We start from the raw sequence: 72089 nt of genomic DNA, 5'->3' as shown, positions 1-72089 counted from the left end.
AAGATGGTCTAGAATTGCTCCTCTACGAAATCGTCACCTATACAATGATATACATGCAACCCAATCAAGATATATAACTAATTACTCCAAATCCCCCAAATGAACCCAAATTAGGATTTGTATAAACTCTAACAGTAATAAAACTAATTACCGATGATAACAACTTACTAGTGCGATTGACACGGTAATAAAGATCCCAAATGCTCAACGATCAATCAAACTTGCTTAGGAGGTAATAAAGATGATTAGATAGGTAATTATAAATGTTTTAGGTTGTAAAAAGTGATTAGCGAACTGCCGTAGAATGTTTTATAACCTCTAATCATTTTAATCAAAACCGTACGAATTACTTGTCCCAGACTGGACACTCGGTCGGGTAACGAGTACACTGAACCGAGTACACTCTACTCGACCGAGTGTCACCAACACTCGTTCTAGTGCCCCCAAGTCAGAAGCCTGACTAAAAACACCGAACAACATACTCGGTCGAGTGCACCCTACTCGACCAAGTACTCCATGCTCAGAAATATGTAGTATTACATGATCCATGATTTGACATAACTTCTCGATTGTTAAAGTAGTACCCATTGTGGTTAATAAACTTGAATCTTCAGTCAATAGAAATCCATGACAGCTTCTATATCATATTTCTATGATAAATCACAATCTGGATATAATCATTTCATAATAACTCTTGGATCTTCTTTCAAATAATACCTCCATAATTATGATAGAGTTTCCTCAATAGATGATATATATAACATTATATAGGGCCCTGTTCTTTCTGTCCTTTTAGAGATGAACTGAACTGAGCTAAACTAAATGGAGCCGAGTGAATGAAATGAAATGATTTGAGTCGAATCAATCGAATCAATGAAGCCGAGTCAATCGAATCGAATGGCGCTAAGCTGAACTGAATAGAGCTGAACTGAACTAAGCTGATTTGAGCTGAATTGAAATGAAATAATAATAATATTAATAATAATAACAATAACAATAACAATAACAATAACAATAACAATAACAATAACAATAACAATAACAATAACAATAACAATAACAATAACCATAACAATAACAATAACCATAACAATAACAATAATAATAATAATAATAATAATAATAATAATAATAACAACAGTAATAACAACAGTAATATCAACAGTAGTAGTAGTAGTAGTAGTAGTAGTAGTAGTAGTAGTAGTAGTAGTAGTAGTAGTAGTAGTAGTAGTAGTAGTAGTAGTAGTGGTAGTGGTAGTAGTAGTAGTAATAATAATACTAATAATAATAATAGTAGTAGTAATAGTAGTAATAGTAGTAATAGTAGTAATAGTAATAATAGTAATAATAGTAATAATAATAATAATAATAATAATAATAATAATAATAATAATAATAATAATAATAATAATAATAATAATAATAATAATAATAATAATAATAATAATAATAATAATAATAATAATAATAATAATAATAATAATAATAATAATAATAATAATAATAATAATAATAATAATAATAATAATAATTTGAGAGAGGAGAGAAAGGAGGGAGAAGGCGATCAGTCAGCGATTAGGGCTTCGTTGCTTCTTGCCGCCTGCCGACGGCTGCCACTGGGGGTCTAACCACCGCATCACGCCGATTATAGACCTCACGTCGCCGTCGTGTGTGAGTGTTGGGTGGTTTGAAAGGAGAGAGAGAGAGGGGGGAGGGAGAAGGCGCTTTGACAGTGTGTGCGACCTTCGCTGCCGTTACCGTCACCACTCTGCTCTGCCATCTCCATTTCACACCGGCCGCTTCATCAACGTCGCCGGCCGTGTTGGTGTTAGGCTGCGTTAGGGTTTGTGAGGGGAGAGCGTGCGAGAGATAGAGGCGTTGGCTATTGCTGTCGTCGGCGTTACAGTCTGCCACCGCTATCTCCAACGTCACCATCGGTCTTTACACCTCACGACGTCGACCATTGGTGTCTGCTGGTGGCCTTGGTGGTCTTTTGGTTTATTCTCGTGATCGTTTCGGCTTCGGTTTCGAGATTTTTTTATTTTTGTTTTTCGGCTGCTGCGTTGGTTGTTGTCGGCTTTCTTGCTCAACGAGTTCTTGTCTGTCGCTGCCGGAAATCATCACTGGCTGTCGTCTCCGGTCAGGTTCGTTGTGTCAAGGCTTTCCCTTTTTACGACATTTCTGTTTTCCTTTTCTTCTTTGTGTCTCCTCGGCTGTCTTCTCCGGTGGTGGTGAAGCCTTCTGCCCGCTGCTTTTACTCGGTCTGTTTGGGCCCTGGTTTAGGGTTCAGTCTGTGGTGGCCCTGCTGGGTTAGGGTTTGCTTGGGTTCGCTGATTTGGTGAGTTGCGTGGTGCAAGTTCTGTTTTTTTTACTTGCACTGTTGACTTGCTGAGCTGATTGCAAGTTGACCTTTGGCCGCTTGACTTTTACGTGTTGTGTAATTTTTGGCTTTGGCTGGAGGTTGCATGGTTCTTGCACGTGAGGAGGAAGGGTGTTTGTTTTATTTGTTCTTTCAACGACATTGGTTCTTCGTTCGGGTGGCTATTTTGTTGGCTATATCGGTTTTTGTGCAGGTAGGGTGTGGGGTTTCTTTTCCTTCATGCCCGAGCTTGTGCGGTACCGTTGTCCTTTTTCGGGTCTTCACGCATGTCGGGATGGTTTTGGTAAGGGCCTTACTAAGGCCACTTGGCAGAAGCATTTTCAGGACCGCCATTGCCATGATGGTGCGTTGGGACTTACGCGTCAGACTCTTACTGATAGTTTGACTGTTTACTCCAATGCCGAGAGTACTTTGAGACGGATGGGGCTCTGGTTGTGTGGGGTGTGCTTTAAAACCCGTACCTTTCGCGCTAGATGTCGGCATAGTCGGGGTGATATTATAGCGCCTCTGGAGTGTGTTGACGGCCTCTATAGTTTTATCATTCAGGGTATACCTCGACCTCCGGCTTCGTCTCCATCGGTTATTTCGTCTAATGCTGGGGTTGAGCTTGTTCAGTGGTCCATATCATTGCTTGATCGTTTGTTATCTTTGGGCCTTCGCACCGTGAAATCTATACCTCCTAAGTGTCGGCTTGGGTTTGCTCGGGCTTTGAGGGGGGCTTTGGATGACGTGGCTAGTTCACCTGGTGACCTCTCCTGTTGGATTCGTTTGATTGTGTTGCCTCTTTGTCTACTTAGGACCTTCTCCCCTTGGAGTAATCTTGAGTGTAGGACTGCTATTCTGCGACAGCGTCAGGAGGAGAGTATTACCAGGGCTATCCTCGCTTGGGGGTGCCTGGGGGTGGTTTGCAGGTGTTACGGGAGTGTTTGGATGAGGGTCCTTCTTCGTTTTATGTGGAGGAGGATATTGATTTGAGTGAGCTTAACCTCCGTCAATGTCGGCGGAAGATTTGTGACGGTCATTATACTGCTGTTGTTCGAATGTTTTCTTCCTCTAGGGTCGCCCCTTACTCCGATGCCACTCTTGTGGCCTTGCGTGAGAAGCATCCTGTCTCCCCGCCTCCTTCTTTGCCTCCTTTGTCTGGGGATCATCATCCTCTGGTTGCCTCTTCGACAGTGGTTTTGGATATGATTCGGAGCTTCCCACGTGGTACTTCTTGTGGAAGGGATGGTTTTCGTGCTCAACACCTTATGGACTGTTTAAGTGGTGCTGCTGTGGCTATCTCTGACGATTTGATCACTTCTATCACTAGGGTGGTTAATCTTTTTCTTGTGGGCCGGTGTCCTCTTGCTCTGGGTGAGTATATTGTCAGCGCCCCCTCATGCCGCTTGTTAAACCGGGTGGTGGTGTTGGTGCTATTGCTATTGGAACTGTCTGGAGACGGCTTGTCTCTAAGGTTGGTGCTTTTATGGTTGGTGCTTTTTTGGTTGGTCCTTCTTTATCTTCTTATTTTGCTTTCCTTCAGTTTGGGGTGGGTGTGTCCGGTGGAGGAGAGGCTATCTTGCATGCCTTGAATCGGCTCATTGAGGCTCGGGGTGCTGAGGTGGGACTTTCTATTTTGCTAGTTGATTTCCAGAATGCTTTCAACCTTGTTGATCATTCGACCACGCTTCAGAAAGTCCATCGTCGTTGCCTGGTTCTTTCCCGTTGGGTGGAGTTTTGTTATCCAGCCCTGCCCGTCTTTTTTATGGGGAGCACTGCTTGTGGTCTTGTCAGGGTGTCCAGCAGGGTGATCCTTTGGGCCCTTTGCTTTTCGCTTTGGTTTTGCATCCCTTGGTGTGAAAATTCCGAGTCTCTTTTGACCTCATTATGCAGGCGTGGTACTTGGATGATGGCACCATCGTGTTGAGGATACATTGGAGGGGGGGAAGGTTTTGGACTTGATTATGGCGGTTGGCCCTCGTTTTAGACTGTATCTTAATGTCTCCAAGACTGAGGTCTTTTGGCCTGTTGAGGATCCTCAGAGTCGGCTTCCCGGGGTTTTCCCCCCTTCTATTGCTCGGCCCTTGCGTGGTGTCTCGGTTTTGGGTGGCCTTGTCAGTACTTGTCTTATGTTTGGCAGTGAGATTATGGCGAAGAGAGTGACTAAGACCATAGAGCTTATGGACTTGGTTGCGAGGATTGAGGACCCGAAATGTGAGTTGCTTCTACTTAGAGCTTGTACTAGTATTTCTAAGCTCTATTTCTCTCTTTGTACTTGCTCCCCCAGTGTTTTTGGGTCGGTCCATCTCCCTTTCGATGCTACTCTTCGTTCCAGCCTTGAGCTTATTATCACCGCATCTGGTCCTGGTTTTGGGGATTGGCAGTGGCGCCTTGCTACTTTCCCTTTTCACCTGGGTGGCCTTGGTGTTTATGCGGCGGGAGATGTTTTACATTATGCTTTTCTTGCTTCCCGTTTGCAGTCTGCTGGTTTGCAAGCTCAGCTCTTACGGCCTTCTGGTATTGTAGATGCTGGCCCTACTTTCGACGATGATGCGCGTGTGTTCTCTGAGACTATAGGTTCTGCTATCTTACGTAACCCTGGTGAAATTGCTGCCCCCAAACTTATGAAGAAATTGGCAGACTTATTTCGCGACGGTTGCTGCTGCTTCTGAGTCTGTTTTCTCTTTGACACCGCGTCAGCTTGCTTTGTGGAAGTCTCAGCAGGATGCCCACTCCTCTGATTGGTTGTGTGCGGTTCCTATCTCTGGGTTGGGTTAGACTATGAATGGGAGGACTTACCGTAGTGTGCTGGGATATCGACTGGGTGTTCCGTTATTCGCGGTTTCTAGGCCTTGTCCTGCTTGCTCTCGAGTTTTTATTGATGATGAATATGGGGACCACGCTGTTTCTTGTGCTGGCACTGTGGGTGTTAAGCATCAGCACAACCTCGTTCGGGACACCTTATTCGACATCTGTTATCGGTCATGTATTTCTTCGGGTAAGGAGGTCGATATCGGTTTGGTTGATGGGCATGGTGGCTCCCTTCGTCCTGCGGATTTGTTGCTTTATTCCTGGGACAGAGGGCGTGATGTGTGCGTCGATTTGACAGGGTCTTCTCCTTTGACTCGGATCGGGATGACGGATTTTGTGCCGTAGGGTTGTCGGTCAATCTTTGCTCAGCGTAAGTGTGCTAAGTATGGGGAGTTATGTGCGGCAGTTGGTTATGGTTTCCTTACCTTTTCTTTCTCTTCACTTGAGGAGCTGGGGTCAGATGTTGTTGCCTTACTAAAGCGGATCCAGAAATTTTCGGTATCTCAGGATGCGGGGGCTCGGGTGGCTGCTTATATTTTCACTAGACTTAGCTTTGCTGTTGCTAAAGTTGTGGGGGCCCAGATTGTTTCTCGGCTCCCCACCAATTTCATGTAAACTTTTATTTTTCTTTTAATGAAAGCTGCGCACATCCTTAATAATAATAATAATAATAATAATAATAATAATAATAATAATAATAATAATAATAATAATAATAATAATAATAATAATAATAATAATAATAATAATAATAATAATAATAATAATAATAATAATAATAATAATAATAATAATAATAATAATAATAATAATAATAATAATAATAATAATAATAATAATAATAATAATAATAATAATAATAATAATAATAATAATAATAATAATAATAATAATAATAATAATAATAATAATAATAATAATAATAATAATAATAATAATAATAATAATAACAACAGTAGTATTAGTAGTAGTAGTAGTAGTAGTAGTAGTAGTAGTAGTAGTAGTAGTAGTAGTAGTAATAATAGTAATAATAATAGTAATACTAATACTAACAACAACAACAACAACAACAACAACAACAACAACAACAACAACAACAACAACAACAACAACAATAATAATAATAATAACCGGTCCTCTCTCTAGCTTCTCTCTCTAAAACTCTCTCAAAAATTGCGACTAAAACCTAGCTTTCTCAACCATGGCCAGGGGCCGGCCGCCAAGGGCAGTGGAGCCTCTGAATCCACCTGCCTCTGAGGATAATTCAACTGTGGTGACTGAGGAGGAAACTGTTGAGCCTTCACCAACGAATGTGGTCTTGAATGATTATCTTAATGTGGCATTAGGGTCTGGAAAGGCGAAATCATCAGGAGAGGCGTCACGATCTGAGACAGAGAAAGATGCTCCTGGGGTGTCTACTTCGAAAAATTACTCCCAAGTTTTGAAGAATTCCTCGAAAGGTATGAATCTCTCTTATGTCCCTATGGTTGATTCTTCCGTTACCATTGAAGAGGAGGATATTGTAAAAGAGGTAGAATACTGGCAGAGGACTGACACTGCTGTCACAACCCTATCAAAAATAAAACCAACTGGTCTCTATAAAATATAGTAGAGGCAGTCGGGTATCGTATCCACAGGGAGATGGGAATTCTATAAGCTAAACTAAGTCTGTCTAAGTAACCGTTTCTTGGGGGTTTTGAGTTGTTTTCTAAACTAACGAACTGAAATAGCAAAGTGAAATAAAGATGTGATCAAATAGAGAGAAAAAGATGCCAGGATGTCGGTTCACCATGATATTACACAATTCTGCTAAAGGTAAGGTCAATCGGTCTGATGTGAGAAGGGTAAAGGAAAGGTCTTTCCGGTCCGCTATCCGCCCTAAAATACTACTAACTTAGCTTCCGCCCTCATTAGAGTAGTCTATTGTTCATAACAGGTCTGTTCATCCCAATATTCCGATCTAAGTCTGAATTTATCCAGTTTAATTACTTCAGTTGCATGCATTCAACCTAATAATTATAGTTATAATTCTATGAATCAATTCTCACATATAAACTTCCTAATCTAATTAAAGCATCATTTTTTTACTATCATAGCTCCCCTAATCCTAGCATTAAAGGAATTAGCTACGCATAACAATGAATAAAGCAACAATGAAAGATAAAGCTATAATAAACATAGTAATAAAAGAGATGAAGGGAGAGTAAAGAAAATACACAATTGTAAATCCAGAAATAAGCAACGTCGAAACTGATTACAAGCTGAGATAAAAGGTGGAAAGGGAAAAAGGAAGAGATCCCCTAAATGACTTAATAATCTCTTATTTATAAAAGATAATTATTACAAGATAAACTAAGATAGAATTAAAAGGTCTCGACTTGAAATATGCTGCGTCAGACTTGATTTGCTCGATTGACCAACTATAAGTTAGTCGATCGAGAGGTATCTTCCCAGAAAGCTTTCGATCGAATAGTAAAGTGCTCAAAAGTGGTCGATCGAATAATTAAGTGCTTGATCGAGTAGATTAGGTGGTCGATCGAGTGTATTAGGTGGTCGATCGAGCAATGTTCAGCGCGTAATTCCTGCTTTGCGCACTGAACTTCAAACGGCCGCCATTTCTTCGTTACTTGGGCAAACAGAGCATTTTTGGTGGCGTTAGAAAGCTAATAGGACAAGCTTTCATCTCCAATTTGAATCAATTCATTATCGTTTGTCTAAATCCAGTTATTTATCTTCAAATTAGGCACTAGTTATATAAAGCTCTTCCTTTGCTCGCCTAACAACCTTACTTCTATGCAGATCATAAATTAGTAGTTTCCAAGCTCTGACTCAACTCATCTCCTAAATGCATGCATAGGGACATGTTCTAAGCTTGATTTCGCTTCTCTTTGGTTCATTCCTGCAAATAGGGCAAGAGAAACCAAAGTAGACAATTCGGGGGACATTTGTAGCTAAACACTACACAAAATGCATAATGATGCGTGCAAATACGGTACAAGAAGTCTATATAAAATGCACGCATCAAACTTCCCCAAACCAAACCTTTACTTGTCCCCAAGCAAACTATATACAACTAAGTAATGGAACGGAATAAAAACTCAGAGTTAGCTACAAATTGTCCACTTAAACCATTTTAATGCAAGCAAACTAATACTTATAGCAAAAACTGTCAAATGCAAACGAATTATAAGATGTTTATAATAAAGCTGAACTGTCGACCTTGAAAGACCTTTAAAAATGGACTCTCACGGGTCACTCTTCTCTCACAAAGCAAAGGGTAAGTAAATATATGTAAGAGAGAAAGAATAAGAAGTCGCTCACCTAGACTACGACCGACATAAACATGCATGCAGCTAATATGATAGACAATTCTAACTACCGTGCACATACATTTCAACCAATCAAGGTCCCGTCACAGCCGAGGGCTTACAAAAGTATGGAAAAGTGAGGCAATGGGTAAGAAATGGCAAAATATTTTTGGATATGTGAGGTAATAAGCCAAGCTAGCAACCTAACAAAACCAAATGACAGCTCCGCTTCAAAACCATTAGAAATAAGCACAAATGCCCTTAATTGGCATACAAACTCACTAAACCAATTACAAACAACTCCTCATACGATATAGAATAAGAATATAGGAGCAAAAACCGTTAACAATCAAACTTTTTCATTTTTCTCTTTCTTTTTGTTTTCTCTTTCACGGTTTTTTTTTTTTTTTCTGATTTTCTTTCTTTTTTTTTCTCGGTTTCCATCTTTTTTCGTTTTCCTCCTTTCTTTTCTACCAACTCCTGTCTTTACAAAACAAACCAAATTGTCACAATAAACAATATACCCGCGAAACAAATGCTAAACTAGCTTGACAAGGCAGGCTAAGTTTTGGGTGTAGTTAAGGGGTCAAAAGGCAAATTTGGCTAAATGTGAAGTTAATGGATAAAAATAGAAGAAAGGTAACGTAAGCACCTCTCTGCATGTGACACCAACCACTAACCTTAATGTATGCAAGCAATAAGCAATTGAATTTCATATTTGTGCAAATTAATGATACATGTTATGCAAGGAGTAACTACTCACAATCCTACATGAACTGGTCATAAATGACACCAGTTTTAAGGCTCTAAACCTTAGAAAAAATGAGTAGGTTGCCAAAATTTCAGGTCAAGTCTATTTCTTCAGCTAACTTTTAACATTAACTCGTAGATATGCAACAAGACAAAGTTAGAAGATATTAATTTTTGCAAGGCTTAAGTAAAAAGGACCAAAAGTAGTGCAATTTCATCATTGAAATCTACCGTTCCGACTCAACCTAAATGCAAAAGTAAACGTGAATTTATTTGAATTTTCGAATTTTTTCTAATTTTTTGATTTTTATGAAATTTTTGAATTTTTGAAATCAAAATAAACAATGCATGAAAAAATTAAACGTGATAACAGAAATGCAATAAAAACAGAATGAAGACACGGATATGGATGCATATGCCCTCCCCAAACCAAACCGTACAATGCCCTCATTGTACCCAAAAATAGGAAAAGGAAATGCAAACTGAAAAGAAGAATGAAGCTCGGAAAACTTACAAGATAACGCGAATTAACGACCTCCCCAAACCAGCCAGCAACAAGGGAGGTCGTAAACAGCCCCATAACATCGCAGCACGCGAGTTAAAGCAAAAGAAATCGATCGAAGGAATAAAGTACTCGATCGAGAAGAATGGGGCATCATAAGTACTCGATCGAGAGCAGCATATACTCGATCGAGGAGTCATCAAATCAGGTTGCTCGATCGAGAGTAGCAGTACTCGATCGAGTGAGGAAAGTACTCGATCGAGAGAAAAGGGTACTCGATCGAGATAAAAGGGTACTCGATCGAGTGAGGAAAGTACTCGATCGAGAGAAAAGGGCACCAAAATACAATACGAGCATAGAAAATTAATGTCAGAGACCCTCTCAGCATATCAAATTTTTGATAGCAATTATAGCAGAATCGCATCAAATTGCTCGTCCAACTAAAAGAGTATGGAGTATCAAAGCACAAAGTAGAAGTCATACGAGATAATTTATCACTCACCACACCAGTAATCCTTATGAAGTTAACGTCAACAATTACCTCTTGGTCAGGAGGTCTACCACTCCTAATGACAGAATCAGTGGCAAAAGAATATATTACCTCTACCGGGCTAGGAGTATTCATTGACTCATATACCTTCTCGTTCCCCTTGTAGATAGGCTCTATCCCATATATTTCAGCCTCTAAAGCATCCAGCTCAGCTTTCCAAATGGAAGACTCACCTGTACATGTCTCCATAGTAGGGGGCCCTTGTGCAGAGTATTCATCAATATCATCTTCAACATCAGAAACATCAAAATATGCATTCTGCGCAGGCGTAATAAAATGAACCTCACTAGACTCAAAATTAGAATCAAATGCAACAACTGAAGGGGAAGTATCAAAAGAAAGAGTCAGCAAATCTCACTCGAGTCCCATTTAACCTCAAGATCTTTGAATCGCGTATCGTCACTCTCCTTATCCCAAGACTCTTCACAAAAGGGGTAATCTAAGGGGTCTGTCAAGTCTTCCTTATGTGACTCATTGTCTGTAAAATCGTCATAAAGGGGTTCTAGATTGTCGTCAAAGAAGGGGTTATCAACTGAGCTTATAGTCTCATCCTCTATGTTTATGTCAATATCATTTTCATTCTTTGAAACGGTTTCTATGGTCTCACCCACGCCCTCATCCATGTCTGACTGAAGTGAGAAAGTGGGTTTAATGCTCTCAATGACAAACCAGTCAAAGAATTCCAAAACCTCATTAACAGGTTTCCCGCTAAAGTCTCCCTTACCTATGGAGTTGAGGTATGCCCGTTTAGGGCCATTATACCCTAGATAATAGACAAACAAATTTGGAGGGCAGACAAATTTCCATGATTTATTGTATTGAGCCACTCCTCGAACCTGTCTATATATGCAACAAAAGACTCGTTCTCATCCTGTGAAAACCTGATGGTAAGTAGCATGAGAACGGTCCCAAGGAACTGAAGTTCCCTGAGACAAAAGACAAACTAAATTAAAGCAAATAAAATATCACCGTCTCCCACGCAATGGCGCCAAAATTTGAAACGACTGTCGCAACCCTATCAAAAATAAAACCAACTTGTCTCTATAAAATGTAGTAGAGGCAGTCGGGTATCGTATCCACAGGGAGATGGGAATTCTATAAGCTAAACTAAGTCTGTCTAAGTAACCGTTTCTTAGGGGTTTTGAGTTGTTTTCTAGACTAACGAACTGAAATAGGAAAGTGAAATAAAGATGTGATCAAATAGAGAGAAAAAGATGCCAGGATGTCGGTTCACCATGATATTACACAATTCTGCTTAAGGTAAGCTCAGACGGTCTGATGTGAGAAGGGTAAAGGAAAGGTCCTTCGGGTCCACTATCCGCCCTAAAATACTACTAACTTAGCTTCCGCCCTCATTAGAGTAGTCTATTGTTCATAATAGGTATGTTCATCCCAATCTTCCGATCTAGGTCTAAATTTAACCAGTTTAATTACTTCAGTTGCATGCATTCAACCTAATAATTACAGTTATATTGCTATGAATCAATTCTCACATATAAACCTCCTAATCTAATTAAAGCATCATTATTTTACTATCATGGCTCCCCTAATCCTAGCATTAAAGGAATTAGCTACGCATAACAATGAATAAAGAAACAATGAAAGATAAACCTGTAATAAACATAGTAATAAAAGAGATGAAGGGAGAGTAAAGAAAATACACAATTGTAGATCCGGAAATAAGCAACGTCGAAACTGATTACAAGCTGAGATAAAAGGTGAAAAGGGAAAAAGGAAGAGATCCCCTAAATGACCTAATAATCTCTTATTTATAAGAGATAATTATTATAAGATAAACTAAGATAGAATTAAAAGGTCTCGACTTGAAATATGCTGCATCAGACTTGATTTGCTCGATCGACCAACTATAACTTAGTCAATCGAGAGGTATCTTCCCAAAAAGCTTTCGATCGAACAGCAAAGTGCTCAAAAGTGGTCGATCGAATACTTAAGTGCTCGATCAAGTAGATTGGGGGTCCATCGAGTGGATTAGGTGGTCGATCGAGCAATGTTCGGCGCGTAATTCCTGCTTTGCGCACTGAACTTCAAACAGCCACCATTTCTTCGTTAGTTGGGCAATTAGAGCGTTTTTGGTGGAGTTGGAAAGCTAACAGAACAAGCTTTCATCTCCAATTTGAATCACTTGATTATCATTTGTAAAACTTGAGTTATGGCTCTTCAAAATAGGCACTAGTTATATGAAGCTCTTCCTTTGCTAGCCTAGCTACCTTACTTCTATGCGCATCACAAATTAGTAGTTTCCAAGCTCCGACTCAACTCATCTCCTAAATGCATGCATAGGAACATGTTCTAAGCTTGATTTCGCTTCTCTTTGGTTCATTCTTGCAAATAGGACAAGAGAAACCAAAGTAGATAATTCGGGAGACATTTGTAGCTAAACACTACACAAAATGCATAGAGATGCCTGCAAATACGGTACAAAAAGTCTATAAAATGCACGCATCAAGGACCTTAGTGGGTACTGTTCTAGGGAAACAGTCGACCCTTGTTCAGATTGAAAGCTTTGTTTCTAAGTACTGGACACATATTACCACCCCTGAGATTATGTACTTTGCTAAAGGCTGGTACTATTTTAGGTTTACTAATGCTGACGATATGAACAAAATTAGGTCAGACACCTAGAATGTTAATGGTTTTCCTTTAGTCTTCAAGCCATGGAGCCCAACTTTCATAGATGAGCTGAATGTAATACATGTTCCTGTGTGGGTGCTCTTCCCTAACCTTAACCCTTGCTTTTGGTCCAAAGCTGGGCTGATTAAGGTTGCTAGTGCTGTGGGGAATCCCATCTGTGCTGATGAACATACCACTAACAAGAGCAAGTTGGCTTTTGCTAGAATTTTGATAAATGTTGACCTCTCTAAGGAACTACCTAAGGCTATTAAGATAAATTCCCCTTATCGTAGGACTCTGTTGCAGTCAGTGGCATATGAATGGGCTCTCCATTTTTGCACAGCTTGCAAAAAAATTGGGCACACTAAGGATAGGTGTAATCCTGCTGGCAAACCTAAGACTAAAGCTGTCTATAGGCCAAAACAGCCTGTAGCACCTCAGAATTCTGGAGATGTTGGGAACAACAAACCAACTAGCCCCCAAAAAGAGGTTCTTCAGCAATCTCGAGTTAAGAATACAGTGACTACAAAGCTTTCTAATAGATTCTCTATGCTTCAAAATGTGGATATTATTGAGCCTGCCTCTACTGACCTAGTGACTGTTGATGTTGAATCTGGGGATGAGCAAGATTTAGATGTAGTGGCTGATAAGGGTTTAGAATTTGATCCAGGGGAAGCAGATGCCTCCCATGATCCTCATATCTTGGAACATTAGGGGTCTCAATGATCCCTTGAAACAACAAGAAACTCATCATTTCTTGCTGGTTAATAAGGTGGACTGTGGCGCTCTGATTGAAACACATGTTAAGTACAATGCCATCAAGGATGTTAGTAAGACTTTTTCTGGTTATGATCTAGTTCATAATAATGATAGTCAATATAATGGACGAATATGGGTCTTTTGGAAACCTGTTCTTATCTCTCTTACAGGATTGCACAAATCAGCTCAGCATATTCATTGTTCCTTGTTTCATATTGCTTCTCACAAATGCATAGAAGTGACCTTTGTTTATGCATATAATGCAAGATTGGATAGAAGGGTGCTCTAGGATAAGCTTCAGAGTATATCTTCTCAGGTGTCTCTACCTTGGCTGTGCTTAGGGGACTTTAATGTGGTGTTAAAAATGGAGGAAAGATTGGGTAGCTCTCATGTGTAAATAGCAGATATTAATGATTTTTGCCATTGTCTAGATGTTTGTAGTTTAGTGGATCACCCAGCTACAGTTTGTCACTTTACTTGGAACAACAAGCAGGGTGATGGCCTTACATGGGCTAAGTTGGATAGGATATTAGCCTCCCCACAGTGGCTATCTGACATTCATTCTACTGCTACTTTTCTGAATACAGGAGTCTTAGACCATTCTCCTTGCCTGGTTAATATTGCTGACATGCCTACCCCTTGTAAATCATATTTTAAGTAATTGAATTGTTGGGCACTTTCCCCCCAATTTCAGGAGAGTGTGAAGGAAGGGTGGAGTAATCAGTATTTTGGTAGTCACATTGGTACTTTGTTTCTGAAACTTAAAAAGCTTAAGAGGGTATTTAAGGAGAATTTACACTTCCTCGTTTACTAACCTCTCTGATAGGGTGGCAGTTTGTAAACAAGCACTCCACCAATGTCAAGACAAACTTAGTAACTCACCCATGGACCCTACTCTTATTGATATGGAAAAAACTTTGTTATAAGATTACCTGATGGTAAAGAGAGCTGAAATGCAAGTTCTTTTTCAAAGGGCCAAAGTTCAGAATCTTCAGCTAAATGATCTTAGTACAAGATATTTTTACTCTAGGTTAGCTAATAGAAGAGTCAGAAACAGCATAGGAAGCATCCAGGATAAGTCTGGGAAGCTATGTACATGAACTAAAGAGGTCTCCCATGGTTTTATTTCTTATTATAAAACCCTCTTGGGCCCTTCTTCCCCAGTTCTACCTCTCCCTGCCCATTTATTTTAGTAGGATACTATCCCCTCTGATACTTGTAATCTCCTAGTGCAGCAGGTTAGGGTTCAAGAGATACTTAATGCTCTAAAGTCCATAGATAGGAACAAGAGTCCTGGTATTGATGGGTATTCCTCAGGGTTCTTGGATGCATGGAATTTGGTTGGACATGACTTTAAAGCAGCTGTTTTTGAATTTTTTCAGACTTGCACAATGCCTAAAGCTGCTAACTCAACTCTGTTGGTGCTTATTCCTAAAATGGAGACCCACCTCACTGTCAAAGACTTTAGACCAATTGCCTGTTGCACCACGTTTTATAAGGTGGTGAGTAAATTACTTGCCAATAGGCTAAAGCAAGTTCTTGACTCCATTATTGGTCCTGAACAAGCTGCTTTTATGGCTAATATGGACATTTTTGACAACACTATGTTGGCTCATGAGCTAGTGTCTAAATATGGCCGTGCATATCTCACTTCCAGATGCTTGTTAAAGGTTGACATAAGGAAAGCATTTGACTCTATCAATTGGGGGTTCCTTAAGGATAGTATGCTTCAACTTAATTTTCCCTCTAAATTTTTTGATTGGATTAGGGCATGCATAACTTCTCCATATTACTCATTGTTAATCAATGGTGAAGTTCAAGGTTTTTTCCCAGGGAAATGTGGGCTGAGACAAGGGGATCCTCTTTCTCCTTATCTCTTTGTCATATGCATGGATGTGTTGTCAAGGTTACTTAGAAAACTTCCTAGGGTTGTTAACTTCTCTTATCACCCTAATTGTGTTCAATTGAACCTAACTTATCTTGTCTTTGATGATGACTTGTTAGTTTCTACTCGTGGGTACTTTCCATCTATACAAGCAGTAGCACATTGCCTAGATCAGTTTAGCAAACTCTCTGGACTATATGTTAATCCTGCTAAGACTGATTTATATATGGGTGGAGTTGCAGATGATGTCAGGAATCTCATTTTGGAAGCTACAGGTTTTAGTATGGGTGCATTTCCATTCAGATACCTTGGACTCCTATGTTTAATGCAAGAATCACTCAAGATATGTATCAACCCCACTTGGACAAAATCAAGAGTAGAATCATGCATTGGCTTAATCACAGTCTCAGTTATGCAGGTAAAGCTCTTCTTATTAACTCTATTAAATTTGGCCTTAATAGTTTCTTGGGGGGGGGGGGGGCAAGTGTGTTACTTCCTAAAGAAATTGCTAAGAGAATCACAAACTTTGCAAGGATTTTCTTTGGGGCATTGCAGATGGGTCTAGAAGACATATTTTCCAGAAATGGCAGTTTCTATGCTCCCCTAAATGAGAGGGAGGGTTAGGTATAAAACAAGTTCTAAGTTGGAATTGTACTGTGAACAAATGCTAAAATGGGTGTGGAAACTGTTTTACAGACCTCGTTGTGTTTGGACTAGATGGATACATACTTATGTACTAAAAGGTGTTAGTATTTAGGTAGCAAACCAATCCATTACTAATTCCTGGTACTGGAATAATGTGGTAAAGATGAAAGAGCTCCTCTTAGGACTTGCAGTGTCCCCTGCTCAGACTATCCAGCAGCTTGAGGCCTGCACATCTCATATGAGGTATGACACCAATGCCGTGTATGACTATATCCGAGCTAGAAGAGCTCCTATCATTTGGTCTTCCCTGGTTCATGGTACAGGCTGCCACCCCAAGCATTCTTTCACAGGAATAATGGTCCTGAATAATGGCTTACCCACAGTGGATAGATTGATGACTTGTGGACTGCACTTGGTTAATAGATGTGCATTATGCAAATGTAGCTGTGAAGACTTGCCTCACTTGTTTTTTGTTTGTGCTTACTCAAGGCAAGTGTTGATAGAGATTGCTCACTGGACTCATCTACCTTTGAGATCTTTTTCGTTGGCTCATGTTATGCAGGACTTTATCTCCACCGGAAGATCTGACAAGCACAGGGCTAGTTTGACGGTCACCATATACTATGTGTGGAAGGAAATAAATAATAGGATTTTTAAGGGGACTAAATCTTCCCTAGAAAATCTTTATATTGTAATTAATAAGGTTGTAAACCTATGATTGTATGGTTCATGAACTTCTTAGGTTTTTTATTAGGCTTTTACTTATTTCATCTTAGGGGACTACTATGGTCTCCTTTGTAAGAAAGAGTGGCAATGATCTTGTACTTTATGTTTTATCATGAAATATAGATCCAAAACTTTTCTGCATTAAAATAACAATAACAATAACAATAACAATAACAATAACAATAACAATAACAATAACAATAACAATAACAATAACAATAACAATAATTACAATAATAATAATAACAATAATAATAATAATAATAATAATAATAATAATAATAATAATAATTATTATTATTATTATTATTATTATTATTATTATTATTATTATTATTATTATTATTATTATTATTATTATTATTATTAAGTTTAAGATGGACAAAATTGAAATGGGCTGAATTTAGTGGAGCTGAACTCAGCTGAGTTGAGCTGAACTGAATGGAGCTGAGCTGAGTTAAACTAAATGGAGATGAGCTGAGCTGAGTTGAACTGAATAGAGCTGAGTTGAACTGAAGTGAGCTGAAAATAAGCCAGAAAGAACAGGGCCATATTCCTGAACAAATTGTCATCTCAACAACCATGATGGCATGACTATAGCGTAATAATGCGCTTATAGTGCTACCTCGTTAAAAACATTGCTAGGAAAAACCCATTGGGATAAAAAAAAATCTAGTCGACGGGAAAAAGAGTGTAGCTATCATTCCTTGATTCATTGTATTCAGGAGAATCAATCCGATAATTATTGAATAATTCATCCAATACCTTTGCGCGCTTTTCTTTATTATGCCATATATGTATGGATTGACATTTTTCATTGTAGATTTTCACTACATTATTCTAATCATTATGGTACTTCTGGACCATAAACTAATTTCACATGTTTAGCAAGAAACTCATTTAAATTATTATTGTCTCAACCTGAAGTTTGAGCATATGAGAATAATGATTTAAATGAGTGTCTTGCTACACATGTGAAATTAGTTTATGCTCCAGAAGTACCATAACGATTAGAGTAATGTAGTGAAAATCTACAAAGAAAAATGTCAATCCATACATGAACATTTAAGTTCTTTATTATACTCCGAGTAGTTGTTAGATTTCTAATATCAAATATACTCAATTTTTGTGTAATGTCTTGCCTTTAATAAATTTACATGAGAGAGTTTCACCAGTTATATTTTCCTTATGATAAACTTCAGGTTTACCAAAACGGGTATAATAAGAACCCTGATGGCCTTAATATGTCACATCTGAATTATTTTATGTCAACTTTCTATGTTGTCCACAATCCATGACAATCTTTAATAAAATCGGTTGTCTCAATAATTTCCCTTATCACACGCCACATTTTTTGTTAACTATATTTCTCATGCTAAACTTGTAGTTAGCCATACTTATTCAATCGGATAAATGATGTGACATATAATACAATAGGTGTCTCATATATGTAGGCAAGACTCATCTATATTCCAATGGAGTATATTCCTCTTTGAGTATTTTCATATGACCAATAATTATAATCGTCAACATATACAATAATGACATACATATATTTATCACAACGTTGCAATGTGCTATATAGCATGATAATACATATAAGCTGATCACAATTCAACTTACAAATCAATTATTCCCTTCAAGGTTGACAAAATATTTAACAACTCTCAAATTAGTTGTACTGTTCAACCAACCATATATTAATATTGGTCACGTGATCACTCTTATTTCAGGACTAAAGTAAATGTCCTATTTCATACGGAATATTAGTGTTTTAAAATAAACATAGCATGTCCTCGTATTTGACCACTATCGGTGGCATAACTTCCTCCAATAAAATCATAATTTTACATGGAGACAAGATATCACTCATAAAGTGTTCAAATCATATTTTTTTTTCCATCATAATTTCACATGAAAAGTATATTACATCATTAATAAATCTCATATGCCATAGTTTATGAGCTTTTGACATACATGAATAAACCCCGAATTTATTCTTGTTTTAATACTCAAAATGTAATCACCATATAAAAAACGTGAATTGCAAACACTATGAATTTCATGCCACAATTTTAATATTTGTAAACATTATGAACATCGGCTCATAATTATGTATATGTAAATACTATAAACTTTGGGTCATAGTTTTATTATTTGCAAACACTTTGAACTTCAGGCCATAGTGTGCATGTCAAGATTTAAACCCATAAATAATTTTCCTTACTCATATCAAACTTCAAGCATATATGAGTCCCACATGACTTTTCATTGGATATTTTCTTTCCATGATGAATGAATCTGGCTTAATAAAGCCACATCATTAAGCTCAATTAAGGCTTCTTTACTTGGCACAATAAGGCAACACTACTAGGCTCAATTTAGGCCGCAATATTAGGCTTATCAAAACGCTAGATTCTCGATCTCTACTACAGGTAGAGTCTTTATGAGATGTCACATTCACTTCCAAAAATGGATCAAAATTCAGATTTCATTATATTGTACAATTTCAGGTGAACAAGAATCATTCTCAAATCTGCCTTCCATAAAGACCGCTTTAAATTCATTTGCGGTTTAAAAACGTAGCTTTGAACTTCTGTTCACTAGCATTTACATGTGGACTTCTAGGTACTTATGCTTACACAAGATAAATATATTGTATTGATGAGACGGTGTTAAATTATTATACACCTTTAAAACTTTTAACTTCAAGTTAAAGCCATTATGTGGACATATTTGCTCATCTTTATAAAATAGGATTAATTGATAGGAACACTCTGAACTATGAGTGTGCTGCCCAAAATATTCCAAACTTTATTTTAACTACCAATGTAACCAACTAATGCCCCCTTGGCTTTGAATAGAATTGGTTGTTTTGTTAACTTATTGTAGCAGGTCATTCTGTTTTGTGCCCATTTTTTCTCTTTTATGAGTCTTCGTTTTCTTCCTTTACCCCTTCTTTACTCCTCTATTCTTCATCTTCTTCCTTTACAAATTATATCTCTCTCTTCCATTTTTTTATTTTTGATAAAGAGTAAGTATTATATACAATGATGAAGCACATGCATGGCCGGATGGGCCATGGCCCGGGCAGCCTTGGGTTAAACTATGTATATTTATTAGTAGTTAACTGATTAAGCATTGGTTTAACTTGGCAAAGATGGTAATTGATGTTTGGCTGTTGTTTAGGTGTAGGAGGTCCTGAGTTCGAATCTTGGTTTTTTTTAACTCTAATATTTTTAAAATTCTTTATTTAAGATAAAATTGTCATACTAAAAAAATTCTTATTCAAGCAAAATAAAATTGACCAATTTTTTTAATTAGACTAAATAATAATCTTCAAATTTGTTTTATTTTGTGCATACTCCTTTTTTTTATCATGATCTTATACCTTATGTGGCTTAATTTTTGTGCACCTAATGAATCTTTGATAAAGGTTCAACAATAGAAAGCTTATTAGTATCTTAAAAGAAAAAAAAAATTAACGTGTGTGAAACTTCGTTATTACATCGGAAAAAGCAATTTATAATTTATATACTTCCAAAAATAATCATAACTATAGTACTCCGTAATAAAGGTGTGATGTTAATTGACAATGCTAAAATATACGAAATATGGTAATTCATCGTTCGTATGTCTATAAACCGGGCCCCCTTACTATTTGGTCCTAGCTTCGTCCCTGATTATATATATCGAAAATCGAACAATATACCATTTAACTGTTGCCATATTGGACCAACAGCACAAGCAAATTAAGAAATAAATTTATCCAAAAGACAACATCAAATCCACCGCCAAACTATTTATTATTCTTTTGATTTATTTCCCTTTTCTTGCTAAATTCATGTGTGATTTTACTAGCTTCGTCTCAATGAAAAAGGGAAATGAAATGGATGAATAGAATGGAAAATGCGTCGGGAATTGTATGAAATACAAGCGCAATCTGTGTATGGAGTCATTCCATTACAATCCAGAATCAAAGAAATAAAGAATAACGAGTCATTGTCTCCGTCGAAAATGGAAAATCTGCTACCAATGATATATGGTTTATGTGATACGGAGTATGTTTTTATTTGGTGGGCGCAGTCATATGACGGAGTTGCGGGAAATTCACTCTCCAAATCCCACATTGCATGTCTTATTCATACCTGGAAATCCAGGTTATTTTTTCTTCTTTATCATCTTCTACTCTTAAGGATTGGTAAAGAAATGACCTTGGTCTGTACTGATTTTAACTGCAGGTATTATTAATTTGTTTGCATACCATTGACGAGTCCATTTCCGGTGAGATGGACGATTGGCGGTTGTGGCAATATGGGTTGGGTTAGGGTGGTAGAAAGTGGTGCAAGGTGGAGTTAGATCAATAATGGGGTTGTATGTGTTGGAGAAGAGAGTGAGCTTATTGATTTGATTAGGTGAATAGATTAACAGAGAAATAAAAAGAAAAGGAGGGGTTATTGGCGATATTATTGCGTGAATCTCGTATTCACGGCAATTCTGTTATTTGTAAATATTTTTTGTTATTTGTTTCCGATTTTATAGGATGTAAAATAGGAAGTAGTTGATATTGAGATCAACCTTGAGGTGTATATATGTACTGATTTTGCAGAGGAATACAACACACAAAATTATCTCAATTACCTTCTTCTTTTTCTATATGGTATCAATTTGGTTTCGATTCTGTTAAATCGACACCCACATAATGTCAGGCGCCATTGTTACTAATCTTCCCGCTACCCACACCATTAAACCCATTTACTTCCTTTCCAATAATGATGGAGTCGGCGCCAGGATAACTCATGTCGTGCTCACCGGTTCTAATTATGCGGAATGGTCCAAGGGTTTTCGTAATGGTTTGGGGGCAAAGCGGAAACTAAGTTTTGTCGATGGCTCACTCAAGAGACCGGTGGATGATTCGGAGGACCTTGACGATTGGATGACAGCTAATTTTACGGTCATCGCTTGTATTTTTAACACAATCGAGTCAAACCTTCGATCTCAGATTTCTTATCGAGATACCGCGGCTGAATTGTGGGACGATATACGCCAGCGTTTTTCACATGGAAACGGGGTCAAAATCTACTAATTAGAATCTGATATTTCTAATTGTAAACAACTCGATGGTGAGACCGTAATGGCTTATTATGGTCGCATCAAGAAGCTATGGGATGACATCAACGATTATGATGCTCTTCCTTCCTGTAATTGCTCCGGCTGCACCTGTGGTCTTCCTTCTACCCTTCGTAAGCGTCGCGAGACTCGTCAAACTCGTCAATTTCTGATGGGTCTCGAACCCTATTTTGCTACTGCTCGCTCCAATATTTTGGGAACCGAACCCTTACCCTCCCTGAACTCCGTTTACTCTCGCATGGTTCAAGAGGAAGAGGTTCGTAATCTCACACAACAGCGTGTGGCAGCGATGGCTTTTGCTGTTCAGGGTGGATCGACGGCTGGAACAGGGGCGAAGCCGTAGGGACGACCACGGCTGAAGTGTTCGCATTGCAACAAGCCCGGGCATACGGAGTCGCGTTGTTGGGAGAAGCATGGATTTCCGGAGGGCCGTGGTCCGCGTACTGGTGCGGGTTCTGATGGTGGCAGCATGTCCTCTACTGCCAAAGTAAATTCCGTTAATGGTGAGCCAAGTGTTGACGCCAATCATATTCGTCTCAATGGTAAGCAACATTTAAACTGGATAGTTGATACGGGTGCATCGACCCATGTCAGCGGTGACTTATCCCTATTCGATTATGTTGTTCCCATCCAACCGTTAGAGGTTGGGCTACCGAATGGTTCTCGATTAAAAGCCACGCATAAAGGCAGTGCTCGGGTTAACAACGATCTTGTGTTACATGATGTTTTATATGTACCGGATTTTCAATGTCATTTATTATCCGTGTCACGGCTTTTATCGGCTCGAAACTTATGTATTGAATTCACTAATAGTAATTGTGTTATACAGGACCTATCTTGAGGACGAGGATTGGTGAAGGTGAACTCGTGAATGGGCTCTATTTATTGCGTGTGGTGGCTCCAACTCGTGTTAATGTGGTCGAAGACAAAGGGGATTTTGAACTTTGGCACAAACGGTTAGGGCATCCTTCTTCTAAAGCAATGGAGCACCTTCCTCAAGTTAGTAGTTGTAAGCGCAATTTAGCTATTAAAACTTGTGATATTTGTTTTCGGGCCAAACAAACACGTTCCGTTTTTCCTTTAAGTACTAATAAGGCCGATTCTTTGTTTGAATTGATACATTGTGATGTTTGGGGTCCTTATGTTCCTAATCGAGCTTGTGGTTCTCGCTATTTTTTGTCCATTGTCGATGATTTTTCGCGTTGTGTATGGGTTTATTTGATGAAAACAAAAGATGAAGTGACACGCCTTTTAAAAGAGTTTTTTGCTCTTATTAAAAGACAATTTAATTGTGACATCAAAAAATTACGTAGCGATAATGGTACGGAATTTAAGCCCTTAGTTCCTTATTTGCGCGAAAATGGGATTATTCATGAGACCTCGATGGTTCGAACGCCACAGCAAAATGCTCTGGTGGAACGTAAGCATCGTCATATCCTTAATGTAGGACGTGCGTTACGATTTCAAGGGGGGTTACCTATTGAATTTTGAGGAGAATGTGTTTTAACAGCCGCTTACTTAATTAATAGAACTCCTACTCGTATTCTTGAAGGAAAGACACCTTTTGAGTTGTTATTTGGTCGAAAAGCAGATCTCACTTTACTCCGTGTTTTTGGATGTTTAGCTTATGCAAAAGTCTTAAATCCGTCTGATAAATTTGCTAGTCGGAGTCGTCGTTGTATTTTTGTTGGCTACCCTTTTGGAAAGAAAGGTTGGAATTTATTTGATCTTGAGACCGGCGAGTATTTTCAATGTCGTGATGTGAGTTTTGTTGAGACGGAATTTCCTTTATCCGGAACTTTTGTATCAGTGCCTTATTTGGAATTCAATGATTTTGACGATCATGGATTACACTCTGACCCGGATTATTGTCCTCCTGATCAAACACCACGGGCTGGTGTAAGCACACCTTCGGTTGAGTTGAGCGAAATTGACAGTAGCATTTCCATTTCAAATTCTCATGAAATTTCAAGGGATAACAGTGATGGGAATGTTGAAACTGCTGAGAATGTTGCTACTAATGACACGGTACTGGGTGAAGAAATACCTACTGAAGCACCGGCTGTCGAACTTGGTCGAGGCAAACGTGACAAAATTCCAAACAAAAATCACAAAGATTATGTTTCGTGGGATCACATTGACACGACCGAGCCATCCAAGTCACCTTCATCTACTCCGTTCTCAGGTAGTCTCTATCCTTTAACTCATTACGTGAATTATAATACTTTTTTGAGTTCCCACCGACATTTCCTTGCAGCCTTGAATCATGAAGTTGAACCCACCTCTTTCAAAGAGGCCATGCGTGATGAACGATGGCACGCTGCCATGGCCGAGAAAATAGCCGCTCTTGAATCAAATGAGACATGGTCTATTTGTGATTTACCGCCAGATAAAAGTGCCATTGGTTGTATGTGGGTCTATAAAATTAAACGTCATGCAGACGGTTCTATCGAGAGGTTCAAGGCTCGACTCGTTGTTCTCGGTAATCACCAGGAAGCAGGTATTGATTACACCGAAACTTTTGCTCCTACTGTTAAAATGGTGACTGTTCGTACTTTTTTAGCAGTTGCAACCATTAAAAAATGAGAGTTACATCAAATGGATGTCCGGAATGCTTTTCTTCATGGTGATTTATCGGAGGAAGTTTATATGAGAATGCCGCCTGGTTTTAGTCGTGGTGTCAAGGGTAAGGTTTGTCGACTTCGTAAATCTCTTTATGGGCTTAAACAAGCCCCACGGTGTTGGTATGCGAAGCTTAATGCAGCCTTATGTGATTATGGTTTTCTTATGAGCGCTTCCGATAATTCTTTATTTACTTATCGTCAAAATGGTATTGAATTACATATTCTCGTTTATGTCGACGATTTGGTTATTGCGGGTAATAATTCTAGCGCCATTTCAGATTTTAAATCCTACCTAAGTACGTGTTTCTTTATGAAAGACTTGAGAAAATTGAAATACTTTCTTGGGTTGGAAGTGGCGCATAGTTCAAAGGGCCTGTTTGTTTGTCAACGAAAGTACACCCTCGACCTGCTTTCTGAAACTAGACTACTTGGTTGTAAGCCGGCTCATGTTCCTATGGATGAAAAACATCAGCTTGCACTTGCTAAAGACTCGCCTCTCGAGGATGGGACTCGGTATCGCTGTTTGCTTGATAAGCTAATTTATTTAACGCTTACACGTCCTGAAATATGTTATTCGGTTCATATACTCTCGCAATTTATGCAAAAACCCACTACATCTCAATGGGAGGTAGCCCTTCGTGTTGTCCGATTTTTAAAGGGGAGTCCGGGGTAGGGACTTCTGTTTCAGGCTGATGCTTCTCTCTCGCTTGAGGCTTATTGTGACACGGCTTATGCGAGTTGTCCGATTACCCGTCGTTCTATTACTGCTTACTTTGTGTGTATTGGCGGTTCTCCTATTTCATGGAAAACAAAGAAGCAGGCTACGGTTTCTTTATCTTCCACCGAGGCTGAATATCGTGCCATGGTTGCAGCTACTTGCGAGATTCTTTGGCTAAAGGGCATGTTTCACGGTCTCGGCATCACTGTTCAATTTCCGGTTCGTTTGCACTGTGACAATCAGTCCGCCATGCACATTGCTAACAACCCGGTGTATCATGAACGCACTAAGCACATCGAGATTGATTGCCATTTCATTCGTGAGCATATTCGTAGTGGTATCATTCTTCCTTGCTACGTGCATACTTCTTCTCAGCTAGCGGATATTTTGACTAAGGCGTTGGGACGTACGCGGTTTGAGGATTTAATTGGCAAGTTGGTCATTTCTCATATCCCCGCTCCAACTTAAGGGGGGGTATTGGCGATATTATTGCGTGAATCTCGTATTCACGGCAATTCTGTTATTTGTAAATATTTTTTGTTATTTGTTTCCGATTTTATAGGATGTAAAATAGGAAGTAGTTGATATTGAGATCAACCTTGAGGTGTATATATGTACTGATTTTGCAGAGGAATACAACACACAAAATTATCTCAATTACCTTCTTCTTTTTCTATAGGGGTTAAAGGAGAGTTAGAAATTTATTCACTTACTTAGCAGGTAGCCGGTCAGATATTATAATAAAATCGAAGCAGGGGATTAGTTGGTTATATTGGTAGTTAAAATAGAGTTTGAAGTATTTTGAACAGAACACCCGTAGTTTGGAGTATTTCTATCAATTAATCCTATAAAATAAATCTTTAAAAATTTAGGTCCAAAATTATACGATATGTCCTTTCCAAAATTTGCATCGTATTCCGTATAAACTATATTCATTATTAATAATAACGATTGGTCTTCCTTGTGAAGGGTTACCATTTGTGGCGGATCTTTTGTGAGTTAAAATGGTAACAAAATGGGTTAGTGGAGAAAGGGGACCACATAAATAGTGTTGCAGAGAGAGAAAAAGTGGGTACTTTATGAGCTAAAATGGTATCCGTCACTCAAGAGTGACGGATATGTGCCGTCACAAACAAGAATTTGTGTAATAATAATCAAACATGTCAATGCATGGACCGTGTATGTCTGCCAAATTCTTCCAGAGATTTGCATAGGTGCAAGTACATCTAATTCATGCACATGATTCTACGCATAATTACCAATGAGATGATGCAACACCAAAACGCAGCACTTGTGAGACTTACAAACTCTATACGAAGTACTGTATGTTGGATTTGATGCCTTGAGAAAAGGCAAATTCAACTTTTGCTTTGTTTTGTATCCCACATCGGTGGTGAACAACAAAGTTGTGGGATTTATATATCCCTTTGTCCTTTGTATGGATAAGAGAATGGACCAAGGTGGGTTTTGTGTGTGTTTGTTGGGCCAGTGGGTTTGGGTCCAACACACACGCGCGCGCGCGCCGGCCCGGCCCGGCTCGAGCTCGGGCTCGGGTTTGGGTTTGGGTAGAGCCCCTGCGGGGCGGGCCCAAGGCCCGGTTTTACCTTTTTGGGCCTTTTGCGCTTTGAGAGTTTTTGGGCCGAGTTTGTTTGTGTGTTTGAATGAGTCAGTCAACACTGTTAGTGGGTGAGAAGTTTACTCCCCACTTTCAGTCATTGACTGCTGCGTTTTAGGGGACGGTTTTATGGCTCTCTTCTGCTATAAATACCGAGGTCTTCCTGTCAGTTTAACACACAACATAAACTCTCTACTCTCTTCTCCTCTCAAACCTCTTCCTCTCTCTATAATTTCTGGGTTCAGCTTTAAGTCCGTTCCAGGTCTTACAAATTCGAGTGGGCGAGTTTGTGAGGCAGCAGTAGTGTAATCCTTGGGGACTACCGGTCGTTGCTGATCGCCACCACGGTCGCACCGGAGAAATAGTTTTTAAGGCAGCGGTTCCGTACCGTGTCACTACCTTTCCTCTGTCGGTATTTCTGATCTTTGGCATTTATTTCGTTACTGCATCTTTATTCCTTTCGTAATTCTTTGCTGTTACAGAATTTACGAACAACAATTTAAAAACTATTTAATTAAGTGCAGTAGCCATGTATGTCGTCATTTGAAAAAATTGTACGATATTTCGAAAATTGAGCAATTGGATGGTCAGAATTATAAGCGTTGGTCCCAGAAACTGTTGATATTTTTTTAGCAGTTGGAAATAGATTATGTTTTATTTAATGACCCGCCAAAACCTGTTGTTCCGTCTGATGCTGAGACTACCCCTCCTGCGGCTAAGGCAGTTAAGTCAAATGAAGATGATATTGCTAAATTTGTTAAGGACAACAAAACTGCTAGGTGTCACATACTTAATAACATGGTTAACCATTGCATTCGATTTATTTGCTGATAATAAATCGGCTAAAGTCATTTGGGAGTCCTTACTGAAAAAATATGGGGCTGACGATGCGGGTAAGAAAAAATATGTTGTGGGTAAGTGGCTGCAATTTAAGATAGTGGATGGGAAGTCTATTATGGAACAGGTTCATGTCTATGAAAACTTGTGTGCTGATATTGTTAGTGAGGGCATGAAATTAGACGACCTTTTTGTTGCTAATGTGCTGTTGGAAAAATTCCCTCTCTCCTGGTCTGAGTATAGAAATCAGCTAAAACACAAAAAGAAAGACATGTCCCTTATGGAACTTATCAGTCATATGAGGACCGAAGAGGCAAATCGCCTCAAAGACAACCCTTTGTTTACGGTCTGTGAATGCATCATTCTTGCTTTGTCAAAGCTAATTTGGTTGAGTCCGGTGGTCCGTCAAATGCTTTGAAAAGTTCAAGGGTAAGGGTAAGGCCAAGGTTGGTCGGGGTAAGGGTAAAGGAAAGAAGACCGATCCAGGGAAGTACACTAAGCCGGTTGCAAAGATTCGAGAAGCCTAAGGGTCCTTTGGTTTGCTATGTTTGTGGGAAACCGGGTCACAAAGCCTACCGATTGCATCGATAAGAAGACTGTTGAAGCTGAAGCCAATCTTTGTGACTGATGATGTCATTCTTCTTGTGGTTGTTGAAGCTAATCTGGTGGGTAATCTTCTTGAATGGGTCTTGAATCGGCGCTTCCAGGACACCTCTGTCTTTGATAAGGGGTTATTTCTTGAGTTCGAGGAGATAGGCGATGGGGAATGCGTCTACATGGGTAATTCTTCACTGCAAAGATCACGAGGCAAAGGCAAGATCTTTCTCAAACTCACCTCGGGAAAACACTTGCCCTTAATAATGTTTTATTTGTACCTACATTGCGTCGAAACCTCGTGTCTGGTGCCTTGTTAAACAAAGCGGGCATGAAACTTGTTTTGAGGTGACAAGGTTGTAATGTCGCGCAATGGGGAATTTGTGGGCAAGGGTTATCTGTCTGGGGGTCTTTTTGTATTGAACACTGATTCTGTTTTTAATAATATTGCATCTACTTCGCTTATATATTTGAGTCTATTGATGTTTGGCATGGTAGATTAGGTCATGTGAATATCGACTACATTAAAAAACTTAAAACCATGAGTTTAATTCCAAGTTTGTCGAGTCAAGAATTCTCTAAATGTGGTAGCTGTGTTGAGGCTAAATTCACAAAGAAACCTAGTAAACCTGTGACAACTAGGAATACGAGTCTTCTTGAGTTAATTCACACCGACCTAGCTGACTTCAAAAATGTTGCAAGTAGAGGTGGCAAGAATTATTATGTGACTTTTATAGACGACTGTTCGAGGTACACTCGAGTTTATTTGCTTAAGACTAAAGATGAAGCAGAACAATCGTTTATAAACTTTAAAAATGAGGTCGAAAATCAACTCGACAGGAAGATTAAAAGGGTAAGGTCTGATAGAGGTGGTGAGTATAAATCCAGTTATTTAGCAGACTTTTGTGCTGCAAACGGTTTAATACATGAGACTAGTCCACCTTACTTACCCCAATCCAATGGTGTAGCTGAACGTAAAAATAGAACTTTAAAGGAAATGATGAATGCTATGCTTTTAAGTTCTGGCCTATCTGACGATATGTGGGGGGAAGCAATTCTTTCAGCTTGTCACATTCTTAACCGTGTACCTCATAAGAAAATTGACAAGACACCCTACGAGATTTGGAAGGGCTATCCTTCTAACCTGAGTTATCTTAGAGTGTGGGGGTGTTTGGCTAAAGTGGGTTTACCTGACTTTAGGAGACCTACCGTTGGACCTAAGACCTATGATTGCGTTTTTATAGGTTATGCTCAAAATAGCTCTGCCTATAGATTTATGTCTTTGAGTGACCGTTCTATATCTGAGGCTAGAGATGCCGAATTTTTTGAGCATGTTTTCCCTTTTCAGAAAAATGTTGTTTCATCTACTTCATTACCTGTTGCATCTATTGATATGTCTTCACATGCTAGTTGTAGTAGCACTCCTATTGATCATGCTGTTCAACCTAGGAGGAGTAAAAGACCTAGATGTCCAAAGGATTATAGTGATTATGTTACAACACATTTATCTGAATATGGATACTCTGTTTGTGCAAGCGATGAGTTTGTTTCAGCCTTTTTAATAGAGGATGACCCAAAAACCTATAGTGAGGCAATGAAATCCATTGATGCTAATTTTTGGAAAGATGCTATTAAAAGTGAACTTGATTCTATTGTTTCTAATCAGACTTGGGAGTTGAGTGATTTACCTAAAGGTAGTAAACCCATTACGAGTAAATGGATCTTTAAAAGAAAATGAGACTGACGGTACAATAGAAAGGTTCAAAGCTAGACTTGTAGTTAGAGGCTTTACACAAAAGAAGGGCATTGATTACTTTGATACCTATTCTCCTGTGACCAAAATTTCGACTATAAGAACTCTTGTCGCTTTAGCTGCTATTCATAACCTTATTATACATCAGATGGATGTTAAAACTGCTTTCTTGAATGGTGAGCTAAAGGAAGAGATCTATATGTCGCAACCTGAAGGGTTTGTGGTTAAGGGTCAAGAGAATAAAGTGTGTAAACTGAACAAGTCACTTTATGGTCTGAAACAAGCACCTAAACAGTGGTATGAGAAATTCAACACTACTTTGATGAGTAATGGCTTTATAATTAACAATTCTGATTCATGTGTTTATTCCAAAGTAATAGAATCTGATTGTGTTATTATATGCCTATATGTGGATGACATGCTTATTTTTGGTAACAATTTAGATGTGATAATTAAAACCAAAGAATTTCTGTCATCACACTTTGAGATGAAGGACTTAGGAGAAGCTGATGTTATCCTAGGAGTTAAGGTTATCCGAAACTCCAATGGAATTTCTTTGAGTCAATCTCATTATGTTGAAAAAGTGTTGAAAAAGTTTAAATTGCTTTGATGTTGTGCTCTGCTAGAACACCCTATGATTCTAGTATACATTTGAGTAAAAACTTGGGTGATGAGTGTTTCCCGGGGAAGAGTATGCTAAAATCCTAGGGAGTGTGATGTTTCTTATGAACTGTACTCGACCAGATATTGCATATGCGGTTAGTAGGCGAGTCGTTATACACATAACCACAGTAACGAACATTGGAATGCTCTTCGTCGTTTGCTAAAATACCTAAGAGGAACAGTTGATCTGTGTTTGCATTATGGTAAATTTCCTGCTGTGTTAGAAGGATATTGTGATGCAAATTGGGTTGCAGGTAACGATGAGATTTGTTCTACTAGTGGTTATGTCTTCACCATGGGTGGAGGTGCGATATCGTGGAAGTCTTCTAAACAGACTTGTATTGCACGCTCTACCATGGAGTCGGAGTTCATAGCTCTTGAGTTGGCAGGACAAGAAGCCGATTGGCTGAAAAACCTATTGGCTGATGTACCAGTATGGGGAGGACGGTGCCGACAGGTCTCCATCTTTGTGTGACTCGAAAGCTGCTATTGGCGTTGCAAAGAATAGTGTCTACAATTCGAAAAAGAGACACATGCGAATAAGGCACGCTGCAGTTAAACAACTCCTTGAGAATGGAGTGATTACTGTGGACTATGTGAAGTCCGAGAGTAATCTTCTTTGATCCCTTTACTAAGGGGTTGACTAAGAGATTAGTCGTTAATACGTCGAGGGGAATGGGGCTTAGGTCCTTAAGTCAAGGTTGAGATTGACTAGGTCCAAAGTTTCATTCCTATGGCATAGTATGATTCATAGCCTTTATGGTGGTGCGTTTGAGACGCACTTGATGAATTATACACCAGGTTGGACTTATGTCCTTAATGGCTCGTGTGAGAAGTGCTACTGAGAAGCACTTGAGCCACCTACGTAGGTGTGATGATCCTAAGACTATGAGAAGTCTTGAGGTCACCCTATTAGTACCAAGGTAACGCATGAAACTCTAAAAGAGCGCGTTGCACTCTGAAATCGCGGGACGGTCTTAATTAGAAGGTATGATATGTGTTGTGGGGGGTATCGACCGAAGCTCAGTTAGGAATTCAAATCGCAAGATATTCTCTCGCTGTAAGTAAGTTGTTTCCTCACTTCACTAAAGTGTCAATTCAAATCGAAAGATATTGATACCTAAGTATCCAATCCTTCCTTTACTCAGAAATTTCTTTCCTTTTCTCTTAGCCATCGTGGGGGATTGTTGGATTTGATGCCTTGAGAAAAGGCAAATTCAACTTTTGCTTTGTTTTGTATCCCACATCGGTGGTGAACAACAAAGTTGTGGGATTTATATATCCCTTTGTCCTTTGTATGGATAAGAGAATGGACCAAGGTGGGTTTTGTGTGTGTTTGTTGGGCCAGTGGGTTTGGGTCCAACACACACGCGCGCGCGCGCCGGCCCGGCCCGGCTCGAGCTCGGGCTCGGGTTTGGGTTTGGGTAGAGCCCCTGCGGGGCGGGCCCAAGGCCCGGTTTTACCTTTTTGGGCCTTTTGCGCTTTGAGAGTTTTTGGGCCGAGTTTGTTTGTGTGTTTGAATGAGTCAGTCAACACTGTTAGTGGGTGAGAAGTTTACTCCCCACTTTCAGTCATTGACTGCTGCGTTTTAGGGGACGGTTTTATGGCTCTCTTCTGCTATAAATACCGAGGTCTTCCTGTCAGTTTAACACACAACATAAACTCTCTACTCTCTTCTCCTCTCAAACCTCTTCCTCTCTCTATAATTTCTGGGTTCAGCTTTAAGTCCGTTCCAGGTCTTACAAATTCGAGTGGGCGAGTTTGTGAGGCAGCAGTAGTGTAATCCTTGGGGACTACCGGTCGTTGCTGATCGCCACCACGGTCGCACCGGAGAAATAGTTTTTAAGGCAGCGGTTCCGTACCGTGTCACTACCTTTCCTCTGTCGGTATTTCTGATCTTTGGCATTTATTTCGTTACTGCATCTTTATTCCTTTCGTAATTCTTTGCTGTTACAGAATTTACGAACAACACTGTATATGTCAATCATTGATTTTTCAAAGTACTGAGTATGAGCTAGGTTGCATGGCACTTTTGTAGCGTCCGCGTGTCGGACACGGTGTCCGACACGGACACGCCATGGACACACCCAAATACATTCTGGACACGCAAAAAACCATGTCCTTGGTTTTTAATTTAATCGGACATGTCTCGGACACGGTCCAACCACTTAGCCACTTAGAACACGGCCCGTGTTCGTCGGACACACCAAATATGCAAAATCCAAAACAAAACCCTCATTTTTCATTTCACACATTCACTACACTCAAACCAAAACCCATCCATCAGACCACCAACAATTCGACGGCACTTGTGACCTCACCTCGCCTCACTTGAGCTCGCCGTTGGTGTCTCCTCGTCGTCGCCGATCAGTCCAATACTACAAATTTTTGCCTTCCTTCTCTGTTTTCCCTAATCTATCAGTTTCCCCTAATTTCCAATTTTAGGGTTTGTGTTTGGATTTTCCTAATTCAATTCTATGAATTTGTAAAAATAGGTAATGAAAATTTGGTTTTATTAAGCCGTTAAGAATTATTAAGGTGTGATTAAAATGGGGCATTATTAAAATGGGTTATTAAGGTGTTTGGATTTCATTTTGAACTTTGTGGCTTTGTGAAATGGCAATTTGACCAAAAAGGACGAGAGGGTTGAAATAGTACGGAACTTTCTAGTGGATTATTGAGGACAAAGGATGAAGGGCTATTGTGGTTCAACTTTCTACTTGCCAAATGTTAATTTGACACCTGCTCAATTTACTTGGCTCAATTTCCGTATTGTTTATACGATTTACTTGGTTTAATTTGGGTTTGTAAATTATAATTAGGAACATTCTAGTTTATCACATGTTAGATTTTAAATGTATTAGACAATAATATTTGTTGTCATTTTATGAATTTCTGACCTTTAAATTGAAAGATCATAAATCTTAATTAGACTCTCTAATTAAAACAAATTATCTCATAATATGTCATTTTAGTTATCTATGTAACATGTATGCAAATATAAAAGCATAATAATAAAGATTAAAGAAAAATAATTTACCATTCCCAAGCAAGGTCAATTGCTAGGTCATGACCTTGCTTGGTCACACTAATCATCAATTAACAAAAAAATTATGGTGACCTTTGGAGAGAAGAGGTCAATTTGTGACCTTTGGTGGTCAATTTGTGACCTTTGGTGGAGCAAATTGACCCAACTCATGACCTATATGTGGCGATATGTGATTGGTTGACAATATTAATAATTAATAAAAATATATATATATGAAAAAGTGATATAATGTAGAGAGATGTAATTAGTTGGAAAGTGAAAAATGATTGGATTGATGACCTAGGTCGTGACCTTCTGCTTGGGAGGGTGAAAGTAGTTCAAGATAAATAAAGTGGGATTAAGAGTAAAACAGGGTCGTGATCTAATTAGCGCGACCTTTGCTTGGGGATGGTCTTACATTGATATTGATGGTAAAAATGGGCACAAACTAGATCACCTATCTAGTGTGTTCTTGAGCTAAATAAAATTGGATGATCCTCCTAGAAAAACCTTCAAAGAAAAGTCTCCTTCAAGTAGCACCCAAGAACAACACCCAAATAATCTTACAAGTATTAACTAGATACTTGTAAAATTTAACCCTTGATAATATATATATATATATATATATATATATATATATATATATATATATATATATATATATATATATATATATATATATATATATATATATATATATATATATATATATATATAGATTGGATTTGGTGATTTTGGTTCTTATGGTGAGTTGTGAGTTGGGGGAATCTCAACCACTAGATTATATTAGAGATGAGTGATCAAGATAAAATCTTACATGTCATATAAAACCATCGTCATTTACTTATTTTCTTCTCTTTTTTCTAATGTTACTTTTTTTTTTACTTTAATTTTTTTTTCTTTTTTTTTTTTTTACCTCGTGTTATTATGTTTTTTTTTTTACCACTTTGATTTTTGTTTTCTCTTATGTTTATCTTTAATTTACTCATTATGTTACCTTTTTTTCTTTTTCTTTTTGTACCGGATTTTTTTTACTTGAAATTTTTTTTACTCTTATTTTTTTTACCTCGTGTTATTATGCTATTATTGTGCTTTTTTTTACCTGGATTTTTTTTACGACTTTGATTTTTTTATTCTTTTTTTTTACAACATGTTATTGTGCTGTTATTGTTATTCCACTGTTATTGTGATATTATTCTGCTGTTACTTTGATTTTTTTTACGACTTTGATTTTTTTTCTCTTTTTTTTTACCATATGTTATTGTGCTGTTATTGTTATTCCATTGTTATTGTGATGTTATTCTCATTCATTGTGAATTTTTTTACGACTTTGATTTTTTTTTCTTTTTTTTACCACGTGTTATTGTGCTGTTATTCTACTATTATTCTGCTGTTACTGTGAATTTTTTTACGACTTTGATTTTTTCACTTTTATTTTTACCGCATGTTATTGTGCTATTATTCTGGTGTTATTGTGATGTTATTCCGGTGCCACTTTGATTTTTTTCTTTTTTTTTACCACGTGTTATTGTCTTTGTTATTCTCTTTGTTATTCTCTTTGTTATTGTCTTTGTTATTCTCCATGTTATTCTACAATTCTACACTCAAGGAGAGCAGTAATCAACTAATAACCATCTCTCATCTCCAAACCAGTTATCCTTCTCCTTAGGCCCCGTTGGTCCTTCTTCCCCCACAAAGCTCAGTCGGAAACAGCTCCATTACATTCTCCATTGAAAAACGGAATATTCTCGGGAGATGATTAATTATCTTGTTGTCTATTTCAGAAAACGCGTCATAAGTAACAGTTGGACCCCACTCTCTCATGTAATTAACCCAACACGGTTCCTCCACAGCATTTCCAAGATACTCCGCGGCAATGATCTTGTACTTCTAGTACTTCGTACTAGAGTCCACGAAGAACTTGCTTTTATCAATATCATTTCTAACACCAATCCCCAGCTTTGATGACCCTTGTATGTACGTTCCCGGGTGAGCATAAGTGGCATGTCTACATTTGGAAGCATAAATAATTGCCTTGTTTCCATTTATATATTCCAGTGTACTTGCATCGACCCACCTACCACCGATGTGTTCAGAGCAGTAAATGCTCAATAACTCTCCGTTAAAATTACTTACCCGAAGAGTAAAGTGTTCCCGATCCACGACATGCTCGCCAATACGATTCAAAAAGATATTAGTCAACCCGACTTTAAATGGGTTGCCGGACCATTGAAGGGGCAAAATATCCACATAGCAATATCTGTGAAAGTACCACCAAAGGTGGGTCTGTGCTCTCCAAGTTCCACATAGCAAAACTACTGCAACATCATAAGAATAGTCAAAATATTAAGCAGGATGAAGCAGCACTTCAAAGCAAAATGTATTAAAGTGGTCCAAGAAGCTACAGAAGATTATATTGATGGAGTTTGGTTTGAAACTTTAATTTATGAGCTAAAATGCTTTACAGGTATCCTTGGTGACAGCGTATCGTAAGACACAAACTGGAATATGTAAAATGCTCAGACATCTAGACCTATCCTTACCTTCCGATACCAATAAGAGCAATCGCAAACTCAGTAAACTGTACAAAACCGTCATAATGTGCCCAACACTATCAGCATATAAAATTATTGATTGCTAGATAACTTCGAATCAACACTGTCAGATTCAGGTTTGGTTGAGCTTGTCCCAGATTCAACTTTAAATGGGTCCTCTTTTATCTCTACGCGAAATTGCGGACAAAAACCTAAAATTAATTGAATTTGATGGAAAATGTTAGAACAATTGCTTACCAAATTGATTGAAACGGCGGTAGAAATGTTCGAGAGAGAAAGATATTGAGTGAGAACAAACGATGAAGAATGTGCGATTGTGATGAAGATGAAATGATTCCATGTTATGTTGGTTTCAATTTGATTTTAATTGTTAATTTATTTGTGGTGGGGAGAATGACAGCGTTTTGCATACTTTATTTTATTTATTTTTTGTTTAATCTCAGTCGTTGGTTCTCTTGATCCAATGGATGAGATTTTCCAAACTCACAACTCACCATAAGGACCAAACTCACGAGATCCCGCCTCTATATATATATATATATATATATATATATATATATATATATATATATATATATATATATAGAGAGAGAGAGAGAGAGAGAGAGAGAGAGAGAGAGAGAGAGAGAGAGAGATTGGATTTGGTGATTTTGGTTCTTATGGTGAGTTGTGAGTTGGAGGAATCTCAACCATTAGATTAAATTAGAGATGAGTGGTCAATATTAATCTTAGTTGTATTGTTATTTAGTTTATTTTCTCTTTTTTCTAGTGCTACTCTTTTTTTTTTTTACTTTAATTTTTTTATCTCTTTTTTTTTTTACCTCATGTTATTATGCTTTTTTTACTACTTTGATTTTTTTTTTCTCTTATGTTTTTCTCTAATCTCATTATGTTACCTTTTTTTCTTTCTCTTTTTGTACCAAATTTTTTTTTGCTTGAATTTTTTTTCACTCATTTTTTTTTACCTCGTGTTATTATGCCATTATTGTGCTTTTTTTTTTCCTTTGATTTTTTTTCCTCTTTTTTTTTTACCACATGTTATTGTGCTGTTATTTTGCTGTTATTGTTATTCCGCTGTTATTCTGCTGTCACTTTGATTTTTTTTACGACTATGATTTTTTTTCTTTTTTTTTAGCACGAGTTATTGTGCTGTTATTCTACTGTTATTCTGCTGTTATTCCGGTGTCACTTTGATTTTTTTACTACTTTGATTTTTTTTACCACTTTGATTTTTTTACTCCTTTTTTTTACCACATGTTATTGTGCTGTTATTCTGGTGTTATTGTGATGTTATTCCGGTGCCACTTTGATTTTTTTACGACTTTGATTTTTTTTTCTTTTTTTTTTACCACGTGTTATTGTGCTGTTATTCTACTATTATTCTGCTGTTATTGTGATGTTATTCCGGTGTCACTTTTGTTTTTTTACTACTTTGATCAATACCAAATTTGCTCTTAAACTAAATGACGCGCGACTTTTACTTAAATATTAATCACTCTTATCTCTCTCTTCGTCTTGGGTGTTGACCATAAGTTTAAGAGTATCGTATTTGTGGTGGTTTAATATGAGGAATGAACCAGGCTAACAATAGGATTAATTACCTGCTGATAGGTTATGATTCCATGTTACCGATTATTCAAAGTTTCAAACAAATGCACAAAAAATGGACTTGAAGGCTAAAGCAAACAAACATACATCTAGAGCATTAGTCCCTTTGTCATTGCTTATCCCATGGATGACAACTGATCTCGGACACTGTCCAAATCTGTTTGACTTAATATCGACAAGGAGGAATGTGAGTTGGTTTTGGCAACAGATGCCGGACCCTTTTCAAATCGATTAAACATGGTTGACATGTAACTGCTTTTGGGTTTGTACTTGGGAAATCTAAAGACATCCCCGTGAATATATTTCCATCCAGTTTCTTCCTCATCTTCAGCTGTTTCCTCATCATGTGCATACCTTTTCACCAAATTAACAAAATAATTAGCACTAACCGTAATATTAATTAAACATCAGTCATCTTAAACGTTATGAACAAAACAGCCACTATCATGACTTGAAAGAAACAGCTACATGTCAACCATGTTTGCAATTTGCTATCTAGAAGTAAAACTTGGCAAAAAACTAATAAATATACACAAAAGTGAAGGTTATATTTAAAGTTCTTACTTGACAAAATCATTCTTGAGCACACGCATGAGAATCGTCGCAAGAAATCCTGTCAGCAAGAGCACTGTATCACTCTGAACCAACCACCGCTGTTCCAATCACCAGCATCCACGCAAGCAACCTGCTCCGCTCCTCTCCTCTCCACCCCCATTAATTTCACCACACCCTTCACCAGTCTAGTACCTCACCATTGAACCTCATCCGGACACTCGCACCACCATAGGACTCCCTCGTCCACCAGTTTGCATCAACTTGGTTCGACATGGCACCGACCGCAATATCAGCTCACATCGAACTCCTACACCACCGCAGTAGCCAACGGTTCATCATCAATTATGCAGGAAAAATAAAATTAAAAAGAAATTCGGGAAAAAGTGAGTGTTCTTAATATACAGTAGTGGGTAATATAAAAGAGCTCGGAATGGATAAGAAAAAGGAGAAACGTGAAATGAAGACGATGATCGGAAACTCAAGCACAATCCTAGGCGAGGTAGCATAATTAATTAATGGTAATGGTGATGAAAAAAGTGAATTGAGAAGATGAAACCAGTATATAAATATATACTAGTAGAGTAAGTAAATAGAGCAGTAATGATTCGAGAGATTGATTCAAATTGAATTGAATTGATTTGGGGAAACAAGATTTACTTTAATTTAATATAATTTTCTGGGAGAATTTTTAAGGAAGACAAAGAGAAAGAGATAAGAGTGGTTAATATTTAAGTACACGTCATTCAGTTTTCATGGTTGCTGGGCTAATCTCAATCGCAAGATCTATTTTTATCAATGGTCCATATTTTAAAGCACAAACTCACAATTCACCGTAAGAACAAAACTCACGAGATCCCGCCTCTATATATACATATATATATATATATATATATATATATATATATATATATATATATATATATATGTTGGAGCTTGTGTCCTCCACAAATTAGTGTGATAACATTTGTAAATCTCTTACAGGTTCACAAGGGTATACTTCGTATTTTATCAGTTGATTAACGATTACCTAATAACGGTTGGCTTGCTAGAAAGTTTGACGTTATTATCATACTGATGGCGGTGATCAACTGGTCCCTAAAGGTCACACCTAAAGAATGTGTTTGAGAGATGTGGTTATGGAAATGTAATCACATTGATGCCTTATATGACTAAACAGTTAGTCAATGTGTTGATGAGACGATTATTTAATGCCGATTAAATAATATTAGCGGAGATGAATTAACTGTCAATTCGTAAATTGAATATAATATGTTATATTTAATTAATGTATATAATGTTAAGCTTGGACGAATTAATATGTTAATTCGTAATTAAATGTAATCGGTTATATTTAATCAACAAGATGAATGTGTCATAGTGGTAATAGTAAGGGTACTCAAACCAAGAGGTTATGGGATCGATCCTCACTAAATGACAATTTATATTTAACACATTTTATACATTTTTTGGAATAACCAAAAATAAGGATTTTTATCCTCATTTTTGGTAATTGCCAAAACCGAAAATAAGGAAATTATACTCCTTATAATTTCGGAAATGGGCCGAAAATAGGAAAAGAAAAATCTACCCTATTCTCTCCTTATACCCGTTTTTATAAAGGGGAGAAGGTGATTTTTCCTAACCTAATTTTTCTATCTCACTCTTACCTCTCATCTAAAAACACAAAAACTGAAAACCCTAATTAATTTTACTAAAAATTCGGGGATCGATTCTAGCAACAAGTTAAGGGCATATCTCATATCGTCTTGGGTGCAACTGATAGGCGAATATCAACTTTGATATTGTTCTTAGGCCGTTTTTGCTAGGACCGAAGGTTATTTCTTAATCCTTTACGTTTTTGTTTATGCAATTCATTTTATAACTAGTTTCATCATTATAAATTTCGTTATAGTCCTTAAATTTAAAGGGATGCATACAGATAAATCCCACAAATGGTATCAGAGCCAAGGCCACGAATTTTAATTTTGACGATTTTCATAAAATTGGATGTAAACAATTTTAGGGTTTCGAAAAAAAAAAAGAGGCACACGGCTGAAATTTTTTTTATGCCGAATTGTTTTTTTTGCAGCCGCTTTCGTTCTTCTTTTGTTGTTTTGATTCCATTTGATTTATTAATATTATTGTTTTAATAGGTTAAAATGATAATATAATGAATTTGTAGATGTGTTGATTTAATAAAATTTAAATTGATATGTAAATGGAATTGCTTAGTTTTATTGATGATAAATTATTTTTTGCTATATTGTTTTTGGCATAAATGGTTCTAAATTGTTGTTTAGAATCATGTTTCATAAATTTACATGTTTAAATTATAAGATGAATATGCCAATCTTGTTAATAGCAACAATAAGCGATTTTGTTCATCAATAATCATGTTTTTGATAATTTAGGGCATAATGCCGATTTAAAAAAATTGGGACGACTGTTTTAATTTTTTTTAGCCGTGGAAAAAAAATTTCTTCTGTTTCTGTTACTGTTCACGTATGGACAGAATTAAAAAAAAAACTTTTTTTGATTTTTGTTTCGGTTTTTACAGAAAAACCGTGAAGAAAGAAAAAAAACGAGCTGTTTTGTTTTTTTTTGCTGCATTGCCGAGAACTTTTATAAAAAAATTTTTTTTTATTGTTTTTGGCCAATAATTATAATTATACATTTTAATGTATGATTAATTGTAGTGAAAAGGTTCACATATAAAGATACCTAATTATTTTAAAGCGGTTTAAAATATTGATGAATTAATTCATATTACAAGTTTAATATGAATTAAGATTGAAATTAATGTGATTAATTGAGGAATTGTCACTTAATTTGATAATTTAAATAGGTGGTTTGGATAAAATTAATCTACATAATTAAAGAATTATGTCTTGCATGTTTAATTTTTTTTTTAGTTGATGCTTTTCTTTTGCTGAATGAATCGTTGAATGAATTTATTTACGTATTTTTGCAATCGGTTGTAATTTGTAATACTTAGTGTGGCCTTAGTTAATTATGTTTTCGTAATGAAGGAAACATAATTTTTATGTAATTATGAGATCTCGAATCTCCTTTATTTTTTTCTTTAGTTTTTGGGTTTTGAAATTAGAATGTAATAAATTGGTTTATTATGTAAATTTATTTATTGTAATTTTCAAAGAAGACTAAAGATGGAGATTGGAGCTCACTCCCACTACATGGATCAAGATGGAACATCGAGACAAGCTTCTCGGGTCCAAGGATGGATTCCAAATTTGTATTTAATGTTCATTTTGATAGGATAGGCCACACTAGGACTTTTTTTATGGTTTTTACGTTTTTCATTCCTATTGCTTTTCATTCACATGATAGTTTATGCATCATTTTCCGCCTAAAACCAAACCACCTACTACTAAAATGCATGAAAATTGACACATATAGGTTGTATGTTAGTTTTCATACACATACAGATGTCACATGTTTATTAAGCCATCACCTTAGTTTATTCATTTACGCATGCTAGATATTAATTCACTTAAAATGAATTAAAATAAAGTTGATGGGATCTTCCTCTAAAACGGAAATTGAGATTAGTCTTTATAAGGGCAAACAACTATGAATCCCTTCTTCGTCGGTAGGCATAATATGACCCCTTCTACGTTGGGTAAGTAGTTTGTGTTGACTTAGTTTACCTCAACATCATAGTCCGAAGAGTTTCTCGTGATTATGATGGACTAAAGATAGAATTTACAGAAATTTATCGACCAAGAATTCTAACGGTAGAATTAGCTAAAAGGTTAGCTTATCAATTTGCAGATAATTGAGTCTTGGGATCATTTATATAATTCTTGAGGGAGGTCAATTGTATAAATGTTTTGAGTTTTCGCGTTATGACATTAGATCATTAGACTTAAATTAAAATCGATGCACATACTTATTATTTATTCTTCTTTTCGCAGTGTAGAACACGTTTACATTACTGTTACAACAAATGGCTGGAAATAACGAAATCCCAATGCCTAGTGCCACACTTGGACGCGAGTCTGGTGAAAGTTTTTATGGACAACATGAATCAAGTACACGCGATCGAAGAATGATGGGTCCAACTTTGCGGGATCGGGAGGCAAAGACTACGGAATCTTCGCCATTGCGACGGTGAAGCTCAAGTACTTAATCGAGCCAATACCGGTAAACCCTGTGCCCCAATGCGGGAGTTAACGAGTCACTTGCTTATAGTGATTTCGTTATGGAAGCGGGTGCGATAAAGAACGTACTCATCTTTGCAATGGAAACCAATTTGCAGAGACGCTTCATTGCCCAAGGTGCGAACAAGATTTTCACCACGCTCACTAACGAGTTCTCAAAAGCACCGAGGATCGTTACTTATGAGCATACCTGTCGCTTCTTTGATGCGAAACTCCAAAAGGGCCAACCGGTTAGCCCACACATTCTTAACATGATTGAGAATGTCGAGAAGTTGGAGGCACTTGATTGCAAAATCAGTGAGAGCATAGTCATTGACCGTATGCTTCATTCTCTTCACGATGGTTTTGCCCTTTTCAGGGCGAACTACTACATGAATGACTTGAAAAAGAGTCCTCATGAGCTACACTTCCTTCTCGTACAGACCGAGAAGGATATAAAATTGAGTGGGAGCATGAAGCAGGATGTTCTCATGATTTCCAACAAAGGTAAAGGTAAGGGCAAAGCTCCAGGCGACCTAACTGTAGGTAAGCCAAAATTCAAGAAGCCAGGAAACGGTAAGAGTGGGCCCGGTGACACTAGTGGCTCACAGGGCAAGGCAAAGAGCAAGGGCGGTGACATTGAGTGCGACCATTGTCACAAGACTGGACATTGGAGGAGGAACTGTCCCGTCTACCGTGAGGACATCAAAGCAGGCCGCGTCGTTCCGGTTGGTATGTCATCTTATATTTATATGATTGAGATTAACCATCACTACTACAAAACTCGTTATGGACATCAGTCGATGGACATCGGATTATCTGGAAAACCGATGTACATAATATGCACATCGGTTGTTTGCAAAAAACTGATGTGCATATAATTATATGTACATCGGTTGCGTTAAAAAACACATGTTCATTATTTCTGATTTTAAAGGACATGTGATATTTAATAAAACCCATGTCTATATAAAAGTCATGAACATGGGACATTGCATTTAACCGATGTGCATCTAAAGTGAAAATTATAGGCGGCAAAAATATTTGCCAGAACCCCGTATGGATATAACTTATCCAAAATCTACAATCATCTCCCCTCACTCACAAGCCCTATTTCCCTTTTCCATCAAATTCCCCCTCTCAAATCAACAAGACCATCTTCAATCTTCCGCTACTCTTGCTGCACCACAACCGCCGCCGCCACAGACACCGAGAACAACAACCTCAACCTCAGCTTAAATCCGAACTTCCGGACATTCACACCTAATCAGAATTTCAGAGTTCAGACTCCCTCTTTCCTTCCCCTTCAATGCGCTCACACATTCACACCCACGTCGCCCACCACCAGCGCTCACCATGCCCGCCCACCACCGCAGCTCACCGACCAGTGCACGAACTTGCATCTCTTCTTTAATCGGTAAATTCGCTCTCAGATCTATTTTAATCCCGAGAACTTTTTGTTTTGGTTCTTGTCTTTTTGTTTTTCGAGCTTGATAATTGTTTAGTTAAGAGTATTCAGATTAAGGCTTGTACTTTATGCAAATTTAAGTGGGTACTCTTTAGAAAAAAATTTAGAGTTCGGTCTTGATGTTTTTAAATTAGGGTTTGTGATTAAATTGGGAGTTTTTTGTATAAAATTTGTAATAATTCCGCAATTCGTGATTTGTTTAATTTATTGTAGGATGAATCATTATTGTAGGATGAATCAATATGGTATCCTTCCCTTCACATTTTAATTTGTTTGATTCAGTCTGTATTATCTTCTATTACTTCGATAACTTCATTGCCTAATTGTGACTTAATTGGTAATTTGGTGAGGAGGGTGTTCAATTGTTGCCATATAGTCGGCATTTGGCTGTTGTGGCCATGAATTTGCCCTGATTAAGGTTGTTCCACTTAGCTGGAGGGGTGCTTGTAATGACTGGGTTCTCACACCATCAAAATGATTGCATATCGTAACAACAATTATGTTGTAATGAAGTGTAGTTTAAGTTTGAATTAGCGTATCTAGGGTAAAGCTTGGCGTTGGAAACCTGAATTTTGATTGCGAGAACTTTATTAGTAAGGGAATTATCTTTGGTGGGCAAGTATCACAGGCTTATTTATTTTCTTGGTGATTGTTTCTGGTTATGGGTTGTATTGCTTGACGGCAAAGTTGGGAGTGATTTAGGCATTCAAGATGCCACCTTCTCCGTCCTTGGGGCGCTCTTCCAGGGGCGATTTCCGTAGTGATAGCCATAAGATAGGACGTAGTCTCGAGGGCGTGTTATCTTTTAAAGAAAAAGACGATGATCTTGCTTTATTCAACGAATTGCAAAGCAGAGAAAGACAGAATTTCCTTCTTGAGTCAACTGACGATTTTGAAGATTTGTTATGTAATTTCTTCTGCTCTTATACTTTATTTGTTGTTTGAAATGTAAAGTATTTTATACGCAATTCAATGCTTAATGGGGCTAAATGTCTGTGTAACTTGCATTTGTGAATTTCGACTTCTAGAGCCAAGCCATTTACGGATTTTCAAGCTTGGAATCAATATCCCTGTTCGAGGAGAGACCGGTGATCCGCTCAATGTGGATGGTGACAAGAACGATTATGAGTGGTTGGTGTTATTTGTAATTGATCGTTGGCCATTTATTCATGTAGTTGAACTTTTATTTATTTATTAATTCAGTCATTCTAGTTGTATTGGGTTCGTCTCTCATTATATTGATTTTTTTCCCCTGTTTGTTTAAAAGTGAAGCTAAGCAAGGCTTATTGTGCCATTGCTGCCATAATTCAGCCAGTGGTCTGCAAATTTTAATGCACTTCAAGGAGTTCATCGGACAGTTTAACACCAATTTCCAAGAAGATGCTTTGATTATCTCTCGTAAGCTTAACTCTTCCAATGATTTTTTGAAAAAGCCTTGTGAATGTTTTGCTTCATGTTTCGGATCTTCACTGCAGGATCTTTGCTTGGCTTGAGTATTTTGAATCCAAGGCCTTTGAACAAGAAGAAGTCGCGAGAAATGGGACTCGAAAACCTGATGCATCCATTGCCAAAGCCAAAGGCCACCGAGGTATTTCAAAAACCTCAACTTAAATAGGTCATTTGTCATAAGCGGTGTGACCTTTTGTCCATTATTACTCCACTTACTAGGTAGAACGTGAATCTGTACCTTTTGTTGCAATTTTGTTGAATGTGGATACTGGGTATGCCTTGTGATTAATATTCTATCTTCATTCTATATTGCCAGTGTATCATACTTGCTTGATTACATAAATTCAAATACCGATACAAAAGGAAGAAATTCAATGACGACCAAGAGGAAAAGCTATCGCGAAGGTATACTAAGTAGTTGAAGATCTATAAATAATTTGACACATTATGTAAATGAAATTTTTTTGTATAGTTTACATATCGGTTTATATTTTTGTATAGGTTAGTCGTCTAAGTAAATTTGACACATTATGTAGATGAAATTTTTTGTAATTGGCTTTGGATAACCGATTGATTGTATACTGAGATATTTTTGTTGATTATGGAATCATTTTGCATTTTCATCATGTGTACGACTAATATGGGCAACAGCGTAATATTTTTTTTTTTATAAAAAATAATAATTATAGACATCGGATTTTTGCAAAAAACTGATGTCCATTGATCAAATAGACATCGGTTTTCCTAAAAATCCGATGTCCATTGATCAAATAGACATCAGTTTTCCTAAAAATCCGATGTCCATTGATCAAATAGACATCGGTTTTCCTAAAAATCCGATGTGCAAATTTTAATGGACATCGGTTTAAAATCCGATGTCCATTAATCCACAATGGACATGACCAAACTCTACATCGGTTGTGTATCCGATGTCCATATAGCGAAAAGTCCGATGTCCATCACAAGTTTTGTAGTAGTGCATGCAAGTTTCGGAACTTGGGTACTTGATACTGGTTGTGGTTCTCATCTGTGTAATCATTTGCAGGGCCTAAGAAACATCACACCTCTCGGAAAGGGTGATGTGGACCTGCGAGGCGGGAATGGAGCTAGAGTTGCTGCTGTCTCGAAGGGAACATATGTAATCCAACTCCCTAGTGGTTTTGAGTTATTTTTAAATAACTGTTACTATGTACCCAGTTTGTCTAAGAACATTATTTCAGTTTCCGTACTTGATAAAGACGGATTTTCATTTTTAATAAAGGATAATAGCTGTATTTTCTATTTCAATGAAATGATTTATGGCAAAGCGTTTTCCATGAATGGAATTTACATCTTAGATCAAACCATGGAAGTATTACACATGAATAATAAGAAATTAAAGGTTGGTGACAAAGATCAAACCTATCTATGGCATTGTCGAATGGGACACATAAATGAGAAACGAGTAAAGAAACTCGTCGATAATGGGACTATTCCCGCATTCGAATTTTCTACATATGGCACGTGTGAATCATGTCTCATTGGCAAAATGACTCGAATTTCCATCAAAAGTGTTGGAATGCGCGCTAGTGACCTATTAGGACTCATACATACTGATGTTTGTGGACCTATGTCAATTACCGCTAGAGATGGCTATAGATATTTTATCACTTTCACGGACGATTTGAGTAGATACGGATATGTCTACTTAATGAAGCATAAACGTGAGTCCTTTGAGAAATTCAAGGAATACCAGAACAGGGTTGAAAACCAACTGGGTAGAAAGGTTAAAGCACTCCATTCAGATCGGGGTGGCGAATATCTTTCAAATGAGTTTGATCAACACCTTAAAGACTGTGGAATCGTTTTGCAGTTAACTCCACCTGGAACACCTCAATTAAATGGTGTGTCCGAACGGAGAAATCGAACCTTACTTAATATGGTTCGATCCATGATGAGTCACACGGTAGTGCCTGATTCATTATGGGGTTTTGCTCTTTTCACCATTTGCTCTTATACTTAACCGAAGTCCGACTAAAGCTGTCGACAAGACTCCATATGAAATGTGGAAGGGAACGGTACCTAACTTGACCTTTATTCGGGTTTGGGGCTGCGAGGCTTATGTCAAGTGGAGACACGAGGATAAGCTCGGCCCGCGATCGGTCAAGACATACTTTATAGGTATCCAAAAGGAACATTTGGTCATTACTTCTATTCGCCTACCGAACATCGAGTTTTTGTTGCGGCTAGTGCGACGTTCTTAGAGAAAGAATTTCTCGAGAACAAGACGAGTAATAGAACCTTCAAGCTGTCGGAGATTCCAGAACTTGGTACAGAAGAACGGATGGAGGAAGTTGTTCCTCCAACTGATGACACGGTTAATATTCCTGAGGAACCTAGGAGGTCGGGTAGAGTCTCTCATCCTCCGGACAGATACATTGGTATGGTCGACCAGAATGACGTTTTACTCCTAGAGAGTAATGAACCCGCTACCTATAAAAGTGCTATGGCCTGTTCCGACTCAAAGATATGGCTCGAAGCCATGCAATCCGAGATGAACTCCATGTATGAGAATGACGTATGGGATCTAGTTGATTTACCTAATAAGGTAAAACCTCTACAGTGCAAATGACTTTACAAAATAAAGCGTTCTGTAGACGCGCAACCAGATACCTATAAGGCACGACTAGTGGCAAAAGGTTTAACTCAAGTGCACGGATTGCATTAAGATGATATTTTTGCACCTGTAGTCATATTACGTTCCATTCGGATAATCTTAGCGATTGCCGCTTTTCATGATTATGAAATTTGGCAAATGGATGTGAAAACCGCCTTCTTAAACGGTTATTTGGAGGAATAGTTGTACATGGTGCAACCCGAAGATTTCATAGATCCTGAACATCCTAAGAAAGTATGCAAGCTTAAGCGTTCCATTTATGGACTTAAGCAAGCTTCTCGGAGTTGGAATCATCGTTTCGACCAGGTGATAAAAGAGTATGGTTTCACTCGATCGGTCGAAGAACCATGCTTATATATCAAGTCGAGTGGGAGCAAGATTGTATTCTTGATATTGTATGTCGATGACATACTCCTGATTGGGAATGACATTCCTCTCCTATCTTCGGTTAAAGAATGGTTGAAGAACCATTTCCAGATGAAAGATCTGGGTGAGACACAACGCATTTTGAGAATCCGTATCTACCGAGATAGATCACGACGGACGTTATCACTTAGTCAGGAGTCTTATTTGGATAAGATTCTTGAGAAGTTCAGCATGACCAACTCCAAGAAGGAGAACCTTCCAATGACGCCGGGATGCGATTTTGAGCAAGTCTCAGTCACCCACGACGTCTGAAGGGATGGAGCGCATGAGTCGTGTTCCTTATGCATCTGCAATAGGATCAATCATGTATGCCATGATATACACACGTCCATACGTGGCATATGCATTGAGTATGACGAGTCGGTACCAAAAGAATCCAGGTGAAACACACTGGATAGCTGTTAAAAATATCCTCAAGTACCTACGGAGGACTAAGGATAGGGTATTGACTTATGGAAGCGATTCTAAGCTATGCGCAATCGGTTACGCAGATGCTAGCTTTCAAACGGATCGAGATGATTCAAAATCTCAGTCCGGATTCGTCTTCACTCTTAATGGTGCTGCGGTCAGCTGGAAGGGTTCCAAACAGAGTGTTGTATCAGATTCTACCACTGAATCCGAGTACTATGCCGCTTCGGAAGCAGCTAAGGAAGCGATATGGATGCGTCAATTTTTACAAGGACTTACGATAGTTCCTAGTTCGAATGACCCGATCACCATCTATTGTGACAATAGAGGTGCCATCTTCCAGGCTAAGGAGCCTAAGTCTAGCAACAAATCTAGACATGTAGGAAAGCTCACCTGATCCGTGATTACGTGGAACAAGAAGAGATAGTGGTTGACAAGATTGCGACGGATGATAACATCGCGGACCTTCTCACTAAACCGTTGAATTTTGATAAGCATGAAGGGCACGTTATTTCCATGGGAATTAAACGTGTTCCTGAGTTGTAGTAGTTGATTATGAATTTGATACATTATCTTTTTTCATATACTATTTATAACTTCATCGTTTCATTATAATATTTTGCTTTTCATGTGGATTGTACTGACAACTTTGAACGCCACAAAGTGAACTGAATTACATTATATTTTGTTTTGGTCTGTAATCTCCTACAAGAGCTGATAACTCTGGCTATTATATTGTGCAGTCGATTGATGGTGGGTTCAACGAGCCATAAGTGTTGTTGGTGATCGATCACAAATGCGAGATTATAACGATACCTCGTAGGACAAATTTTTGTGACAACGTAATGGAGTCCTAAATGTTTAAAAACATTCGGTGCCAGGTCGTGGATAGGACATCCATTGTGTTCCTAGAGTCGATTCTTTTGACTATCGACTGTCTCTTGAGACTAAGGCAGTTTTTGGGTGACTTTGGTTTCTTTCTCACGGATCTGTGAATCGGAGGCTAAGTAGATTTTTTCGGGTCATTTCATACCGTGCTTACATCGGCGAGGATTCGAGTTGAGGAAAATATCCAACCTTTATCAGGTATAGTTATTTCTCAGGGCCACTCGAGGAGTTGTAACTGAAATGCATGGCCATGCTCGAATGATGATTCGTTTAACAGTTAAGTTACTCTCTAGTCGGGGAAACCACTCTTGATAATGATCGCTTGTAAAATAAGACCTTTGTGAATACGGATTTGCAAATTGTTTTACATTGAGTGGGAGAAATTTTAGGATATGAGAATCGGTTATCGCACATACACTTGTGAGGACAAGTGGGAGTTTGTTGGAGCTTGTGTCCTCCACAAATTAGTGTGATAACATTTGTAAATCTCTTACAGGTTCACAAGGGTATACTTCGTATTTTATCAGTTGATTAACGATTACCTAATAACGGTTGGCTTGCTAGAAAGTTTGACGTTATTATCATACTGATGGCGGTGATCAACTGGTCCCTAAAGGTCACACCTGAAGGATGTGTTTTAGAGATGTGGTTATGGAAATGTAATCACATTGATGCCTTATATGACTAAACAAGTAGTCAATGTGTTGATGAGATGATTAATTATTTAATGCCGATTAAATAATATTAGCGGAGACGAATTAACTGTCAATTCGTAAATTGAATATAATATGTTATATTTAATTAATGTATATAATGTTAAGCTTGGACGAATTAATATGTTAATTCGTAATTAAATGTAATTGGTTATATTTAATCAACAAGATGAATGTGTCATAGTGGTAATAGTAAGGGTACTCAAACCAAGAGGTTATGGGATCGATCCTCACTAAATGACAATTTATATTTAACACATTTTATACATTTTATGGAATAACCGAAAATATGGATTTTTATCCTCATTTTTGGTAATTGCCAAAACCGAAAATAAGGAAATTATACTCCTTTTAATTTTGGAAATGGGCCGAAAATAGGAAAAGAAAAATCTACCCTATTCTCTCCTTATACCCGGTTTTATAAAGGGGGGAAGGTGATTTTTCCTAATCTAATTTTCCTATCTCACTCTTGCCTCTCATCTAAAAACACAAAAACTGAAAACCCTAATTAATTTTACTAAAAATTCGGGGATCGATTCTAGCAACAAGTTAAGGGCATATCTCATATCGTCTTGGGTGCAACTGATAGGCGAATATCAACTTTGATATTGTTCTTAGGCCGTTTTTGCTAGGACCGAAGGTTATTTCTTAATCCTTTACGTTTTTGTTTATGCAATTCATTTTATGACTAGTTTCATCATTATAAATTTCGTTATAGTCCTTAAATTTAAAGGGATGCATACAGATAAATCCCACAATATATATATATATATAACTAACAAGCTTAGTGAATATTTATTTTGATTACTAACAAGCTTAGTAACTTAATAAGTGTTCTTATTATTTTTAGAGAGATAGACAATTTTATTCACATGCAAAAATACAAGTGAGAAAGCATGTAAAAAATGAACAAAAATTGGTTTATATGGAGGAGGAAAACCGGTTGGAGTAGGTGGAGTGAGGGAGTGGACTTGTTTTATTTTTTTCCCAATCTTTCATTATCACATGCAAAATGAACATAAGATAACTTATGGAAGTATATAAAGCAAAGTGAAATGATTATGTTTATAATCATCCACTACACTCCATTTACATGGTCCAATGTCCCATTTACGGGTCCATTTTGGTTCTTATATTTGTCGCACAAATACGTGTAAATTTAACTTTAAACATCGATTTATGTTTAAATGCTTCCCAATAAAATTTGTCCAAATCACTCCGTAAATATACGTGTACCGCTACATATATTATTTACGTACTAATATTAATCACATTAATCAATTAGGACAATTTTAGTGAATTAACAATTAATTAACTAAAACCCGTCTCATAAAAATTTTATTATTCAATTATCGCATAATTAAATAATAACAACCGCGCCTCGAGTTCGCAACTCGAAATCTCTCTAAAAATAATCGACTAACCTTTTAGTCTATAAATCAAGGGACTAAATAAATTGTATCTCATACAATTAATTAGTTGTCAATTGGGGTTCGTTCCTTTAGGTGTGACCGAAAGGGGTCAGTTGATCACCGCCGTCTCACGACAATAATGTCAAACTTCTTGTCAGCCAACCGTTAGTGATTTACGTTAATCAACTAACGAGGATCAAATAATTAAATATCCTGATGATATTCCTTTAATGAGATTTATTATGTAAACGCACTATTGTGGAGGACACTAACTCCAACAATCTCCCACTTGTTCGACACAAGGTGTGCGCTACCAATTCTCTTGTCCGTTTTAATCTCCCACTCAATGCAAGGTGTCTTTCAGGTCGCACTTGCACATGAACATATCGCGAGTGGTTTTCTCGATCGGGAGTGTGACTACCTGACCGGAAAATCTCCCACAGATTACTTCCAAGTGTGGCCACGCATTTATAGTCACAACTCCTTGAGTGGCCTTGAGATATAGGTATCCAATGTGGGTGGACAATTCCTGTATGCCCTATCTATCTTTGCCCAATACAGATCATCATGACTCAGAAGATGTCCTTTGGCCTCCTTTCACGGTACGACCTAGGACAAAAACCAAAGTCACTCAGAAACTGTATTGACTTGGATAATAGTCTCCAGTCAAAAGAATCGGCTCATAGGAACATCTTATAGATCCCTGCCATGACCAGGTGTCTATAATAGAACTTAGGGACTCTCTAAATAGTCACTGTCCGGCAAAGTGTCACACACTCTGCCTATGTAATCGACTAGTCATCACGTATGACCTCATGGTGTTGAACAATCATCAATCGACTTACAATCTAGTCACTCCGAGACGTCACCTCATTAAGTGACTAGGGACAAAATACAATGTTCATCTTATTCACTTGAATTGTGTTCAACATTGTCTCCACAACTTATTCAGATAAACAAGGTATTGAAATTTAGTCACACTAAATAAAAGAATTCATAAATGAATGCTTAAATAATGAATGCGATTATCATATATATAAAAAGTGATACACTATTCAATTATTACATATCCATAATCTAAAGAAAATCTAGTACTCGTCTCAATCCCATTGCGACGACATGACCATCATGCTTAGCTTTTGATAAAGGCTTGGTTAAAGGATCAGCTACATTATCGTCTGTCCCAAACTTACAAATGTAAATTTCCTTCCTTTCCACATAATCTCTAATTACATGGTATTTCCTTTCAATGTGTCTAGACTTATTACTAGACTTCGGCTCTTTGGCTTGAAAAATAGCCCCACTGTTATCACAACATAGAGTGATCGGATCTTTGGCGGAATGGACTACTCCTAGTCCCTCCATGAATTGCCGAATCCAAAAAGCTTCCTTTGCAGCCTCAGACGATGCAAGGTACTCAGCCTCTATTGTAGAATCCGCGGTAACACTTTGCTTGAAGCTCTTCCAGCAAACAGCTCCTCCATTTAGCATAAACACATAGCCGGATTGGGATTTCATATCATCCCGATCGGTTTGGAAACTTGCGTCCGTGTAACCTCTTACACGCAACTCAGTTTCTCCTCCAAACACTAAGAACGAATCCTTAGTCCTTCTCAAGTACTTAAGGATGTTCTTTACGGCTATCCAGTGACTCTCACCAGGCTTGGCTTGATAACGACTTGTCATGCTCAAGGCATACGCAACGTCGGGATGAGTGAAAATCATACCATACATGATAGACCAAACATCGGAAGCATAAGGGACGGTCTTTATGTGTTCAATATCCTTAGGGGTAGAGGGAGACTATGACTTACTCAAAGTAATCCCTTGGCGCATAGGCATAAATCCTCTCTTGCAGTATTTCATATTGAACCGGTCAAGAACTTTGTCAATATAAGCTTCTTGACTCAATGCTAGTATCCTTTTGGACCTATCTCTATAGATCCGGATACCCAAGATTCGTTGTGCCTCTCCCAAGTCCTTCATATGGATGTGTTTCCCTAGCCACTCCTTAACGGAAGTGAGCGATTGAACATCATTCCCGATGAGCAATATGTCATCCATATATAGGACAAGGAATACAACCTTACTCCCACTAAACTTCATGTATAAACACGGTTCTTCCACACTTCTAGTGAAACCGTATTGTTTAATAACATGATCAAAGAGATGATTCCAACTCCTAGATGCTTGCTTAAGACCATAGATGGACTTCTTAAGCTTACACACCTTCTTAGGGTTAGATGTATCAACAAAACCTTCAGGTTGTATCATGTACACTTCCTCTTCTAGAATCCCATTCAAGAAGGCGGTTTTAACATCCATTTTCCAAATCTCATTATCATGAAACGCGACAACCGCTAAGATTATCCTAATGGACCGAAGCATAACGACTGGAGCGAAGGTTTCGTCATAGTGTAAACCATGAACTTGGGTGAAACCTTTTGCCACCAATCTAGCTTTCTAAACATCTATATGTTTATCCACGCCGAGCTTAATTTTATATATCCATTTACACTGAAGGGGTCGCACCCCCTCAGGTAAATCCACCAAGTCCCATACTTGGTTCTCATACATGGAATCCGTTTCGGACCGCATGGCATCTAGCCAATGCGAGAAGTCGGGACTAGACATGACCGATTTGTAGGTAGTGGGTTCATCACTTTCCATAAGTAACAAAACACCATCCTCTTCGATGTTACCAAGGTAGCGGTCAGGTGGATTATAAATCCTACTTGACTTTTTCGGAACAATTACCGTTTCAGAGGAAGAGGGAATGCTATCCTCCACGTTCTCCTCTACCTCATTTTCGGTTTGTGGCTCTCGAACTTCGTCAAGTTCAAATTTTCTCCCACTCTGTCTCCTAGAAATAAGCTCCTTTTCTAGGAAAACAGCATCACGAGCCACAAACACTTTGTTCTCGTGTTTATTGTAGAAGTAATAGCCACGTGTTTCCCTTGGATATCCTACAAAAAGACATTTGTCTGACCTGGGTGCAAGCTTATTGTCAGACTTGATCTTGACGTACGCTTCGCAACCCCAAATACGCATGAATGACAAATGAGGGACTTTCCCTATCCATATCTCATATGGAGTCTTATCGGCCACTTTAGTCGGGCTTCGATTTAGTGAAAATATTGCAGACAAGTGCGCAAAACCCCAAAACGAATCAGGAAGCTTGTTTAGACTCATCATAGACCGAACCATGTCTAATAAAGTTCGGTTTCTCCTTTCGGCCACACCATTTAATTGTGGTGTGCCAGGAGGAGTCCATTGTGATACTATACCACAATCTTTCAGGTGTGAATCAAATTCAGTATTTAGATATTCACCACCACGATCGGGTCATAGGGTCTTAATCATTTTATCCAATTGGTTCTCTACTTCATTTTGAAACTCCTTGAACTTGTCAAAAGCTTCACTTTTATTCTTCATCAAGTAGACATACCCATATCTACTCAAGTCATCAGTAAAAGTAATGAAGTAGTGAAAACCTCCTCTAGCGGTGATGGTTAATGGTCTACACATATCCGTATGTATGAGATCCAAAAACTCACTAGCTCATGTCCCTTTTCCCGCAAAAGGTGCACGAGTCATCTTGCCTAAAAGGCAAGACTCGCATATACCATGAGATTCGAAATCAAATGGTTTGAGAACTTTTGATGAAGCAAGTCTCTTAATGCGTCTTTCGTTTATGTGACCTAAACGACAATGCCAAAGGTAGGATTCATTTGGATCACCCGTTTTGAACTTTTTAGTTTCCACATTATAAACGTCATTAGCATCATTTAAAACATAAATGCCTCTAATTGAAATGGCCTTGCCGTAAACCACATCATTAAATGAAAATGTACAACTATTGTTCTTAATCATAAAACAAAAGCCTTTCGCTTCTAATGCGGAAATGGAGATGATGTTCTTAGTTAAAGTTGGTACAAAATAACACTTATTTAAATACAATTCTAGACCACTAGCTAAAGTGAGCACATAGGTCCCCACGGAAACGGCCGCTACTCTAGCTCCATTGCCCATGCGGAGATCCACATCACCTTTTGCTAGTGCTCGCACGTCCCTTAAACCCTACAAATGATTACAAAGGTGAGAGCCACATCCGGTATCAAGTACCCTAGTGGAAGTGCAAGCATAATTAACGTCTACCACATAGAGAGAGGAAATCATACCAATAGGCGTCACACGCCCTTCCTTGAGATCCTCCAAGTATTTGGGACAACTCCTCCTATAATGCCCCTTCCCATTACAATGGAAACATTCGACCTCGGAGAGTTTGATACCTTTTGCCTTGGGTTTGCCATTCTCAACGGCTTTCCCCTTTCCCTTGTCTTGTTTCTTTGACGATTTCTTGAATTGAGACTTTTCCTTCCCCTTTATCTTCTTAACTCCAAGGGACATGTTCTTTAACTTCATGGTTAGAACATCCCGTTTTTCACTCCCACTAGCTTCCATATCCCTCTCCGCTTGGGTGAGGAATGTATGAATTTCATGATAACTCTTATCCATGCCATTCATGTTGTAGTTTACCCTAAAGTGGGCAAACTTGGTGGGAAGTGAGTGGAGGATACGATCCACCACAAGAGTCTTAGGAATCTTACACCCTAGACGCTCTAGGATATCGACATATTCGACCATTTTTAGCACATGGGGACCAACCTTTTGGCTCCTCTCAAGCTTTGCTTCAAAGAAGTGTGCCGCCGCATCGTATTAACGGATTTAGGTGTTTGTGAAAACATAGAATATCTCGTACGCATTCAAGGAAATGCATGAAAGCTTGAGATTTGGGGACATCGACCATATCAACACATTTTTGATATCATTCGACATCCTCACATGGTCATCATAGGTGGTCCGGACCACCGATGAAGCCCTTAAACCGGGCTTGATGGGAGGGGCATCGGTCAAGTAAGTAAGCACGTTGTCGGACAACGCGATGCTTTTGATGTTGGATTCCCATTCAAGAAAGTTACTACCGTCATCTTTTAAGATACATTTGTCCATTACGGAACTTAACCATGAATCTTTGCCTAGTGTAGTAGTCGATGGAGTTGAAGAAGTTGCCATTGCGAATTAAAATGCTACAACAAAATAAGGAAAAATTAACATTCATTGTTTTTAAAAAATACTTGTGAAAACATGTTTAACAAGTTTTAACATTTATATAATGGTCTCCGACTAAATTATATAAATGATTCCAAGACCCAAATTTTAAACAAAAATGAGCATCGCTTGGGCGAAACATCCCATAATCGTGTAAATTATGTAAGTCACGTTGACTAATTCTACCTCTAGAACTCTTGGTCGACGAATTTCCTTAAATCTATCTACTAGCCCCGGAACACAAGACCATCTTATATCCCGTTGAGTCCAACTAATTTTGGCGCGTGATGACCGTTTACCACCCTACTTACCCGAGGTAAAAAGAAAACACACCGCTTGGGCGAGCGTGACTCTAATGAACAAGGGATTCATAGGTGTTACTAATTGGTAAGGCTAATCTCAATTTTAGTTATGTGAGAGATATTGTCAATTTAGTCATAAATTCCCTGTAAGTGAACTAAGTCGGTGAATGTAAATGACGTGAATTGACTACCGCGAAAATAAAATGCATGTGAATGACGATTTTGGCATGCGCGAAAACATAAAAGCAAGCAAGCATATGAATAAATCCTAGTATGACCTCCTAGTTAATAAAAACTAGTCTATTATATTTCGGAAACCAACTCCTTGGTCCCTTGCCTCTTCATAGGAACATCTTCCAAAAGGGGCTTCTTCAAGTGGGATTTGGAACACCGTTCCAAAAATAGACTCCGTCTTGACGTAATCCGTCTTTTGGAAACGCCGGTAAAAATAACTATTAAAATTAAATTACATAGCTATTCCTATTATACATTAATTAATAAAATGAATAAAACTATTAATTAATTACAAACCGACGAGAGATCGTATTTAAATTACAAACAAATCGCTATTCCCATTCATTTCGGGTTATAACGATTAAAAATAACTAGGCCATACTAGGTACAATAAAATAAATACTTTAAATAAATGACAATCATTCATTCAACTTAAATAAATATGCTTAAAATGCTGTAAAATGATGCCAAAATCGCCCTATCTAATAATCGTAGGTATCCATCCTGGTTTTGTGGATTTAATCGATTTTTAGCATGTAAAAATCAATAATCAATTCTTAAATCTCATTTAAGTCCAAACTAATTTTCCAAACTGTTTTGAACCTCAAAAATTAGTCCTCACTAATTTGATGATGAATAATTAGTTTGATTTGGTGATAATTTGCTAATTTAATCGGTAAAATCATAACTTTTAAGTAATAAATCCAAAATAATTGAAAATATTAACAAAAATTGAAACAAAAAATTTTGAGTATTCTGGAACACTCCCAAGAACACCAAAATGTCAGAAAAATTGCCCAAAAATTCGGATAAATTTTTATGAAGAAAAATATCGATATTTATCAGTTTTAACCACTAAAACCAATAAACATCAAAACAAGGTGAAAATACATTTTAAATTTCACTTTTCACTTTTAAATCATATTTTTAAATTTATATAAATTTATCAAGGGTAAGAACAAATGTTTCGAGTATATGATTAATTTATTTCACTTTTATCGACTTTTATCTCATAAAATCAATAAACATGCAAAACTTCAAAACAACCTTCGAAATTTTACATACAATCAGTAGAAAATATGCATGAAATACCATAAAACTTTCATGACCCGAATCAACTTCTAACTATTTTTAGTTAACTCTTAACAAAAATACGGCATTTTTGACTCGGTTTTCTACCAAGAATCATTAAAATTAGCAAAATAACTTTACAAATCACCAAATTTTACCACAAACCTTTTGAGATCAATAAATTTGCATGCCCAAAAATTTTCGTGCTAAAACTTCTTCTAACAGAATTTTTGAGTTTTTCAAATTATCTCATAATTTGTTTAATATGCTTAAAATCAACATGCAAATTACAAGCCTAACTCTGAAACCACTTGAAAGATCATAGATCCTAATTATACTCACTAATTAAAATAAATTATCTCATACTATGTCATTTTTGTGATCTATGTAACATGCATGCAAATATAAAAGCATAATAATAAAGGTTAAGGAAAAACAATTTCCTTACATTGATATTGATGGTAAAAATGGGCACAAACTAGATCACCTATCTAGTTTGTTCTTGAGCTAAATAAATTTGGATGATCCTCCTAGAAAAACTTTCAAAGAGAAAGTCTCCTTCAAGTAGCACCCAAGAACAACACCCAAATAATCTTACAAATATTAACTAGATACTTGTAAAATTTAACCCTTGATAATATATATATATATATATATATATATATATATATATATATATATATATATATATATATATATATATATATATATATATATATATATATATATATATGGGTCGGGATCCAGGTGAGAACCACTAACATAATGAGAACCATGAGAACCCTCACTAAATCTCCACCAAAACTTGTTTCGAAAGTTTTGATAGATTATTTAGCATTAGTTTAGTTTATTCAAACATATATTTTAGTATAACTAAACAAAATTTATCGATTTTATTAACAAAATATAAACTTAATATACAAAAATACAATTAGGTATATTAAAACGGCTATAAATGCACGAAAATGAATTCTAGGTGCATGAAAAATATTACATGCATGAAAATGATTAATAGGTGCATGAAAATAACGGGTTCTAGATGCACGAAAACGAGTTCTAGGTACATGAAAATTGTTAGATACTTGAAAATGAGTAATAAGTGCATGAAAATTAGTAAAACGTATTTCGCCTCAATTTCCGTCAATACTTTAATACTTTTTGGATCAAGAAATATGTTTTCTAGCCATAAAATTCTACGCCGAATCCAAATATGTCATTATTTTTCTTAAAAACATTCCGTAAGGTGGAGTTCTCATGGTTCTCATTATAATGTTGGTTCTCACTGGATCCCAAATATATATATATATATATATATATATATATATATATATATATATATATATATATATATATATATATATATTACTAACAAGCTTAGTGGATATTTATTTTGATTACTAACAAGCTTAGTAGGTGTTCTTATTATTTTTAGAGAGATAGAAAATTTTATTCACATGCAAAAACACAAGTGAGCAAGCATGTAAAAAATGAACAAAAATTGGTCTATATGGAGGAGGACAACCGGTTGGAGTAGGTGGAGTGAGGGAGTGGACATGTTTTATTTTTTGTCCAATCTTTCATTACATGCAAAATGAACATAAGATAACTTATGGAAGTATATAAAGCAAAGTGAAATGATTATGTTTATAATCATCCACTACACTCCATTTACACGGTCCAATGTCCCATTTACGGGTCCATTTTGGTTCTTATATTTGTCGCACAAATACGTGTAAATTTAACTTTAAACATCGATTTATGTTTAAATGCTTCCCAATAAAATTTGTCCAAATCACTCCGTAAATATACGTGTACCGCTACACATATTATTTACGTACTAATATTAATTACATTAATCAATTAGTACAATTTTAGTGAATTAACAATTAATTAACTAAAACCCATCTCATAAAATTTTATTATTCAATTATCGCATAATTAAATAATAACAACCGCGCCTCGAGTTCGCAACTCGAAATCTCTCTAAAATTAATCGACTAACCTTTTAGTCTATAAATCAAGGGACTAAATAAATTGTATTTCATACAATTAATTAGTTGTCAATTGGGGTTCGTTCCTTTAGGTGTGACCGAAAGGGGTCAGTTGATCACCGCCGTCTCACGACAATAACGTCAAACTTCTAGTCAGCCAACCGTTATCGATTTATGTTAATTAACTGACGAGGATCAAATAATTGAATATCCTGATGATATTCCTTTAATGAGATTTATTATGTAAACGCACTATTGTGGAGACACTAACTCCAACATAAATGACCAAAGTTTAGATGTTGATTATAATGGTCTTGAAATTCCTTTTATTTCAATATGTATATTGATTTTTTTTCCGTGTCCTGTGTCATAAAAAATTCTAAGTGTCGTATTCCGACTCCGTGTCCGTTTTCGTGCAACCTAGAGTATGAGTGTATAATGGCGCTAATAAGTGATGAAAGTTTCTCTAGGAAATTAACAAATTTGATTGTGTATGCTTTGGTAAACAACATTAAAAAAAATAAGTAAGGTTTTTCTCATTGGTATCCCTGAGTTATTCACTTTTCTAAGTTATACCCCTTCCTTCTCATGAATCTCAGTTATACCCCTAAAGTTCGTTATATACTCCCAACTGTGACCATTTTCTCTTTTCGGTCACTTATTTCCGTTAAATGCTTATTTGGCATGGTGATTAGGATGTTGACTATAATGCTAGCTATACTTTAATTAGTTTATAGTCTCACTGATATTTTCTTTCTCCCAGTAGTCCAGTACCCATTCTTCTTCATTGCTCTACTCATCTACCATTTTTCCAATTTCTTCAAGTCCATCAACACTCAACGCAATTTCATCTTAGCACCTTTGTTCTTCTAATTTCTAATCCTCCATCTACATGTAAGTGTTTATCACTGCATTTTCCCCTAATTTTCAATCTTATTTTCATCATGAATTTTTGACAAGTAATACCCTTTTAATTAATTGTGTTATCTATGATTCTATGGACCATCTTTCTTTTTGAGTTTGCAAAAGTTACAATCTTTTTTCAATGGGTGAGTTGACTAAAGTTAGGGTAGATGATTTGTTGTTAAAATTTGGTACATTCTATTGTTTTTCTTTCTTCATTTTATCTGTTTTCAGCATCTTAAGATGTAGAGCTGTTTGAAGATTATGTTTCTTTTTTATATATTTTCACAAAGTTGCAATCTTGACACTTGAAATAAATTTTGGAAGGGGTGCTTATAGATCCCAAAATCTTGTACACTGCATTTTTCCCCTAACTATTACAAGCTATGTTCCTAAATTGGAAACTTCAATTTGGGGGTTTCACCATGAAAGTAAAAAAAGCACGTGATTGATTCTTGTTGGGTGGGGGAGAAATTAAATAAAGAGTAATGAATATTGGAGGGAAATCGGATAAATAGTGGGAGGTAAACATGCATTTGGAGTCAATATGAGAATTGTCAAAGTCATCATCCTAATCACCATGCCAAATAAGCCTTTAACGGAAAAAGGTGACGGAAAAGAAAAGATGGTCACGGTTGGGAGTATATAACAATGTTTAGAGGTATAATTGGGGTTCATGAAAAGGAAGGGGTATAACTTAGAAAAGTGAATAATACAGGGATACCAATGAGAGTCTCACAATCTAAACATTATATTTATAACTACAAAGTCATGTTCCGTGTAATTTAAGCATATTCCCAATTTTGGTAATGCAATAAAATATTTAGAGAAAACCCTGTACGATTAGAATCTAAATCTCGTCAATACAAATTTATTTTTTTGCTTATTTACGCATCCACCATTGTAAAACAACATGCAATATTAATGATAAACAATCGTTCATAAAATGGCATAAATGCACAAGACGATGATACGTTTAACAAAAATTAAGAAACACATGCATGCATTGATTACACAATTGAAATATCAGCCTTTGATTAAGTTTAGGATTCCAACGTTATTTAGAATAGGCGAAAAGGGTAGAGTTACATCAGGTGTATGAGGGCTCTCATACACCACCAATGAAAATGCGCCACATGTCAAACTCAAAGAATCTGATTTATTCTAATTAATCCCTTGATTCCTTCATTAATTACCCTCCCTAATTAATGTCCTCGATATTGCCATATATTTTATTAATTAAAAAAAACTTCTCTCCTAATTTTTATTTAACTCTTATTTATTATTAATATTTTTGTGTATTTCAATATTTATCTATACATTTGTATACCGTATATTTATACTGAGGCGGATACATTAATTAATACGTTATATTTGTACCTGAGCTTATACGATATTAATTGTATACATTTTTATACTGTATATTTCGTAATTTTGTATCTCACTTTCTTATTTATTATTTATCTTTGTAATATATTTTGTATAATTATTTTCGATGATTATTTTTTATATGTATTTTTCGTTTTAATTTATTATTGAATATATTTGCATTCTGTATTTCAAGTTTTTTTTTATTTATTATTGATAAATTGTTTTTGCATTTTATAACGCACTGTTTTTACATTATATTTTTTTTGTATAATTTCATAATATTAAGTATGAAATTAGTGAGTTAAATAAAAAAAAAATTAAAAATTTATTTTTTAATTTTCTTAAAAAAAAATGTATTGAACATAATTATTTAATAAAAAAATTATTAAAAAATTGTTAATAATAAAAATTTGTTGGACATAATTATTTATGGTACAACTATTTTTATTTAAATACTTTTTTTTTTACAAAAAGTACACAGAAAAAACTTGTTAATAAAACGTACCGCAACAAGGTTCGAACCTTAGACGTCAGGTTAGAAAATTATGTATCTTACCAACTGTGCAACACGAATTGTTTGCTGATAATCTATAAGTTCTTATTTTTATTTTGTAATCATTAAGAAGATGAACGGTCGTTAGGGTTTTCCCCACCTAACTTGCATTTGGCGGTAAACCATGCATTGATTATTTTTTTTGGAGGGAAATATTGTATTATAAATATACTCATTCCCTCCAATTTTTAATTCATCCAAAGTACATCTTCCCTATTAAATTAATTTAACTATCCTAAAGTGAAATAACAAAAATGTCGGGAGAGAGAAAAGCCCATGCAAGAGACATTGTCTGCACGAGGTTGTTCATGAGAGAAATAATCAAGCAAGTTGGTCCTACTAATGTCCAAAATGCTTTAACGAGAGCTAGTCCGGGTTACCATGGAAATACTTTCCTTGTCGATTTATTTGAGGAGGAATTTAATATGCTTAATTGGGGTAAATTTGAACTCGATAAAATGTATTGGAAGAAAATTGACGATGAGATAGAGATGTTAGCTACCCCTAAAGTTGATTCCTCCATTGTTAGGGTGGATGAGGAAGAGGAGGACGAAGTAGTGGAGGTGATTGAGGTTATAGCAACCCCTCCTAAGCCGAAGAACTCTAGAAAATCTATGGGGAAATCGTCATGCACAAAAACCCCCGAAATCCTCCCTTCAAAGATGTCCAAGAAGAGGTTCGAGAGGACTCGTCCAAGAAGGCTCAATTCTAAGAAATTTAGATTTGATTCTTGTGTTGGTTGTAGTCATTAGGTTTAGTTTTTAAATTCTGTTTGTTGTTTTTTTTTCCTTTGTATCGTCCTTTTTAATATTAATGAAAGTAATTTTCATCTCATATTACCTTTATTTTAATTTAATTGTCCTTATAAATTAAAATAAAAAAATAAAAACCAAAAAGGGTGATTGTTATCATACTCGATAAAATGGAATTAAAAAAAATAGTGTAACTCTTACTATTCTCCATAAAATTGAATTATTAACTTTTGTCTTCCCTATGCATCTTAATTTATTTTACAGTATTCGAAAAGGCAAGTAGATAAAAATTATTAATGACCAATTATATTATTAAAAATAATAGTAAATAATATATATCTTAATTTATTTACATGTTTTTAAATAATTGAAAGTAATATTTTATGTAATTCATAGAATAAAGTAACATATTAATGCCGAAACATATTTTTATCCATACAGAAATTATATTAGTCAAATTAGAATGTAAAATATTAGTTTTATTAAGTTAAGATATTAAAATATAAATTTTATTATTGAAAACATAATATAAATATACAGTTACATTAATAAAGTAACATATTAATATAATAAATGAATATTAAGAACAAGTTTTGAAATATTAAAATATTAAAATATTAAAACAACAGTTAAATTGATATTAAAATATAAGTTTTTATTTGTTATGAAATAAAAAACAACAGTTAAGAAATGAATGGTTTTACTGTTACTTAATTTATTTTGTTTATTAAGTGAAAATATTAAAATAGAAATTATGTTTTTGAAAATATAATACAAATGTTATACATAGCTCGTCGCGTTGATGTTCATCCAAATTTTAGCCCATCATGGATTGGTTAAAATATAATTTTAGAGTTTTAAGGGTTTTTTAGGGGTTTAGGGTTTGTAAGGTTTATTTGGGGTTTATGGTTTATTTGGGGTTTAGGGTTTCTAGGTTTTTTAGGACTTTTGGGTTTATAGGGTTTATTTGTGGTTTTAGGGTTTTTAACCATATGTACGATCGTATGTGTAATACGTAAGGTTAAGACGTAAATTTAAGACCTAAGGTTAAGATGTTATTCTAGTTATGGTTTAAGATCTTATCAATCGTATGTTTTTATAATTAGTTAATTGTCCCGATCAACAGTGTAGTACTAATTTTAGCAACGTTTGATCAATATGAGTTTATATATGATCGGAACGCAAGACTTGATTAAGATACCTATGTCTTATGATTTAAGATGTTATAGATCGTGCATTGCTATTGAGTAATCATAGCAATATACGATCAATACGAGTTTAGATACCTATGTATTATAGTTTAAGATGTTATCGATCATACGTTGTTATTGAGTAATCATAGCAATATACGATCAATACGAGTTTAGATACCTATGTCTTATGGTTTAAGATGTTATCGATCGAACGTTGCTATTGACTAATCATAGCAATATACAATAAATACGAGTTTAGATACCTATATCTTATGGTTTAAGATGTTATAGATCGTACATTGCTATTGACTAATCATATCAATGTACGATCAATACGGGTTTAAATACCTATGTTTAAGATGTTATAGATCGTACGTTGCTATTGACTAATCATAGCAATGTACGATGAATACGGGTGTAGATACTTATGTCTCGGGACGTAAGACATAAATTTAAGACCTAAGTTAAGTTGTTATCAATCGTATGTTGCTATAATTAGTTAATTATTCCGATCAACGGTGTAGGACTAATTTTAACAAGTTTCCAAGACTTAAGATGAGATCGTACGTTGCTATCGACTAATCGTTGCAACGTATGATCAATAGGATTGTACGAATTTTTTGGCGGGAAAAGGACAATTTAGGGTTAAAACAACATAAAAAGTGATGGTACTTAATAGTTAATCGTGGCCGTTCAGTTGTCAATAAAATATTATATGATATTCCACATTAAATCGTGGCCGTTCATCCTATACACTACTACAAATTCAGGCAACTACAACGCCCCTTTAACAACGCTTATTCACGAAAATCACCATAAGACGTTGTAGAACGGATGGCGCGAATTTTACTAAAATTAATTACAACGGTTATGGTTCGATAACTGTTGTTGTAGGTTTTAACAACGGGTCAAACATCCACAACCGTTGTTAATAATTTGGCGCAAAATTGGCGCAAAGTTAGTGACACGTCTGTCGCGTACCTGTCAAAAATAACCAACTGGCTCTAACTAATATAGCTAGGGAAGTCGGGTCGAATCCACAGAGAGGTAGGAAATTGTCGGCTAAATCTAAGTTCGTCAAGGTAACCAATTTGGGGGTTTATAAATGTGATTTCTAAACTAAAGAGAATAAGGGGAAGAGAATAAAATATAGAGAAGAATAGCTAAGACAAACGGTTCACCATAATCATCCGGTCGAGTAATCTAGGTCTCAGGTCGATGCAAATACGGTCTAAGGGGTAGCGAACGTCACCTTTCGGTCCTTAATTCACCCTAAAGTGTAAACAGCTTAACTTTCGTCCTCACTGCAATACTCTATTGTTCGCTACTAGTCTACCTTTTCCAACCTTTCGGTCCAGGTCAAGGATCACTAGGAATTATAGGTCTAATTGCGTCGACTCAATTAGAAAGATACAGTTAATTGTAGCATTTAACCAACAAGGACAGTACCGGCATTAACCTAATGAATCGATTACTCTCCCTTCATATTACGGATCCCCTATAGCCTTAGCATAAGAAAATTAGCTACTCATGATCATTGAATTATCAATAACAACAAATAGATAATTAAAACTAGACATGATGATGAAACTAATAAGGATAAATAAGCAATTAATTGAAAGAGGCATTATAAGAGAGAGAATTAATCTAAGATGCATAAATTAAATAAGAGTGTAAGAAAGATTAAGAACAAACTAATTATGAATGAGAAATAAGGGAAGAGAAATTACAATTGATCCGAAAAAAAAAGGGAAAAGAAGAAGCATCGTTCCTCTGCCTCCCCCAAGTCCAGGGAATGAATGATATATTTATTAGGTCTAAAACTACTCTTATTTATACTAAGTAGTATTATTATTAATCTAATTATTCTCGACTAAAATCTTCTCGCTGTAGCTAGTACTCGATCGACCATGTATCTACTCGATCGAGTACTTTTCCTGCTTTGCGCACTGAATTTCAAACGGCTGCCATTTCTTCGTTACTTGGGAAAATAGGGCAATTCCGGTGGTGTTGGAAAGCTAAGAGGACAAACTTTCATCTCCAATTAGAATCACCTGAATATCTATTGTAGAACTCGAGATATAGCTCTCCAAAGTAGGCACTAGCTATTTGAAGTTCTTCCTTTACTCACCTAGCTATCTTTCTTCTTTGCGCATCCCAAAATAGCTACATTCCCGCTCCAAATTCACTCTTCCTCCAAATTCATGCTAAACGGACGGTAAAAGGCTCGATTTAGCTCCTCTTCGGTTAATTCCTGCAAATTACATAAAAAGAACCAAAGTAGGATATTCGGGGGTATTTGTAGCTAGATGCTACATAAATAGTACAGAAATGCGTGTAAAAATGAGGTAAAAACCTTATATAAAAGACACGCATCAAATCTCCCCAAACCAAACCTTTGCTTGTCCCCAAGCAAATATGAATGCAACTAAGAAACAACAGTGGAACGGGACCAACGCATCAGCTACAAATCACCCACTAAAACCAATTTAATGCAATAACTGACAAAGTGGCAAATGAGAAGTACAAATGAGTTAAATCAATGTTTCAAACTTACTGAACCATCGACCTTGCAAGATTCAAAAGATATCGGACTCTCACGGGTCGCTCGTCACTCAAAATTAGGCACAAAGTGAGTATATATGTGAAAGAAAGAAAGAAGTAAGACACTCACCTAGCTCGACCTATAAGAACATGCATGCAGTTAACATGAATAAAGTCTCTACAACCGTACATATGCATTCCAACCATACTAATGACCAAGACACATGCCGAGGACTTACATTTGGGTAAGTGAGGTAATGGGTAAGAAGGGGCTAAAATGAATTTGGATATGTGGGGTTAATAGCCAGGCTAGCAACAACGGATCCAAATATAAACTGCATCCCAACTTCGTACTCATGACAGCAAGATGAAACGGTGCAAAATTATGCACTAAACTCACAAAACACCAAAAATCGTCAACTCCCCATAAAATATAGATAAGACATGGGAGTGTGAATTATTATACAATTCTCATTCTTTTTTCATATGGGATTTTTCTTTCTTTTTCTTCTTCTTTTCTTTTTCGATTTTTTTTTTCTTTTCTTTCGTTCTCTTTTTTTTCAACAATTCTTTTATTTCATTCCCTTCGATTCTTCCACCATCCTCTGAAATCAGATAAAATAACCATATTGCAATAACACGTTCCAACAACTACTCGTCACTAGCTCGGATAGGGTAGGAAGTATTATAGAAAGTAGTTAATAGGACAAAAAAGGCAATTTGGCTATGTGGGGTTCATGGGTATAATGAAATAAAGGGAACTGCCTCTCCTAACATGTGTCACCATCCACAGACCGAATGCATACAGGTATTAAGAAGACTAGATTCATGCTTATGCAAATTGATGTTACATGCCTTAAAGAGAGTACTACTCACATCCTAAATGAAACCGGTCATGAATGTCACCAGTTTAAAAAGCTCTAACCTCAGAATGTAATGTAGCTTGCCGACATAATGAAACAAGTCTATTCGTTCAGATAAGAGAGAAACAAAAACTCGTAGATTATGCACATAATCATGCCAACTAAATGTCAAGAATATGCAGGGCTCAAGTATGGGTTCAAAGTAGCGTCAATGTTCAAACGTTCCGACTCAATTTAAACATGAAATTTTATAAAATTTTCTGAATTTTATGATTTTTATATGATTTTTTTGAATTAATTAAAACAACAATGCATGCAAGAATAAATAAACGTGTAAGCAAAAATGCAAGAAACATGCAGACACAGATATGGATGCATACCTCCCCAAACCAAACCGTACAATGCCCTCATTGTACCACAAATAGGGAAAGAAATGCAAACTGAAGAGAAAAGGAGAAGTGGAGTCGGAAAACTTACAAAACGTCATAAGGAGGGACCTCCCCAAACCGACCATGAACATGGGAGGTCAAAGAAAGTCAAACAGTAGCTCCATAGACGGAAAACATTAGCTGGGAGTCAAAACTACTCGATCGAACACTTGGAACAGCTCGATCGAGTAAACTGGCGCATTGGAAGGACTCGATCGAGTAGAAAACCACTCGATCGAGTAAGCATGGTTTTGGTTTTGGTCGATCGAGGACAATATCACTCGATCGAGTGAAAACTTCCTCAAAAAGTGCTCGATTGAGCTGAAAACCACTCGATCGAGTACTTAGACCTGCAAAACACGCAATTAAAGCAAGGAAAAACATGGGAAGTTCGTAAAACAGCGTCTAAAGTTCAACGTAAAGCCAAAGAAAAATAAATAGTTCAACAAAAGTACAATAAAACGATCCGGCCGCCTCCGAGAGAGCGGTTTATGAGGTCCCGCACGACCTTTTTCCGGATCATCCAAAACCACAAATCATCGGCCTACTACTAGGCCTCGACGGACGCGGTAGCTTCAAAGCCAATCGTCAGCGGACATCCGGCCTCCACAGCTTGGCAATGTAAGAACAGCAGCTTCCCACAGCATCCGGGTCCCAATCTATCACCTCATCACGCATCTTTTTCCTAGACGGTGTGGCTTTATCAATACCTCCTCCTGGGTCATCTATCCAGGCAGTTCCCGACTTCATGCTAAGAGCACCCATCTCACCTCCCGGGTCTTTGAACTTGTCAAGACCTGTAGAGAGAGAAACAAAGACATGTTCCTCCAATTCGCTCCCAGAATGGGGCGGAGGCGTCATAAAAGCAGCAATAATATGTGACTCAGAAGGGCTACCAGACGGTGTATCAAAGGACTCTTCATGAGGGACATCATCACATGGCGTGATGTGCATGGGTTCCCTTGGGTCATCAGACTTAGTAAAAACCAAGTCCTCCCCTCCGACCTGAAAAGTAAGTGTCCCAACCCCGACATCGATAATTGCGCCGCGATGCACAAAAATGGTCGTCCCAAAATAATGGGAACATTGCGGTCTTCGGGTATGTTTAAGACAATGAAATCAGCGGGAATATAGAAATTCCCGATCCTAACAGGTACGTCATGTAAAGCTCCTTTGACCCGTACATAGGAGTAATCACCAATGGACGATCGTTCTAGCGCGTAAACTTAGTCAGTCCCAATTTCAAAGCCCGACAAAGGTAAAATGTTGACACTAGAATCGAGGTCACATAAAGCATTATAAAACGAATGGGTCCCTATAGAACATGGTATAGAAAAACGAATGGGTCGAGACATTTTGGCGGGGTCCCATTTCGAAGAAGTGCGCTGCACTCTTCAGTCATAGCAACATTCATTACCGTCTCACTAGCATCCCTCTCAGACCAATCAATTTGAGAAATAAAATTAGCATAAGTAGGTACCTGAGTGATCATCTCATCGTAATGAGCAAAATGACATTGAAAGCTCGTATGCGGTCAGAAATCTACGGTGTGACAAATGATCGTTGTGGATAAGGAATTGATCGAACGTAATACTACTCGATCGAGTAGTTTCCTCATCATCTATAGTCGGTTGAGGATCAGTGGATTGGCCGAATGAACGCTTCTTCCTCAAGAGTCTTCGATCGAGTGTTTACATCCTCTCGATCGAGGGTTACAAAGATCGTCTCGTTCGATCGATCGGTTTTATCACTCGATCGAGTGATTTCTTCGGCAATTTGATCGATCGAGTAAAAATTCCACTCGATCGACCATCCTCAATTTCTGTAATGCTTGATCGACCATAATTATCACTCGATCGAGTGATGGGATGAATAAGTTCACTCGATCGAGTTGATTTTTCACTCGATCGAGTGTCTGCATTGCACGCAGCAAGTATTAATTCCAAAAACTCGTCTAAACCATCCTCCGGGGTATCTTCATGAAACGGAATGGTGTCGGTGTTGATAGCATACACCGTCTCACAGTGCTCTTGCTCTGTAATTAATTGATCATACCGAGTCTCTAGCTTCTTCATACGGCTATCAAATTCCGCACTAGAATTATGACACTGTAGTGCAAGTGCCAATATTGTTGACTTCAGTTCTTCCACCTCATCATTCCTAGCAGGTGAAGGGGTTGGTTGCGGTGGAAACAAATAACAAGGCTGTTGATAGCCTTGTTGCATCAATGGTTGTGGTCGAGAAGCGACATCATAGTAATTACCACAACCCCAAGAATCTTTCCTCTCCCAATTGGCAGATTTTTCAGTTTGAGCTTCAAACTGAGCAATAAGTCTGGAAACGGACGTCATCTTGGCAAAGAATCGAAGGTACTCAAGCCTTCCCTTCGATAATCTTTCTCTAAAAACTGACTAATAGACTTGTAGACCTATCAAAACAGCGCCGAAGAAAAAGATTAGAACGGCCTCAAGGTACTCAGTCTTCCCTTGAGGCGAAAAACAGACAAAATTAAAACAGATAAATGCATCGCCTCCCCGACAACGGCACCAAAATTTGATACGTCTGTCGCGTACCTGTAAAAAA

At 37.1% G+C, this 72089-nt stretch overlaps 1 protein-coding gene, 1 long non-coding RNA gene and 1 pseudogene across 3 annotated transcripts; 1 reads left to right on the top strand and 2 right to left on the bottom strand.

Moving 5' to 3' along the window:
• Positions 1-13795: 13795 nt before the first annotated feature.
• On the top strand, positions 13796-16921 carry LOC141628588 (uncharacterized). Its single transcript, XM_074441709.1, has 6 exons — positions 13796-13880; positions 14105-14286; positions 14368-14451; positions 14618-14765; positions 14904-15976; positions 16367-16921. Exons 1-6 carry the CDS (start codon positions 13796-13798, stop codon positions 16919-16921), a joined length of 2127 nt encoding a protein of 708 aa, XP_074297810.1.
• An 18316-nt stretch (positions 16922-35237) lies between these two features.
• Positions 35238-39334, bottom strand: LOC141626701 (uncharacterized). 2 transcript variants are annotated; one of them, XR_012536294.1, is made up of 3 exons: positions 38619-39328; positions 37799-38408; positions 35238-35281 (listed from the first exon to the last, which is right to left on the bottom strand). It is a non-coding gene; the product is annotated as an uncharacterized LOC141626701 (long non-coding RNA). The 2 variants fall into 2 exon arrangements; XR_012536293.1 differs by lacking the exon at positions 35238-35281 and having other exon boundaries at positions 37721-38408; positions 38619-39334.
• Positions 35496-36489, bottom strand: LOC141634243 (hypothetical protein At1g04090-like; annotated as a pseudogene).
• Positions 39335-72089: the final 32755 nt, after the last annotated feature.

Source organism: Silene latifolia, chromosome Y, assembly GCF_048544455.1.
Source record: "Silene latifolia isolate original U9 population chromosome Y, ASM4854445v1, whole genome shotgun sequence".
NCBI classification, from domain to species: Eukaryota; Viridiplantae; Streptophyta; class Magnoliopsida; order Caryophyllales; family Caryophyllaceae; genus Silene; species Silene latifolia.
The sequence above is the reverse complement of the archived record's forward strand: the minus strand, read 5'-3'. Positions and strand labels throughout refer to the sequence as shown.

What these genes read in the sequence shown, in the direction of transcription:
- LOC141628588 (XM_074441709.1), top strand. Translation starts at nt 13,796, where the DNA reads ATGGACGAATATGGGTCTTTTGGAAACCTGTTCTTATCTCTCTTACAG. An exon ending in CAGCATATTCATTGTTCCTT is followed by an intron (nt 13,881 to 14,104) that starts GTTTCATATTGC and finishes GCCATTGTCTAG; the next exon opens with ATGTTTGTAGTTTAGTGGAT. An exon ending in GGATAAGTCTGGGAAGCTAT is followed by an intron (nt 14,766 to 14,903) that starts GTACATGAACTA and finishes GTAATCTCCTAG; the next exon opens with TGCAGCAGGTTAGGGTTCAA.